Genomic DNA, 66,263 nt, shown 5'->3' on the forward strand with positions numbered 1-66,263 from the left:
CTTTTTGTAGGAAACCAGTGTTGTGTTTCAAAACTGAAACAGCATTACTGATTCCCGCTTGTATTCTTGTCACCATCACACAATGATTTAAAGCTCCTTTTCACATGTCCACCTCCTGCTCACACACCTTGTGTCAGTAATAGCAATACCTTCTGTCTTCTCCTTTCCCTAAAATTGTTTTTCTTTGTGCACTTTGACAAATCTGAGACTTGTGTGAATGGAGGATGTACTGGTTTGTTCTCAGGTGAAAGCTTTAGGTTAGGTATTCAATATGCAAGTTCAATGTGACATGTGTTCACACACATTGTGACCCGATGGCAATAGCTGCACAAGAGTGCAAAGACCCCAACTATCATGTACACACTGTCCGTCTATAGTTCACCTAAAGAGTGTCTGTGCAGCATCTGCTGTGTCAAAAGTCACCCCTACACCCTCAGTGACATCACTAAGTGAATGCGAGTGATGCATTTATTAGGAGAAACATACTGTACTGTATTTGTACCAACTGTAAGGTAAATTAAGCCAATGCTCCTGTCAAAATAAAGGAAAGAAAAATACAGCTCACTGAACAATCTGTGTATTTTTTAAGCTGACCAGAAGGTGGCACTGGTGGTCCGTGAGCGTGAACTGGAGTCAGTAAATCAGTCAGTGAGCCACTGTTTGGACAATTTGGTGTTTTGTTTCCTCTTAGATGTTTAAAACGGAAAATAATCAAAACATTTTTCTTTTTTCCTCTTTGCAATGGAAAAAAAAAGATCACAGTACCACATCTGTGCAATTAGTAAAAAAATAAATATACTGTAGAGAATTTGGTGTAGAAAACATTAAGTCTGATTTTCAGGTTCATGTGGAGCCATGTGCTACATAAAAGTTTATTCAATACAAAGTATGAAACTTTTTTGTATTGAATGAGTAAGTTCTGTTTTTCAGAATCGTGAAACAAGCATCAGAAGCAAACAAGCTTCTTTTATTTAAGTCACAATTCTACAGAAGGAACACTACGAATATTTTAAAATATGCTTAAAGGGCCAAAAGTAAAATACTCATTTTCAGTTTATTTATTTTATTGGATTATAACTGATTCCTTGATTTAAGTATTACTTTAATGTGTCAGTTGGAGAGGACTGTAATGATAAATCCTATATAATCCTGAGCCTGTCTCTTCCTGTTAAAAGGGAGTTTTTCCTTCCTACTGTTGCCAAAGTGCTTGCTCATAGGGGGTCATATGATTGTTGAGTTTTTCTCTGTATGTCTTATTGTAGAGTCTACCTTACAATATAAAGCACCTTGAAGCAACTGTTATTGTAATTTGGCACTATATAAATAAAACTGAAATGAATTGAATATGCTAATGGGTAATTTTCTATACTTATAAATGTCCTAATATCCTGTGATGTGATGCTTTATATTTTAAAATCTGCAAAAAAAGTAAAGAAAAAACTATGCTGTGGAGTACCAAGTAGAATATTTTTCATTTAGTATAGTAGAAGTGGAAAGTAGAATAAGACAAAAATGCATAAGTTATTCTGTTTCACTTCCATTCAATGTCTGGTTTAGTCATATAGCAATAAATCACAAAACAATCACCTCAAAGTGCTTTCTACTGCATGGTAACCCTACAGTATTCGGAAGAAAATCCCAACTATTAAATCAGCACTTTGCACTGTAGTCAGAAAAAACTCCCTTTTAGCAGGAAGAAACCTTCGGCAGTCCTAAGCTTGGGGAGGGGAAGTCATCTGCCACTACCATTTGGTGGGTGAGGAGAAAAGGACAAACAAAAAGTGAGGATAGGGATCCAGAACAAAACACAGACTACAGTAAGAGAGAGTGAAGACAAAAGTTCAATGATGCACTTAACAGCAGAAAGCTCTGCCTCCCATTCTACTTTTAGAACTACGAGTCAGCCGGTAAGTCAGCCGAAGTGGTCTGTTGGGATAATATAGTACAATGAGGTCTTTCAAGACCAGTGTTGGTCAAGTTACTTGAAAAAAGTAATCAGTAACTAATTACTGATTACTTCCCCAAAAAAGTAATCCCGTTACTTTACTGATTACTTATTTTCAAAAGTAATTAATTACTTAGTTACTTAGTTACTTTTTAAAAACACGATTTACAACCTGAAGAGGTGATAAAGCGATAGATCTTTCAGCCCAATTCTACTTTTTCTGCATAATCCATCATACAAAATGTAATCAAATGGAAAAGTCTCTTTTTTTAACTTGTTTTATCAGTTTTAATCTTTTAACTTTATGCATCAAGCAAAAATTTAATTATATGCAACATTCTCTGACTTGAATAAATTAGTTTAACATTTAAACCTATTTTCTGCACATTCCAGCACATAAAATAAAATATTTTTTGTGTTTACACTCATCTTTCAAATAGATGCAAGTAAAACACAGCAGAAAATAAATAAAGTCAAAGACTCAGCGGTCCTGTTGCTCTATTTTCACCTGTAAAGCAGGACTGGGGTAGGCGGAGGTTTACCCTGGTGCAGGTGTGCCGCGGTCAGTTGAAGAATCCGCGAGTTTCTCTGTGAGTTTCCCATTACGTCGTTGCGCACTCGGTGCTTGCTTGGAAGTTTAGGGTTTTTTTTCGCTGTAAAAAGAAGTTTTCTTCCCACGCACAACGGACACTAATGTTTTTGTCACTTTTTATGGAATCAAACTCAAAGTAAGGTCAGTACTTCCACGCTTTAAACGCTGCACGCTCATACTCTCTCCCACAATCGATATGTGATCCATTGTTGATCTGCACACAGCTGTTGTCACTAACGGCGCACTCGCTTACGTCACTGTCATGAGACATTCTCGCAAAAAAATCACGGTTTTAGTAACGCAGTAACGCAGCGTTCCTACGGGAAAGTAACGGTAATCTAATTACCGTTTTTGCAATAGTAATCCCTTACTTTACTCGTTACTTGAAAAAAGTAATCAGATTACAGTAACGCGTTACTGTAATGCGTGAAGAGAAGGATTTTAAATTTCAATTCTGGATTTAACGGGAAGCCAGCAAAGATAAAGTAATTACAGGGGAAATATGATCTCTCTTTCTAGTCCCCGTTAGTACTCTTGCTGCAGCTTTTTGGATTGACCGAGAAAGCGGCATGAACTAGTTTTTCAGCATCACTCCGTGGCAGGATTAAAGAGATTGGACAGATGCAAGAAAGCAACCCTATATGTATTTAATGTGTGTGTTGAAGAACATATTGTGATTAAAAATGACACCAAGCTTCCTCCAGTGTTACTGGAGGCCAAGGTAATACCATCTAGAGTAAGAATCTGGAGAGATACCATGTTTCCAAGATCTTTAAGACATGTCTGTTTATCTAACTGATTTGTGTCATTTGGCTTCATAGATAAAGCTGGGGATCATCTGCATAGTGATGACAATGTATGTTGCATTTTCTAAGGTTAGTGGTCCCAGCATAGAACCCAGTGAAACTCCTTGACTAACTGTCATGTGTGTAGAAGACTCTCCGTCTTCATGCGCAAATTGGAATTTATGAGCTGGATGCGATTTCAACTATTGCAGTGCATTTCCTTTAATACCTGCAATGTGTTTTAATCTCCAGGTCTAACAGCATAAGCACAGATAGCCCACTGTCAGTTGTTTCTGTGCATTCCTATGCAAATGATCAGTTAATTGTCTTTTGATATACAGTGTATCTGGAAAGCATTCACAGTGTGTTTGAATTATGCCTGGGATTCAAAGCTTGCTGATTTATTGCTTTCTTTTTATCCAGAGTCGTACACAGTAAGGATGTAAAACTATTAACAAGATCATCTATCTCTGTTGGAGTAAAGTTGGATTGTTGCTCTGGTTCACGTTGTTAATAGACCTCTCTGCACTGAATCATCATCTTGTTATTAACCTCCTGTCTCTCTTCCACAGCATGTCTTTATCCTGTCTTCCTTCTCTCACCCCAACCATTGCAGCAGATGGCCCCGCCCCTCCCTGAGCCTGGTATCTGCTGGAGGTTTCTTCCTGTTAAAAGGGAGTTTTTCCTTCCCACTGTCGCCAAAGTGCTTGCTCATAGGGGATCATATGATTGTTGGGTTTTTCTCTGTATGTTTTATAGGTTCCACCTTACAATATAAAGTGCCTTGAGGCGACTGTTGTTGTGATATTCTTTGTGAATATCTATAACAAATATTTTTTTTTTTATAGTAGTTAATCTTTTAGGTGGTCTGGGAGCAGATAGTCTCTAGAAGGGTAGGGTTTTGTGTCTAATGGCCATTATTCTGTTTAAATGAATTAGTCTCTATTAAAATTAATTGTTCAGTTTGTGAGTCCATGCTTATTGTAAGTGGTAACTGACTAAGGAAACAAACCTGAGATTAACTAACTAATTAAGAAATCAAGTGAAGACGTAAAGGCATATTAAATTTATATTGCAGTTCTCTAATTTGCTCTCATGTTATGGTGTTATGCAGTGTAAAATTAACACTGTGAGACATTAGTGTTGGGACACCAGGGAAGGCTGGACACACCTCTGAGCAAAATACAATGAAACAATGCTTAAAAGCCAGATTATCCAGTTGTGTCAGAAAAGGACTGGAGTTGAGTCGAGAGACAGAGAGAGAGAGATGAATGCGATTGTTGCTGTGTCTTCCTCTTTGTCACCAGCTTCCTCTGATCAGCCCTGGCAAACCTGTAGTTATATTTTTCTATTATCTTCAGCAGTTAATTGAATAAGCACATTGTAAGGTAAGGTTATATAGGAGACTTTAATCACTGATCACTAAGACAATGATTAATTATAAAGGAATGCCACACTAATTATGACAGAAAATATTTAATAGAAGAACAGCAGGGTGAAGCTGTGCTATGAAAGGAACCCAATCCAGATTAGTCAAGTGTGACATGCTTGGAGCAGATACCAACTGACCACTTTAGCCAGGGCCATGCTTGCAGGTACCTGATTGTCAGCACCTGGAGTACCAGAAGGTTAATAGGAGGATAAGCTGTTCATGGGCAAAACCCACAAACTCAACTTTGCTGTTCAACCCAAAAATCTATTTTCCTTTCAAATGTGGCACCATTTATGGTGAAATAAACAGCCTTTCTAACTGAATAAGATTTATTGTAAAGAAGCATTAAGTTTATATTATATTCCAGTCACCTTCAGGTCTTTCTCCCTTTGCATCTGGCCATTTAGTATTGCTAGAAATCGCTCACACTGTTGTGCTGATTCATGGTCAAATTAATTTAGATATTATGTCTGAATGAACATACAAAATCTGTAAGCATGGAGAGTTTTTGAAACAGATTATTTCTATTTACCATTTATAGCCCATTTGTATTCCAAGTTATGTTAACACAGAGAGTATAAAAGATGTGACGTCACCTAATGGAGCTGTCAAGTCCTGTTTTGAAGCCTTAAGATAAGATTTGCGGCCATCACCACCTTGGTTGCTAAAAGCCACATTTGATGAGAAGGAGTGATTCTAACTATGTAACTGCAGGTTATTAGCTAATGACTTTTGACTGACAAGTCAAACAGTGTGTAATTACATACCTCCAAAACCAGTGACTGAGCCCATAACCTTAGCAGGCAAGTATTTATAGAGGTCAAAATTAAAAGCTGTTTTTGCAGACTTTTTGGAAACTTGACATGTTTTTGTCAAAAATTTCCAAAGTGCTTTTTAAAACAAAAACAAAAACAAAGAAAAGATGGATATACAAAGTTCTCACAAACATTTCCAAATGTCAAGAACTGGAGTGAGAAGTATCATCAAGAAATTCAAAGAGAGCCAAACAATACACAACAAGCCTGGCAGAGGTAGGAAGCAAACTATTAGAAAGAATGTGGAAAGAAACTTAGTTATAGATGTGAACAACTGCTGAGACACAAGATAACGACTGAGCCAAGTTCGTCTCAAAGATGACAATCAAAAGAACCCTGCACAAAATTGGACTATAAGGTTGCAGAACAAGAAAAACCTCTGCAGATGAACCACCTTCAAGCCCACCTGAAGAATGCTAAAGACAACCTGGAGAAAGATTATGCATACTGGAAGCACACCTTTGGGTCAGGTGAGACAGAACTATAGCTCTTTTGTCACAGAGATGCTGCTTATGTTTGAAAGCAGCATCTCTTTCAAACTATAAGCAGTCAGCTGACAGAAAAGTACAAATGGACATGACAGGACTTTCAGAACGATCTAAAAATAAATGAATGAATAACAGCCACATTGAAAAAGGTCATTGGTGCTTTATGAGATGAACAGTACTGAACTGTAAAATCATTGTCCCTGATCTTTGTAAGAGCTCCCAATCCCTGTGATTTCAGCTTGAACGAAAATGCTAACAGAAGACTGATTACTGTTTCTGAATTTTGCAGACATGACCAGACAAACACTATCATCTCTTTAAGCCCTAGGCCAGTTTTAAAAATAGACTTTAACCTGAAAAGAAAATTCCTTAAATTCATTCAGTAACAGATGCAAAACTGTGAGGGCCACAATGAGCAATCGTGCCAGGCCAGAGTTCATCTAAGGATATTGTTGATGAAAACTATAAATCGGAAATTCAAGAATTTGATATACGTTGATTTAATGGAAACGGTAACTCCTAAATTTAGGAAAGGTAAAAAATCTTTTAAAAAATTCTGGGACCCAAAAGTTCCAGACTCGAATGTTAATGGTAAATAGGCTGGTACTGGTACCACAGGCTGAACAGAGGGGACTGTATTTCACTCTCCAAGGCACGAAACAGTGGAGGTTGGTAGCCTTGAGATACTTCCAAAGGAGAAAAGCTTGTTGTAGAGAATATCCATGTTATGCCCAAACTCCAGCCAAAACAACTGGATGCTCCAGGTGGAAGGGTTGGATGAGACAACACGCTGAAGGGCAGCTTCCACGTCCTGATTCAGGTGTTCTGTCTGGCCATTGGTCTGAAGTTGGAAACCAGAAGATACACTTATTTGTGCCCCCAAAGCTGTACAGAGCACCTTGCAAGTGAACTGATGGCCCCGATCAAAGACATTGTCACAGGGTATACCATGAAGTTAGAATACATGTTTAACTAGGATTGCTGCAGTCTGGAATGCTGTTGGAAGTTTGGGGAGTGACAATAAGTTAGCTGCACTTTAGAAGGCTAGTCAAAATCCAACAGTGATCAAGGCAGTGTGAGCACAGGAAAAAGTGTGAATGAACTAGAGGCTGAGCTAACGATTCAGGGATGCATTTCTCCATACCCTCTCTTTCAGGATGTCACATCCTGTTAAGGCAACTAGCGGAGAATGATACGAGATAGGAGGTCTATGGCACAGTCGCATGCCTGCCAGGAGGGAAAGCATGGTATTAAAGGAAAACTTCTGTTAAGTCATGATCTTCAGGGACAGTGGTGAAAGCTATAGTAGAGCCCTGTGCGGGCCTATTTTTAAATTCTACTTCTGTCAATCCCAGTTCAAGTCCAGCTACCACAGGGTGGTATGACAGGTAAGTGTTCACTGTTCTCAATGCATGCAAGGCAGTAAATGTCTTAAAACCAAAGTAATGAGGCTGTTCTTAAAAAGAAAGTATCTGTGTACAAATGTAAGGAGTAAAAGTAAAAAGTTGGTGAAAACATAAATACTGATGTAAAAGATGAAAATAGTGGACATCAGCTGTTTAATATCTACATGATAATGTCTCTGCACTCCAACTCATAGGTAACCTGTTCATCCTACATGTGTTCAACTTATGAGGGAAGCAGGGCTCCCCTCTCATGCTGTCCTCTGAAGAATGTCAAGACAAATTAGGTTACCCTCGGATAAAAGAAGCTGCCTTGTTTAATGAGTTCTTCGGAAGAACAAATAAATGTTTATGGAGAATCTCCCCCTCCTGTGTCGTGTATGGCAACATCATGAAAACACTGAACTGTTGCCAAGGAGATCCCATCACTTTTCCTAATGAGTGTGGCCTTTGTGTGTTGCAGGTTAAAACATTTCATCACCCTTTACTATGAATTCACTTCTTGGCTCTGATAACATCTAATCACCCTCTTTGGCTGACTTAATTAATTGTATGCTGTGTGGTCAAATATTTATGCTTGTTTGAGGTATGTCCTTTCTATGTTGTGATCAGTGTTGGGATTGTTATAAAAAAAAAAACCAACACCCACGCACTTTTCTTTACGACATTACTTAATTATTTCCAGAAAAATGTAATACATACATTACCTTCTCGTTTCTCCGTAAAATGATCTGAAACACACAACAATAATATAAACATATAGGTTGTAGTTACACACAACAACACAAATCCTAATGAGGAAACACATATGATATTTCTCTATTAATATTTAGGTATGAGTATAAATGTGACAGCAAAAAGTAAAGAAGAAAACCAGAACAAAGAGACATCACAGCGATTGGCACGGCGATTCTACTTAAGAAACATGAACAGGAGAACAGGAGAAATCGAGGGTGCAGCCTGACTGCTCATCCGTTTGTAAGCAGTTCAGGGTCTGACTGCTGGGCTGGCGTCAGCATTCGCTCGCTTTTAACACCACTCTGGGTTCTTGGCTAGCTTAACGTTAGCATGTGAAGTTGTGTTAGCAGCATAATGAAGCTTGCACTTTACCATTGCACTCTTGTCCTTTTGTGCAATAAAAATAAAGTAATGTTTAATACACACTGTAGACTGCACCACTATCTGGTACATGAACTGAAAACAGCTGACTGTAATGGAAGTTCAAGTGGAACAGATGAACCGAATCAACAAACAATTCCAAGGAACTGAGCTACTGGGAACTGGTTATCTGCAAGAACCAGTTCTTGATTCCCATCCGTAGCCTCAGAAGAGTAAAATAACTCGTAACTCATATTCACCAAGTTCTCAGAAACACGAGTTTGAGATTTCAGGTTAAGGTTCATCTGTAGGCCTGTATTGAGTCCCATATAGCTATAACCTGTGTCAGGGAAGTCTTGTTTGCATTCATACTGTTGCACTGATGTGTCTACGTTGCAGTGCCATTACGAGTAAAGTTACCCATATGGAAAAGAAATAGAACAAACTTATAAAAGACTTGCATAAGATGTGGCCTACTTCATATAGTGTAGCGGTCCCCAACCTTTTTTCGCGCCACGGACCGGTTTATGCCCGACACTATTTTCACGGACCGGCCTTTAAGGTGTCGCGGATAAATACAACAAAATAAAACTAGTACCAGTACCGAAAAAAAGAAGATTTATTCATAACACACGTGAAAAGACCCAGGAAAACTGAGTTAATGATAAAAACGATAACAAAATAACGCTGAAAACCGATAAAAACCTTGAAAACTATACATTTCACACCTGAGCATCAACTCTCGCGGCCCGGTACCAAACGACTCACGGACCGGTACCGGTCCGAGGCCCGGGGGTTGAGGACCGCTGATATAGTGAATCATATAAGGCTTATATGATTTACTCATGAAAGTGGCCACTTTCTCATTACTTTCATATATTGTTTTAGTAAGTATCCAAAATATACAAGTCTCATTTATATAAATTTTAAATAAAATAAGTAAGGGATCTTATATCTGTTTTCACTCTTGTATGCTTTTCATACAAGTTTCACACAAGACAGATACATACTTTATGAGATTTATATATATCTTTTCCATATGGGTAGGCTCATTATTTTGGATTTGGAGGTGATAAATATTGACTTTCCTATAATAAATACAGCACAGAAAGATAACTTTAGAAAACATTAAGTTTGGAACTTCATCTGAGAAATCCACTGTTCATTTAATCCCATTGTAGACTGACTGACTGAATCTCTTAATTAGTGTTTCTTCATTGATTGGCAGACTGACAGCAGGCAAATGGAAACTGTGAGCCTTGAGAATACGTGCTAAATAAAAACTCAAAAAAACTTGAAGCATTTGTGACCATGTAGAAGAGAACAGGAGCCATGTGTTTTATTTCTCAATTCGAACTCATGGTTTACTTCCCTCTGAATAACCCCCACCCCCAAACATTTCTCTCTCTCTCAAGTTTCCCCCTCACTGAAACAGAATTACTGTGTCAGGTTTTTTCGTGATGCAATTAGTATAAAGTGTGGGCATTTTTACAGCATGGGTTGGCATTGCCTCACCCACCTCACCACCAACCTTTCAGCTTCTAACACTGTGTGGGGTCCACCAGCGTGAAATCCTGGTGAAAGGGTTGGACTGTGTGTGTGTGTATTTTTTCAGGGAAAGGTTCCTTCTTCTCTGCTGTAAGGTTTCTGCTTATACATACATAGATGCAAACAAATATATGTATATATACAAATTAAATCTGTAGAGAGAAATATTTAAAGTTAAATTAACACTTTATATAAAAAATAAAATCATTAATCTAACTAGTAATGCAGCAATTATGACAGTGGAGTGCCCCTCTATATAATCATCATCATATCATATCAGCTGAGAAAAAAATTAAAGGTATGTTTTTTGCGTGCACAATAATGAAAGAAATCATTCTGCTGAGCTTTTTTTTGAACTTGGAAGGTTGTTGGGATGGTTTCTGCAATGGAAGCTCTAAATGGACCTGAGCTTGGGTCAGGCCTTTCGTGCAAGCTCAGCCAAGAAGCAGAAAATAAGAGCCTTAAAATAGAGAAAGCACTGCAATTCTGTCAATGGGCCGTGTTGTGTAAGTAAAAATAAATCAGTGGGAAAATATAATCAAAGGGCTCACTGCACTTTATTCATTTTTGACTCCATGCAAGTCAAAATAAAGCAACATTGAGAGTGAATTGTTGGATTTCTCACAGTGTTCACAGTGCTAAACTCACAGCTGACTTGCTGAAAGAAGAGCTTGTTAAAGCCAAGCTAAAAACTGAGAAAAGGTAGGAGGACATAATAATGACCAGTTATTGAAGTGACCAAATTAACACTTACTCTTTATTTAACTTCATTAAAATGGCCAAAGTTGCTAACAAACGTACAATCTAATAGAAATCTAATCTTTCTGTTAGACTGACTCCAGTCTAAAAATGTTACCTTACTTTTAATAAAGTGAGAAAAATCTAAATTAAGGACAACGTCTATGAGTCACTGTTGGCCATCTGCCATGGAAATAGCAGGTTGGAAAGTACACCATGTGTTGTGGTGAAGGTGGCAAATGGACAAAGGCATTGGGCTTTAAATGATTCATTACACGCTGTGAGTCACATTTTAATTTGAGTAAAAGGTTTTGTTGTTTCACCATAACCAAAGCCTCTCCCTAACCCTACTCAACATTGTTTTAGTTGTCTAAGCATAACCCTAACCTCGCCCAAGCTGCAAATTCTGTTGCTTTAGTTGCTCAACTTAACCCCAAGACTGACGTGTTTTACTCAAACTAGCATTGTACTTGCTTGCAGTCATCAAACAGCAAATGTCATGGAGATAAATCTGTTCACATGAATTAGACCTAAGCTTTGAGGCAGATTACTGACTACTCTCATGGTACACATTGGCACTATCTAACCAGTAAAATGTTACAACTAAATGCAATAGTGTTGGCAAGGTTAAAAATCACTCCATTTTTAAATTAAATTTTGATCTACTGTGGAGCAGTGCATTGTTCTCAGCTGTAACAAAGACATGTACTGAACTCTCTTGCACTGTGATCTCTTACTCTTATGGGAATTTTAGCTATTGCAATATTCTTACCATTAAGCCACACCAGGATCTAAGGATCAAGTTTGTGTACACCTGGAAGTCCTTTTGCAACCAAAGGAATCACGCTTTGTTTGTCTTGACAAAGAATAGAGGTTTAAGACAATACACACATTGGCTTCACTTTTCAGGCTAGTCTTTCTTTAACACACAACCTAAAGTTTATGCAATATTCACTTTATTCAAGAACATTAATTTACCCTTCACATATGACATAATATAAAAGAAAGAATTTGCACTCAGAGAACTTTTTTCTAAGCTCCATAAGACGGTCCTCTGAGTTACTGCTACTTGGGGAGGTTTTTATGACATTATTCTCCACGTTACTGTTCACACAGTTGGGTGCCATGTGTTCTGCCCACAAGAGTGTACCTATAGAGCATAACTATGGAGCCCTAATGATAGAGGACCACCCCTGAAAGATGCTGCTGTGCCATTAAGTCATGTTCCATATGCAAAACAGCATAAAGGTATATTGTTGTAAGGAACATTTAATAAATTCTCTTTCAAATTAAACACTCTTATTACATTTACAGTGTTTCCTTGGCTTATAAAATCTCCAAGGTTGGTTACATTAATTGCTCGTTAAAGTGCACACAGGGGTACATTTTAGTGTCGTTGAAGGAAATAACTGTAGTATGCAATTGTAAAGTTTCATCATTTCCTATTTGGAAAGATAATTCAAAAAAGTTTGTTAAGAATGAGAAACTTCTGATTTTAACTGACCGTCATAATCTAAGTTTTGTAGCTCTGATTTCATCCAGTAACCCTTCAAAATATCTGGATTACCAGTGCAAGACTTCAAAGATCCACAGTTTGTCAATCCTGTGACGTATATGGCTCGCCTGCAAGCCAAGTCCAACATCAAACGAACGGACTCCAATGAATTTATGTGCCTGTAAAAGAGGTTTTTGGGTTGAACGTAAACGGCCTGACATCTGTGTTCAATCTTCACTGTGGCATGTAATGAGGATCACGGTGCCTTTGTTCTCTTCTAGAGGAGAAAGGGAGCCAGGTTGGGGCTGAAGCTCAGGTAAGCCTGCATATGTGCCTCAAAGCTAATGGAAAACATTAGTTAAGGGGTGTGGAGAATCGAGGCTTTGCGCCTGAACCGGGGACCTTACCAGAGGCCTTTAAAGCCATGTGGCTAAATCATCAGGACTTGGTTCTGAAGGAAGGTTTGGGCACAGACCAGATATAAAAACAACATGTGACTTTCACATATATACTGAAAGTTTGACCTGCTAGCAGCTAAAACTGTAATGTGCTACAAGTTTAAGGTCAGTAGGTCAATCTCAATTAGTACACCTTGTGAACAGGACTGAGCCAAAGTAGGAGCTAACGAAATGTCAAGAGTGTTTATTTTTCCTCACAAAGCTTTTATAAAAAGCCTTCCTTTATGCTCTCACATACATGAGCCCGGTCTAAAAGCCAAATATGAAATGGTCACAGAAAACGCTCTGTACCTTTTCAGGGACCGTAGATATTTTACATCTACAGATTTTCTCGAAACAAAGTGGGGATGCCAATAGTTACCATGGTAACTAAGAAAACAGCTCTTAAAAAATTTAAGCATTATATTTTAACTCAAACTTTTATCTTTTTCTAAACTTAATGCAGTAGTTTTAATGCTTAAGTAACATTTTCAGTGTTTTTTAAAAAAATAATACATATGAGCTGTGAAGTAATTTGCTCCATCATTAACCTCTCCAATCTCTAAATTCAGGTTTGTCACCCTTTAAAAATGGAAAATATTATTATTTTTTAATAAATAGCTATGAATCAGAATGTATGAGATACAACAGATACCCAAATACCAATACGCTGTTTCAGATTTCTCCCACCTGCTGATGAGAACTTTTGTTTGCAAGCCACTGATCCCAGTTGGCATTGAGGTGCCAGTCTATCACAGACAGGAAAGAAACCATTCACACTCACATTTACATCTACTGCACGTGTGATTCTGTCAGTTTGAACTGTGCGAGGAAATCAAAACGCACAGTGGGACTATATAAAATCGATGCCACTCAGCATGTTCAATTCAAAAAGCGTCTTGCTGTGAGCTGACAATACTAACCTCTGCACCACTGTGCTGCCTCTAAGCCTCAGTTACAGAAAGCTTGCACATGAAAGCCGAGAGAGCGACTTTCATGTGCAAATCAAAATCAATTCCAAAACGAGTAAAATCTAGTGGGAGAAACCTTTTGACAGATACAACAACTTTTTCGGGGATATATGAGACACACTAAATGTGGAAATTATTGAGTTTTAGGGGGATGGTTTGGGGATTTTGTTACTGGCTGCTGAAAATACCAGCAAAAATGAGAATTTGACATTTGTCAAAGTGTGTTAAGATTCACTGAGGTGTACCCTCAGTTTTTACCACTAACATCCACTGGATCTTAATTTGTCAGATTGCTCTTTTTATTGTGACTTTAGTAGTTTTAGAATCCTTTTCATGTGGTAACTCTGCTATTTTGTCCAGACCACATATAATTTCATATGCAAGTGCAGTCTTCAATTGCAGCTGCATAAATAAAACTGAGATGCTCTGGATCACCTTTTCACTAAAGGGAAATCGGCACTTGGGTGGCTGTCGGTCAGCGGTTCTATATGCTGACCAACAGCCAGGACTCTGAATTGGCACTGTGTCCTTATAAAAAGAACCACTTATGGCCTATGGCTCTGAGAAACATTGAAAGGCTGTCTTTTTTCAATTGCGGACAGAAGGGACTTAACATAGCAAGACCTTCATATTCATTTAGAAAAGTGCATATATTAAAAATAAAGCAAGAGGATATCTAAAAGGATGCTTGGCGTTTTCTTACAAAGAGTTGCTTTTAACTAATACACTGTGAAAGTTGTGGGATTATAATATTATTTTATGCCATGTTAGACCCCTAATTAAAGATTGTGAATTATTATGTAGTTTTAGTTTGCATTATTCTCCTGAATTAGAAGAAGGTGATAACTATTGCATTTGTTAAACTGATTTGCATTACATTAGACTGCTGATTTATTGTGAATGAATGATATTGTTTTATGATGCATTATACTGCTGAGTTATAAGAAATACTGTTCGCAGAAAGTCATCGCCTTATTTGTCTGATTAGAAGAGAACAGAACATACTGGAGTTTTCTGCCCCATCTCAGCAGGAGCAGATAAACAGGGAGCCAAGGTCGTAGCTTAGGCGCTGTGTGAGAGAAAGAATGTGAATGTGTCCATCTCCCACGCGTGTGATCATTAAAATCATCGTTTGACTTGACCCGGCCGGACCAGTGTTGTTATTTAGGTTTTTCCTCTTGTATCCATCCCAATATTTGAATCCGTAACAAAGTGTATGCATAGTTTTATCTAGAGGCTGACCGATATTTGACTTAAAAAAGATACCAAAATTCAATGATTTCAAAATCACATCATCTGATACAGCAGCAATTATGCTTCATATATTTATTTCTTTATTTGTTTACACTCTGCCGAACACTGCTCAAATCATTAAAACGTATCTGAAAACATATTTGAAGGTTTCTTCTTCTTCCCGTTTTAGGTTTTGATTTATCGGTCACCATAATTACCAGTACTCTTGCTGTACTTGTTATTAATCTCTGTCTCTCTTCCACAGCATGTCTTTTATCCTGTCTTCCTTCTCTCATCCCAACCGGTCGCAGCAGATGGCCCCGCCCCTCCCTGAGCCTGGTTCTGCTGGAGGTTTCTTCCTGTTAAAAGGGAGTTTTTCCTTCCCACTGTCGCCAAAGTGCTTGCTCACAGGGGGTCATATGATTGTTGTATTTTTCTCTGTATGTACTGAGCAAATTTGTATGTGAAATATGAACTGGTTCAGCTAACTCATAACAAACAAAAAATTACTTACTTTTTAAAAGCAATCTGCTTAATATAAGGTCAGGTCAAGTCAGACACAGAAGACAGTGAATGACAAGCTTGTAGTTTTGTGATTTGTTGAATTATCTTCTCTTGCAAGCCAACTGTCTAATAAAGCTTGCTGTCAAGCTCCACGTAATTTTTGTTTTCAAGCTCTTTGGGTTAAATCTATTCAGTTCAATTCAGTTTTATTTATACAGCGCCAAATCACAACAACAGTCGCCTCAAGGTGCTTTATATTGTAAGGTAGACCCTACAATAATAGATACAGAGAAAAACCCAACAATCATATGACCCCCTATGAGCAAGCACTTTGGCGACAGTGGGAAGGAAAAACTCCCTTTTAACAGGAAGAAACCTCCGGCAGAACCAGGCTCAGGGAGGGGCGGGGCCATCTGCTGTGACCGGTTGGGGTGAGAGAAGGAAGACAGGATAAAGACATGCTAGCTGTTAATAACAATATTCAATAAGAAGAGGTTTCTTGTACACTATTGTCAAAGCTTCCCCCTATTGGATGAATGACAGCCAGTCTTATACACCTTTGGGAAATTTTCTTTCTCCTACTGTATAAACACTTTCAATAAGAAACTACGCAAAGCTATTTGTGATAGGCTGTATTTAAACAGAATTAGGACAATAAGAAAAACAGGAATTCTGAAATGCAATGCTTTATGTGAGTGCTATCATGCACATTATTATGTACCAAATAAAGCAGCTGCCCTTTCAAGACAGCTCTTGAATTACAATCAGTTATGGTACATGTTAAATGGCCTGTATTTGTATAGCGCTTTACTAGTCCCTAAGGACCCCAAAGTGTTTTACACATCCAGTCATCATCATAATGATCACGTTGCTCCATCTGCCACTATAAAGTTAATCCCATCTGAATAGGGCTTTAATGTGATAGAAAGCCCTAAAAACCAGGATGTAACCACCCCACAGGTGGTTATAATATCAAACTCTAGGTGTTTTGAGTAATTGGGTGGGAATACTGGTGCAAGCCACAAATACTATACTCCTGGAGATGGGACCAGAAGCAGCAGTCTTCCTTCTTCAAAGGCTTTGGCAGGTGTGCCCAGATCAGCCTCCAGCATCAGCTACTGAGCACTGGGGTGAAACTGTAGCTGAAAGAGGCCAAAGTAGACCTCCTGGTTGTTTGATACTATAGGGAAAATTGGTTTACCTCTAATGGAGCATTCATTAGTTTTTACTGGCATATGGCACCTCATAAAGCATGTTTTGATCTCTACTCATCATGTGGTGTGAAGGGAATTCTCTGCGTTTTGCCCGTTTTCAATTATTCTGGATTTACCTTGGACATTTATACATATTTTAATTGAATAAAATTAAGAGATATTTTAATTAACTTCATACATTTGTGTATGTTTGTGAATCTACAGAATGCTTTAAACCTGCCTGGTGAACAAATAGAACTGGGTCCACTCTCAGACATAGATGTGTGGTACTTTTTTGACCCATCACTTGATAATTAATTTTATTAGATTTTAAGGTGGGATTAGTTAAATTAAAAGAAAAATAATTGTTACATAACGACAGGTTTTTATTCCTTATCTGCCTGTGCCTTGGTAATAAGGTTAAAGTTTTCATTGGGCCTTTATTCTCTCTGGTGTTGTCTGAGTGGTAATTCTCTAGATGCTGGTGATGGCGACAAGATTAAAGAAAGCATGGGAAGCAAATAAAAACTGATAGCTCAAGGCTCAAGTTTCTACTTTAATGTCATATTTCACATCATAATAAAACTCTAAGTTTATCTGTATAATATAAACTCTATTAGAGCCATAAAAGGATTGGCTAGATTACAAGCTAAAAATAACCTTTTCATATGTTTTCGATTATGTTTCAAAAAAACTTTACTTTCTCCTGGAAAAGTAGCAGCGCAACTTTATCCCAAACCTGTGCCACTATTTCAAGAATTTAGCAACATTACATATGATTCAAGTCAATATATAGATCATTTACATGCTGTATGGAAACATCAGAAAAACATCAACCTACAGTTCTGATATGCAACCAAAGCACAACAAAGAGTTGTGGTGTAAAAACAAACTGAAAGGCACTACACCCTTATTTGTTTAATGGTTAACTCATGACTATTAACATTAGCCACTGTAAGAGCATTAGCAGGTAACCTGCCTTAAGTTGTGAGTGATAAGAGTCTCTTTCCTGAGTGACCTTTTTCAGCCACTCCTTGAAAGGATAACAACAGCATTAAAATTCCTCTGTTTGTATACAGTCTGTCTGAATATAGATTTATTATGTCACAACTTGTTAGAGATGTTTTTTTTTTCTAATCCATCTTAAGCATGAGCAACTCTTTAGCTGAGATCCCTGGAAATCTGCTTTGTTTGTGACATAATACACTTCCAAAAACCAGATACGTGTTTTATTATCAAAGGTTAACCCTGTGAGGTCTGAGTCATCATTGATGACTATTCTAACCCTTGTTCTGAATCTTTACCCTAACATTTACTTTATTGAAAAAAGAATACGATTATAGTTTTCAATATGTGTCAGGAATTATTGAATTTAATTCATATTTTGGGCCCTGATTGTGAAGATATGGGAGAATGATTAAAATTACAAAACTACCAAAACTTAGTAGTTTTGTCTTAGAACTACCAATTAACCTAATCCCACTAAAACCTGATATTTAAATCTATATAGATATATATATTACAAAATTTTAAAAAAATGAAACGAAAGGTATGATCACATCAGACTTACAACAAATGATTTCTAAAAGGACTCATGATGTTGCTTTTCTCATGACAAAGATGAGAAAACAACATCAGTACACCTCCAAAAGTTGATTCTGTTCATCTGGACGTAGCGTTTTGTGGGAGAAACGTTTCGTCACTCATCCAAGTGACTTCTTCAGTCTCAGCTGACTGCAGGTTTCCCCAATCTTATAAACAGTACATTTGCATAATGACTGAAACCAGCCCACTGAAGGAACAATGGGCTGGGAGGTCAGTTCCTTAATCGTAATTATGCAAATTCTCATGACCATTGATCAACAACCACTGACCCTGATCAATGAGTACCATTCACAGAGAGTTGGGGAATGGCTGCAATCACAGCATTGTAAGATGGTGAAAGATGTACCCTTAGGCCCCCTCCTCGATTCAGAGATGGTCTTTCCCTTTTCACGTAAATGACCTCCTTGACTCCGTGCTCAAACCAGCGTTCCTCCCTGTCCAGGATGTGTACATCCTCATCCTTGAAAGAGTGTCCACTGGCCTGTAGGTGTAAATAGACTGCAGAGTCCTGGCCTGACGAGGAACATCAGTACACCTTAAACAAGACAGGAAGTGGCTTTAATATTCAGGTAAATCGCTACGCATGTTAAGTTTTTAACTAAGAATTCCAAACTGCTTTCTCTTACTTTACAGTTCCTTCCACCTACATACAGGACATGGAACAACTTTACACTACACTGTAGTCATTTGTTACATTTTTAAATAATACATTTTTAGCATTGAACAGTTTTTAAAGCAGTAGGTCCAAGAAGCTGTAACTCACAGTGTTTTTAGGACAATTAAAGGCAAAACATGGGGCTGATCTGTGATACTGTGTGATACTGTGAACCACAACAGTGGTAACTGCTTTTGTCACTACATATACTTCACAGTGTTTCATGTAATAAAAATAAAACAAGAAAGGAAATTCAACCTTTTATCAATAATGAATAATCATTCTGCTGCTCTTAGGGACCATGAGCAGCATTAGCACACATTTTTTAGCACGCTCAACTGAAACAGAAAACATCATGAGTTCAAGGAAACATGTGAAGAATACACAGAAATCTGACTGCACTAAGTCTAAGCTTCTTATTAATAGGGTGTTAGAACTAGGCCTTATTCTGGCTGCCATGGTAATGCTTGTGTTACACCACTCCAGGACAACTTGGTGTAAACAGCAGAACCGAGTTTATTTGGGTACTTCAGAACCGTGGCTTTCACATACAGAGCCCAAGAATACACTCTTCTTCTTTTCCTTTTTCGAACATAGTTTTTCTTTTTTTCGTGACTGCCCCCTACTGGTGGAAAAACATGTAGCAGCCAAAAATCCAAACATATAGTTGAATAACACAAATACCAACAGATTTATACAATGTTTTGGACATATTTTAGCTTTACACTTTACCAAGTGCTACACTTGCCAAGTCACTTTACTCCATTGGGGACCTTTCTAAGCAAAACTGACTGTTTGACTGGTGCCTAACATTGAGGCATGCAGGCTAACACTAAATGAGATAACAGGGTAAGATAGCAGGGGTAAGTAGATACATAAAAACAAAGGTACCAGTAACAGAAGATATACTTTCTAGTAATCCAAGACCATGACAGACTGCTTTCCAAATTTGTGGCAATACAGAGCAAAAGAAATCCCCAATAATCCCCTGTAATAGCTATATTTAACATGAGGGGAAAACAAGCTAAGGTGCTCTATATTGCATTTACAATATGCTTCGTCTTCTGCACCAGTCAACCTTTTAGGTCTAAGTCATCATTTGTGATGAACATAACCTTATGGGTTGCTAATGGACGCTGAGAGGTTAAACAAAATTATGACCTTTTGGTGTTTAAACACGAGGCTTTCTGAGTTTACTATGTGCTGCAAGCCCATGAATTGTGAAAATTATGATCAGATTTAACAGCAAACAGATGAAGGGAAGTGTTTCAATAACTTCAATTCAATTCAGTTTTATTTATATAGTGCCAAATCACAACAACAGTCACCTCAAGGCGAAAGTTTGTTATTGTAAGGTAGACCCTACAGTAACACATACAGAGAAAAACCCAACAATCGTATTACCCTCTATGAGCAAGCACTTTAGTGAAAGTGGGAAGGAAAAACTCCCTTTTAACAGGAAGAAACCTCCAGCAGGGCCAGGCTCAGGGAGGGGCGGGGCCATCTGCTGTGACCGGTTGGGGTGTGAAAAGCAAAACAGGATAAAAGACATGCTGTGGAAGAGAGACAGAGATTAATAACAAGTATCAATGTAGAGAGATCTATTAACATATACTGAGTGAGAAAAGGTGACTGGAAAAGAAATACTCAATGCATCATGGGAATCCCCCAGCGTTATGGAGCTAGCATCCAGTGATTCTTTTGTATCGGCTTGTTTTTTCAGTCTCAGAGTTTGCTACTCAGTGTGTACCCACCCTTTTTCCATGAAAAATAGATATGGTTATCATTAAGAGAATCAGTTAAGAATTAAGCCTGTAACCTGAATCATTGATGTCAATGGTGTCAATAAATCCTTATTGGTAAGTCAATAAGGAATTTGTCCTTATTGACTTACCAATGAACATCATTTTTGTTACAGATCATCAAGGTTACACTGTTACAAAGTTTTCTCTAACTATAGTTAGACTAATGTGAGCGTATCATAGAGTGTAGTTTGTCTTATTTGGCAGCAGCAGTAATAAGGGGTGTATTTTTTCATTCCCAGTGAAGTTTTTTTCTCTACCCCAGCAAAAATGTTGATGATGATGACTTTGAACAGATACCAGGGTTGACTGACATTGGTGTAGAAACAACAAGGTATTGTTTTCAAAGGTCAGCCAGTTGTGGACTGGCGGTAGGTGTTGTTGAGTAACACCGATGAAATGATGACTCTTTTGGATTTTAGGTACAAAGCCTTCTTGAGTTTACTATGTGGCTCAGGTCTGGGAATAATGAACATACTGATTAAAGTTGACAGCAATGTGAAACAAGGGAAGTGCTTAAGAAACGGTGTCCTTTTGGTTCACTTGTGTCGACACTGCCTGGCAAGTCTTTTTTTGGCTTTACGAAAATGTCTCGGAGCTTAAAGGATAATGTAAAATGACAGGGTGCTCATTGTTCATAACAGAGATGAACAATGTACTTTTTATATAAGAAATGGCCAGGAAACGTCACTTGGTGTTCAAAACAGTTGGGCAAAGAAAAGCTGCTGAGATACTGGTTTGTTGGTATTAAATGTAGCTTATGTAACTGGGAAATCCACAGCATGTCTTACATAACAGTGTTCATGTCACTAATTCATAGACCACACTGGGTTGGTTGTATTATTCACGATGTAGCAATGTACCCAGTTTACATTCAGTATCTCTTCGTTTGCGTCTGACTGACGAAAGCAGTTTCTTTTTTGCTTTGCCACAAGCAAGAATCGACTCATTTTGAAACAATGCAAGAGTGGACAATACACTGTCTGGATGCAGTAATACTTCTGGCATGTTTAAATGCTTATAAAATAATATGATTTAACATGGTAACGAGGATGAGTTTTATTTGGTTTGCTAAATTTTCCCCACATTCACTGAGGAATAAAATGATTTCTTTAATGCCATTTGTAAGCTAAAGGAACTGTTTAGTTTCGCAGTCCTTTTCTGATGTAGGAACAAACCTAAAATCCTTCTTAAATTGTGTAACAAGACAGATTTTGTGTAAGAAATCTCCTATGATGAACAGCAGATGTGTCTATTTTAATGAGCTAAGTGCTATTTTTGTCTGCTGCACCAAACACAAAACCATTAAACCAATGTGAGTATCAACCAAAATGCTTAAGTTGTAGGCCAGAAAAGCAAAACAGTGATCTGGGACAAACTATAAAGCTTTGTCCAGTGAAACTCCAGAGTTGGGTGTGAGTTCAGCAGCTGCTTGTCCTATTTATACCTTTCACTGATCATAATTCCAAATGATGGTCCTGGAAATTCAAATAAGTTAACCGAATTTTTAAAAACGGCAGCTGGCTGCCTTCATTATTTTAAGCTGATAAACAGTCAAATGTCGTCACAGTCAAACATGTATCTTTAGTTAGTTGATAAATAAAAATGTGTATAAAGTGACATTTCAGTTCATTTTCCAAAGGTTGATTCTGTTCAACGTTTCGTCACTTATCCTTCTTCAGTGAAGAAGAAGTCACTTGGATGAGTGACGAAACGTTTCTCCCACTGAAAATGCTACGTCCAGATGAACAGAATCCACCTTTGGAGATTTACTTACCTGGATGATTGAGAATGCATCAAGACATTTCAGTTCATTCATCTTTCCCATATAAATAAGCTAGAACTGAAGTCAGAACTTTTATATGTTGAGTAAACAAACACCAGTGATTTTTGCCTGGCCAAACACAAAGGCAGAACTTAACATGGCATTCAGAAAGGGATGACGCATGTGTAACAGTTAAGGCAGGTAAGACGATGATAAAGACTGGAAAAATGATTGGTCCAGATGACACGATGACAGATGAGAAGAAGTGTACTGATACAGAATTTCAAGAACAAGGTTGATGTGCAGAACTGTTGTAGTGAAGATATGGGAAAGAGGTGATGAAGCTTAATTCCTTAATGCAGAGAAAGCACACTATAGATGTGATGTTGGGTTTGAGAGTGTTGATGGAGAAGTATGGAGAGGGTCAGAGGGAGTTGCACAGTGACTAGAAGTTGAAGCATATGACTGGATGCCAAGACAGTGGTAAGGTGGCTGGTAGGAGTTACAGATGGATCCAAAATCAAGGTGGATTTGTATCAGGGATCAGCTCAGAAAGAAGGTAGATTACTTTAAATAGGTGGGGTCAGTCATCCAATGACAAGAGAGGTGAAGAAGAGAGTGTAGGAAGGTTAAAGTGGCTGGAGACGTGACAACCCCTGAATCTTTAATAGATTAATCTATTTATTAAAATATTAAATCAAATCAAATCAATTTATTTATATAGCACTTTTCACAGGATAAAAACCACAAAGTGCTTCACAGTAATATAAAACAGAAATACATAAAATACATAAAATTAAATTATCAACATTAAATTACTTTGAGATTTAATCTGTTAAATAACTTTAATCTCTACCAAATTTTCTATAAATGTCCTGAATTTCCTAAAAATTAGTAGGAAAAATTAGTTAAGATGTTGATCTAAGTTCTTTATTAAGTGGAGTTGGAAGTGTATGTCAAAATCCAGTAAATAGCAGTTAAAAGCTTATTGTTTGAGACAATATGGTGTCAAACAAGATGTGTACAGGTATATTAAGGTTATTAAGTCACCAAAATATATTCAGGGGTAAGAGGCCAGAAATCCAGTCCACACAGTCCTAAATCAAATCCTGTAGTCAGTGGTATTTTCACCATCAATGGGACTGCCCTATAGTTTCCATGCTGACATTACACAAACACACAGGCTGTTAGGTAACCAAGGTACCAAATGCAAATACCAGAAGGCTAGTTGAGCAACATATCTCATCACAGATAAATGCCTGAGAAATGGCTGTGATGTAACCCAGAAGCCCCTGCAGCTGAGCTGAAAGTAGAACACATTATTATAAAATTTTCATACCACAAATATGTTTACCCCCGATAAAACATTTGAATTTGTTATAAATCCTAGCCTAAATGTTTCTGTAATATTATTATAATGAACTTTACGTAAGGATAACTGATTTTTGAAGGATACATTATGATTGACAGGGCAGTGATAATGATATTTGCTACTATAAATGTTAATCAGAGTTGATATCAGGCTAACGAGATAAGCAAATCTGCATTTGTCACATTTTACAAAAGGCTAGTTTGAAATGCCATCATCTAATCAGTCAACACAGTGTTCTGCTGTATTTCTTTGTGGCTTTTTCAAACACACATTCCTTCCTTTCAGGGACAAAAAGTCAGTGCAATTGAAAAACATGGACTACAGACCCTCTATGGTGACCTTTTGTGGAAAAATAACAAGTGTGCCAATTTGGGAAGTCAGAGGCTTTTCTCACTAGCAAATTCCATTGAATGGAGGAATAGTTGCAAATGAATTGCAAGATGACACTTAAGATGCATGTGTTCTCACAGCACTGAGCTATCAAGTCAAGTCAAGTCAATTTTATTTATAGAGCACATTTAAAAACAACCAAGGCTGACCAAAGTGCTGTACAGTAAATACAGATAAAAATACAACAGAACACAATTTCGTAGTAACACCTCGCTGATAAAAATAAAATAAAAAATATATAAAACACATAAATTAAACCTTTCTAAAAGCCAATGAAAAGAGGTGAGTTTTAAGAGCGGTTTTAAAAGTTTCTAGGCTTTTGGAGAGTCTGACGTGAGGAGGTAAACTGTTCCACTTTCTGGGTGCAGCCACAGCAAACGCCCTCTCTCCCTTTGTCTTTAATTTGAGTTTCTATAGAATATGAAGCTATGGCTTCATATTCTATAGAAACTCACACATATCTTACCCTGTAGTCAAAAGTGACACTCCAGTTAAATTTAATAGCACTACCAATATAATATAAGTTTAGGTTTGTAATACTGAATAGCAAAATATATATTGTTCATCAATAAAATAGCATACGATCAACAATAGTGTCAAAAAATAATGAACTTAGTAAAAACAGCAGCAATCTCGGGTGGTGCCTCTGCATTGGCAAAATGGGGTTCATCCCTTTGTTTGAACCTCAGATTCAGGAGGTTTTTACCTGGTCGTGGATTGCTGGAGCCGCTCATTAGCCTCTCGAAGATTTTTGAGCGTGCGTGGGAGTTTGACCAACTAGTCTACACGTGTTTTGTGGACTTGGAGAAGGGATTTGACAGTGTCCCCCCCTTCCTGTTGGAGATGCGCCAGTATCTGGCTCACTGTCACAAATCATTCTGTCCCTGTATGACAGCAGCCAGACCTTGGTCCACAAAGGCAGCAATACGTTGGACTCCTTCTCCGTTTTTGACTCTGCTGGGCTGCCCTCTGTTAATAATTCTATTCATGAGTTTTTCGACAGAATTTCTAGCTGTAGCCAAGTAGCCCAAGTTTTCCACATTGATGGTCTAGGGCAAGGGTGTCGAACTCCAGGTCTCGAGGGCCAGTGTCTTGCAGGTTTTAGATCTCACCCTGGGTCAACATACATGAATCAAATGATCAGTTCATTACCAGGCCTCTGAAGAACTTCAAGACATGTTGAGGGGGTAATTTAGCCATTTAAATCAGCTGTGTTGGATCAAGGACGCATCTAAAACCTGCAGGACACTGGCTCTCGAGGCCTAGAGTTTGACACCCCTGGTCTTGGGATTTCATCTATGGCTTTTGTAGATGATGTGGTTTTGTTGCCTTTATCATTTGGTGACCTCCAGCTTCATAATGCTTCATATCTGTATGTGAAGAATTAGGAATGATAATTAGCACCTCCAAGCTTGAGTCTATGGTTTTTTACCAAGAAAATAATGGAGTGTCCACTCTAGGTCAGGGACACTTTATTGCCCCAAGGTAAGGAGTTCAAGTATCTTTGGGTCTTGTTTACGAGGGGGGGAGAGGGGAGCTGAAGATTGACAGACTGGGCCTGTATTGGCTTTGATTCAGTACTCTAATGTACTGGTCTGTTGTGGTAAAGAGAGAGCTGAGTGTAAAAGCAAAGGTGTTGATTTAGCGGTCTATCTACCTTCCTAACCTCTCCTATGGTCACGGGTGAAAGAAGGAGACTGCAGGTACAATTGGCAGAAATTATTTTTCTCCAAGGTGTGGCTGGCATCTTCCTTAGAGATAGAGCAAGGAGATTAATGATTTTAAAGGTCCTCAGAGTTGAGCTGCTACTCTTTCAAATAGAAAAAATGTGGTTGAGGTGTTCAAGGAATCTAAGTAGAATGCCTCTGGGGCATTCGTGGTTGAGGTATTACAGTCATGTCCTACTGGGGTAGACCCATGACACCATGGAGAGATTACATCCCTCGGCTGGTCTGGGAACATATTAATGTTCCTCCAGATGAGCTAAAGGAAGGCGCTAGGGACAGTGAGGTCTGGGCTTCTCTGCTTAGGTTGCTGCTTCAAAAAACAAATGTGTCACTTATTTTCAGTCCAGTCCCTGTACCTACCCATTTTGATGTTCTTTTTAGGTCACTTAACACAGGCCTATTAATCATTCAAGCATAAAAAAAGGCACTTAACTCAAGGGATGACCCAGTGATGAGTACAGTAAGAGATGAGTTACAGGCTCCCCGCTCAAACACACCTGTGCTTCATCAGCTCGCAATCAAGACCCACTATTTATTTTCTTCGTATTATTGTATAGTCTTTATCTTACAATATAAAGTTTTGTGAGGCAACTGTAGTGATTTCGTGCTATGTAAATTGAATTAAATATTTAAGGACCTGCTCGAGCCTTCACTCTTCGCCAGATTGTCTGCTACCTACTACTGATAAATTGGCTGTGTTTCTTTCTTTATGTTTTGCTTCCATGCATTAACCTCGTTGTCTCCCTGTCTTCAGTCCATCCTGACCTTGGCCAATATTCCACTATTAACCTATTACAGTTTTTTCTGAATGCTTAAACCCTAACTGTGATTCCTGTAGCACAATCTCTAAAACTATTCAGACTTATAGCAAAACCACTCACTGAGTTTGCAAAACTAAAAGCACAAAAACTGCTTTGCACTCAGTTTGCAATTTTGTAACACACACTTTGCAAAACTGTAGGCACAATTCACTGCACAACACTCAATTACCAAATTTCCAACACACTCCTAGCAAAAGTATACACATGTATGGCTATCATTAACACTAATTTGCCAACTGTCTGGCACACTTTCACATGTGAAAACTTTTTTAGATAATTAGTTCACTTTGCAATCAGCCTAAGCACTATAATACAGGTAAGCTGTGTGTGCGGAGTACAATGGAGGGAGCAGAAAGAGTGAGAAGTAGAGGAGGCCGAGGAAGAGGACGTGGAGGTGAAGAAGTAGGATGAAGAGGACGACAAGGACAAGGAGGAGCAAGAGGAAGACGAGGAGGGGGGAGAGGAAGATGAGGAGGGGGGAGAGGAAGGGTAGGAAGAGTAAGAAATAGAATTGCTGATGACATCAGAGCTACAATAGTGGACCATGTAATCAACCGTGGAATGACCCTGAGGGTAGCTGGCCAACGGGTCCAGCCTAACTCGAGCCGCTACACTGTAGCAAGTACCATAAGGACATCTTGAAATGAGAATCGGTTAGTACAGTCACTTCGCACAAAGATTTGTAGCACTGCCATATGCCAATGAGAAACACACCAATACCATTGATGTAAAAATACTGAAATTGTTACTTTACAGAATTGCTAGATGACCAGATGCTGGGGGCAGAGGAAGCATGTTCACTGCAGACCAAGTAACCCATATAGTCATTATGGCGATTGCAAATAATCCTATACTTGGAAATAAACACTTGTGTTTGTTTTGATGTGTTTGAATAAACACCAGTACTTGAAGTTTGGATCCCTCTATGCTTATGGATCTATGACAGAAGTATGAGCTCAAACTGACATAGCCTACCTTGTGCACAGAGAAAGCAAAAGCCAGATGTGTTTTGTATTCATACCATCAGTGTGCAGTTGGCGCATTGTGTGCTTAGTAGATGATGGCTTGTGTGTACTGTTTGATACGGAAACACCATTTTTACAAAGGTGTGAAGAGTTAATCTAGCTGTGTTTGCTTTTGCAAGAGAACTACAATGTTTTGATTATTGGGTGACAGGTTTTCTTATTTGTGTGAAGAGTTTTGCAAAATTAGCCAATAGTTACAAAAAATGTGCTTAAGCAATCAGAAAAAACTGTAAAGCCAGTGATGTATGTGCCCTTTGATTACTTGCTGCTCAGAACCTTTGTGTTCATTATCAGAATCAGAATCAGAATACTTTAATAGTCCCTAAGGTAATTAAGTTGGTTACAGTTGCTCCTAGACAGTAACAGTAACAGACTAAACCACTTAATTAATACAATATATTACAAACGTTACAAACTTAAGAAATAGAACTAATATATACAAATCACTCAATTATAAATATCAAGAACATTACAGAGGTGATATATATATATGATTGACATTTAACTCTAACGTGAACTTCATTATTTCATCATTTGTTATTTTACTGTAGAGCGTGTGCAAGAGGGTGTAACTATAGCAGTGTTTACAGTTTACAGGGCTTTCTCCATTGCCGCTCCGAGACTCTGGAACAGTCTTCCCTCTTTTATAAAATCCTCTTTGTCTTTGGAAATCTTCAAATCAAAGCTGAAGACCTACCTATTTTCAAAGGCTTTCGGATCTCTCTGACACCACTTTTATTTTGTTTTAGCTATTCTGGTCTTTTATCTCATTTGGATGATGTTTGCATGTGTATACACGTATACACGTATTTTATGTTCACGTATGCTTGTGATTGTGTGTGCGTGTGCACACTTTTGTATATGTATGTGCATATTTGCATGTACACATATATGTTTACAAACATATATGGATGTCTCACAATGTTTTCTATAATGTTTTCATCTTATCTATTTTAATTATTTCTATTTGATTATATTATCCCTCTGTTCAGCACTTTGGCCGACACTTGATGTGCTATATGAATAAAGATGATTTGACTTGACACTTGTGTTGCAAAACTGTAATAACTGGCAGCTGGCAGCTCAACTCTGCAAGAGTCAAAGATCTACAATATCAGTATGTGCAAGTAAGTGTAACCTACACACACTTTCAGCAAAAATTCGATACTCATATTCCTTCTGTTAGTTTAGGGTAGTAGCCGCAGTTGCTACTTTTACAGTACTGTAAACTATATTGTAATGTAAATACATACGTAACTTGGAGTGCATATACTGAAAATACTCTGTCTTTCTGTATCACTTGCACTAAATTACTTCATATCTATTTTAGTATTTGAACTGGATTCCCTGGCGCTCTATCTTAAATTGTTTGATGCAGTGTCTAATCAATGGTCTGTGGTAAATATATTTTTACTTGCAGTGTGTATGATCTGAACACATTGTTTGATTTTGACCACACAATAACTGAATTTGAAGTGATGGTTTGATTTTGAAAGAAAAATCTGGCCTTTTGTGAATGTAGTTTTAATTTTGGGATTTGTGTTTAAGATTTTAACTGAACTGTCATCATAAGCCATTGTTCAAGAAGGGAAAAAAAGAGAAAAGGCTGAGGTGACCCAAATTACACAAGAGTTGGACTGAAAATCAGTAGTAACAGGTCTTATACAGTAATGAATCCAAATTTGAAATATTTGTTTCAACTCTTCAAACATACGTTCAGAGCAGTTTAGGAGAGAAATACAACAGTGTGTACATGATGAAGGCGCTTTCATGGTTCGGGGCTACATTTCAGGCAGTGATATTAAGGATATTGTCAAAATAGATAGAATTATGAACACAGAAAAGTGCTGTCATATTTTGATCAAGCATGCAATACCACAAGCAAGCACATGCAAGTGTCTGATTGGTAGATGTTTCATTTCACAACATGAAAATGATTCCTAGCTACTGCCAATGCAGTAAAAGCATGCCCAGATATAAAAATACACAATCGAAGACTTCAGTCATGGATTGTCATCCCCAGAGCCCGAACCTCAAAACTTATTGAAGACGAGTGTGACTATCTTGATATAAAGTGGAACAAAATGCGGCAAACATCCAAAAAAGGAGTCAAACCAAATATTGACTTGAAAATAAAGCATGTATGTTTGTGCATTTCAATAAATCTTTGCACCCACTTCCCATTAGAAGGAATAGGTATTGACTCAAGACGTTTGCACAGCACTATACATCTTTTTCATGAATATCTTGTCAAGTCAACTGGCTTCCACTAGCTTCTGTAACTTAAAGGACATTCTCAGTGAAGACTTCCTTTGTGATTTCATATCAATACAATACAATACAACTAATACTGGGAAATAACCAACTAAATTTTGAGTTGTTTACATGTACTGCATTTAAAACACAGATTTAGCTATTGTGACGTCACCATTAATGTCACACACAATTGGCTGTTCATTTGAGGCCACTTGAAATAAGCAAAGAAAAAATAAAGAAATACTATTCAAATTAATTATATTATTTCAAACTGCAAATAGTCCATACATTATGTGAATAATGTATGGACCCATAAAAGGCTAGAAAATGAGTTGTACTTTAGGTATCAGCAGCTAGTGTTTAAATATAAATAAATAAATAGGAACTATATTCATGTGTACTGTCAACAATAAAAAACAACACTTTTTGTAGAGCTGGTGATAACAGTGCAGTGTGTGGTATTTGCTATTGCCGGTTGAGTCAATGCAGACTGACGTACAGTATTTACATTATGCACATGATATGCAAATCATGGCAATATTTTTCCATGTTGTCATTCTGCTCTAAAATGACACTGGGGCTTCCCTGTGTTTTTTCTGTCATGGTAGGAGACACACAAATTGCTCTTAAGAAAATGAAACAACGACAAAGCAAATTAAGGTCACAAATCCCTTTGCGTCATCCCACAGGGGTCAAAACTGAATAATCTCTCTAACACGGGTATGTTGATCAACCTAAACATCCAGAAATGTGTGACTCTTCATCATGACCTTATGTTGTACATAATGGTATCACCAAAACGAATTAGGTCATTTTCCTTTGAGCGTGGAGTGAAAAATGGTCATGTCTTCCACTGAGCAAAATTCTTTTCACATTTCCTCTAATTCTGAATTCTAATGTAGTGGTTCTAGTTAAAAGCAACACCTTCTTGCAACACCAATTACAGAAAATAAAAACAAAACAGATGACAAGTTTCTGTCCGGGAACAAAGGAGGGCTAGCGAAGGGGCTCTGATCTCTTCTTTGACAAGGATGACTTGGGGGAGCAGTTTAAGATGAAATGCTATTAGCTTAACTTTCAGACAGATTGCCATGAAAATGTGTGCATATACCTGGAATCAATATAGAATACATGTATTAGAAGTTCTGAATGTCAATTTTTCTTTGTTTTCTAGATGTCTGAAAGAAAAGAAAATCGTTTGGGGTAGATGCATGGACCTCCAAAACGTTTGGCTATCATTTAAGAGATCATTGCCGTTGCTATTTAAGGCATAACAATGGCTTTATAACTGTGTAACAATGTTTCTCTAACTTTAGCAAAGTAGTTATTTTAACAAAAAATTAATTATCTTTCCTGAGATGCAATTCTGCCATTCTGTCGTTGTATCTAAACCCAACCAAACTTTAATCCCACTGTTTACCATACAGTCGCATGAGGGATAAATGATGCTAGTCTGCTAACAGCGGGATATTCAGAAAATAGTCCTAGAGGAAAAGGCCAGACAAATGTTGTGATGTGAAGCATTTGTTCATCTTTTAACACGGGGTCAAGAAGTTTCGTTTTCTTTTCTTTTGAAAATAACTCAGGACTTTGGCTTTATAGAAGCATGTTATGATTGCTAATGTTACTGTTTTTAATCGTTTAAGCTTCACAGTATCAAATCAAAAAGGAAGTCTGTTATTTTTTTTTACAATGAACTTTCAGCTTACTCCATTAAAAACACTGAATTTGAATATGATAATATTATGACTTGTTTCCATACATTTTAGTTGTTATATATTTATTTTTGCTTTTTATTTTTGCAAAATGCATTTGAAGTAAACTTCCTTTGTCTTTTCTCCTTCCTATTAAACAGACCAGTGTGAGATGAGGTACTGTATGCAGTTTGGGTAAAGTCTTGAAGCCTGACGGGAGCAGTTCAAGGTTGTGTTTTTTTTACTTGCACATAGTAATTACTATACTTCCTACAGTCATTGAACATGCCATGTGACGCAAGGGAAGTAGGTGTTCACGGGTCTGTGTGCAAACGGAGTGCAGTCTGTATGCTGAAGCATTATTAAGGCTCTGGCCAGCCAATGGGGTGGCGCCCGTTAATCCCTGCTCGGTTAAAACCCCGGGCGAGTCCAGAGGAGGCTCTAATGTGCACAGACAGTCAGTGGAGACAGAGAGCGACGCAGGCGCAGGAAGTTTTGTTCTGGGAATGTGCGATGTTCTAAAAGAGTTAACACATTTTGGAGCTTTCTGAAAGTTTTTCCACAAGAACAGACAGAGAGTGAGAGAGGGAGACGCACTGGGAGCTTTTCACACCCACTGTCGCCCTAACATCACCGGCTCTTCCTCGTGTGAGGAGAATTGCTTCAAGTTGTTCTAACAGTGCAACGACACTTTCTCTGGACGTCCCGTTGCCTCCGGTCGTCATGTCCTCCGGTGATGTCTCGGAGCAGAGTCGGCGGGTGAGCGTGCTGTCATGGGATCAGGTTCGGCGTTTGGACTCCATCCTTGGAGAGAGCGTACCGATCCACGGCCGAGGAAACTTCCCCACGCTGTCCGTGCAGCCCCGGCAGATCGTTCAGGTGAGACCCCTCTCACTAGCTCTCTCATAGTCGTTTTGCTATCTAATAAAACGCACTGAAGCAGAAGTGACAGAGAAGAGGGAAAAGTACATCTTCTCTTAGTTTCATGTATCCCCATATCGCCCTATTCTCAACAAACAGAGAAAAAAAAAGAAATTAATGAAAAACTGTTATTTTGATTAATTTGACACAAGGTGTGTTACCTTTTTGGGTGAAAGGCAATTTTAATGCTCTGCATATATAAAGATATTCCGCCACTGTTGCTCACAACTGTGTCATATGCCATCTTGGTAATAAAGTTTTTAGTAATTAGAAAATAGCAGTTTACAGTAGTCTGCTGACAGTGGGTGAGTGCAGTATATTTATTTTGCAGTGACTGTGGAGTCAATGAGATTTCACTTGCTCCAAAGGTACACAGTAACATAACTTCTAAACAAGCCCGGCTAATCAAAATCAGGCCTACATATTGAAATATTCTGTTTGCTCCACATTCTGCTGTTTTTCTGCAGTAATTAGGATTTCGATCACTTACAGTCAGACACATTAGTGGAGATGATCTGACACTGTGACTGCAGTTTTCCACTAGCTCACTAGTGCTTCTCCTCCGCAAGTCCCTTTTTCACAGTTTCTGTGAGATAATGACCACACCACAGTATATTTACTAGAACTGGAACATGTGGGGATTTGCGTGGGCTGCAGTTTTTCCGGACATTAATAGCCTGTAATCCTGGTTCATATGTTGCTTGAGTGATTAATATTTTCTACAGTGTTCATATGGGGGAGGGAAGCGCACACACACACACACACACACACACACACACACACACACACACACACACACACACACACACACACACATTTCAAAGACCCCTATAATCAAAGAGGCCTACCAATGTAATCTCTGCCCCTCTGATGCCTTTCTTCCATTACATAGTCCTCTAGTCATAGGGTACCTTAACCATTTTTTCTTACAATGAGCCTGCATTCTTTTTGTGGAACTTTCGGATTAAATTCTTAAGAAAATTTCTTATCCAGAATATTCTTTATCTATTGTGTTTGAGTGCTAAGACATTGGCATACTCAATACTGCTTAACCCAAAACACCAGTAAAGTTTTTTTTTAACTTACTAAAACTATAGACTGTATGTAAAAGATGGATGTAGCAATTGTGCAACACGTTCTCACTCCCAAAGCGTAACAGTTTACGCTAGGTGACAAATCGTCAACATATTACGTTTTCGGCTACCCACCACGTTCCTAAATGACGACCTCGGAAAAATGAGGACGTGACAAAACGTCGGCATGTTACGCCTCGGGAGTGAGAACGGGCTGCAATTGTGACATCACTCATTGATGTCACAATTCTGAAAACATGAAGCTCATCTACAAACAACGTGCCTCCGTCCAGCTAAACTCTGCACTATTCCACTGTCAGTTTTGCAAATCTCTGAATGCAGTTTGCATGAATTTGCGCACATTGTTGACATAGGAACACTGGTTTACAAAATGCAACACGCTAAGTCCCAGTTAATTCAGTTCAATTCAGTTCAATTTTATGTATGTATTTTATGTATGTGCAAGCGCTTTGGTGACAGTGGCAAGGTTAAACTCCCTACTAACAGGAAGAAACCTCTGGCAGAACCAGGCTCAGAGAGAGGCAACCATCTTTTGAAACTGGTTGGGGCGAGTGGATGAAGACAGTGATCAATAATAACTAATAGTAGCTTGCCTCCACCAGTGTGTGAATGTGAGAGTGAATGAATAGTGGAATTGTAAAGCGCTTTGGGTGCCTTGAAAAGCGCTATATAAATCCAATCGATTATTATTATTATTATTAATAAATAATACAAAGAGGTGTATAAACACATAGTGAGTGGAAAAGGTGACTAAAGAAGAAACTGTGCAGTTGTGCTTGTTCAGCCTCAATTCGAAGAACAATTCGATCATGTGTCATTGTGTGAAAGAGGCTTCAAGTGACGTATACAGGTGTTTTATAGAGGAAGAGGCAGAGCGAGAGGCGGAGGAGGCAGCGGAAAGCAATTCTAAAAATTGTCTTGTTAGTTTAGTTGACATAAATATGCTTGTGTGTAGAGCAGGGCGATATGGCCAAAAATATTTATCACGATATATATTTGAAAATTTGCGATAACGATATAACTGACGATATAATTGATGCGAGACAAAATACAACTCCACAACATTACTAGCGCAAAAAGACAACCTTCTATTTATTTTTACTTAAACAGGAAGCTGGTTTTTATGTACATTAAAGCTTTATAAAAATTTAACAGTGCAAATGCAAATTCCTTGCTGAAAGTTTAACCAAAAGGCATTTCCAGTAGAAATGGGCTGACATATCCTGAGCATAACCATGTATAATATCCACTGAAGTTAAAAAGAGGTGCTTTGCAACATTAAACTGCAGTGTGCAGTACGTATTTTTCGGACCATAAGGTGCACGGGATTATAAGGCACATTAAGCGAAACAAAGCAGTCAGATAAATCAAACTTTATTAAACTCATTCTTCTTGCTTCCTCCACTTCTGTACCATTGATTCATTAATGTTGAATTCTCTGGCAGCTGCTCTATTCCCATGTTGTTGCAGTATATTAATGACTAACCTCGTATTGTGGATGGATTATCTCAGTTGTTCTCCTGACTGAAGTTGGTCCTTTTACAGCATCCTGCCATGCGATTGCATTTGTCTCTAACCATGAGGAACCTTCACGTTAACTTTTATAAGTGGAAAAGTGTTAGTGTTCGTCCTCCAGCTTCACTGTTTATGTTATGCTAACATAGCTGTGTCGCTAGCGATCACGTAGCACATCATTATATACCAGCTAGCCCAACTTCAGTAACCCTACAAACGTCACTGCTGTTTAGTTTCCTGTCTTCATTTATGTTGGAAGTGATAGCAGAGCTGTACGTTTGATTTTTTTCAGAAATCTCTCAGTCAGAACATGCAATATCATGCTTAGGTAACTAGCGAAACTAGCGAGCTAACTTCCGCTAGCTTCCTGCTAACTTCTAACTCCGTTAAATGTAATAACATTTTGTTTTCATGGATGCCTGGAAGTTAAACTTCATAGTTACACCTGGTAAAGCAGCAATGCTGATCGTTTTATTAAAGATGAAAGAATTTAGACAGTTTTTAACTCTCAGTGATGCTGCAGTGTTCGTTTGACCTGAAGAGGGGTTTAGGACCCAGATTACTCCCAGATTTAAGAGCATCTTAGTCCGACAAATACGACAATAACGACGGCCGCTTGCATGTTCTGCAAAAAAAATGTGCTTTGTCGTGTATCTGACGGACAAACACCAAACCAGTTCCACATCACTGAAGTTGCACCATTTTTACAAACCAATTCTGGTTCATCTGTTTCACTCAACAATCGGCCATGTGCGTATGAAAACAAAGGCACTGCGCATGCGTGTTTTACTTACATTCTATCGCGATATTTCATTTTCCTATCATTGTCTAACATTATACCGGTATTACCGTGAACGGTATAATATGGCCCAGCCCTACTTGTGTGTATTGTTTTGTTCCGTGGAAGAAATAAGTTTTGATAAGATGGTTTTGAGTGGTGTGTTTCATTTTACACTAGATGTGTAGTTTGTGTTTTGAGTTTTGAGAAGTGGAGCCACGGTTCCTGGACATGTGTTTAAGAAAATCTGGGAAAGTACTTAATGTAGCAGTGGGAGGTGGTGTCATAACATCTTTGAACCAACACATTGCTGCTGTTAATAAAATAAAAACTAATTGAGCAGATTAGGATTTCAAGTAAGAACAAAATTGTTTAAATGTGTAGTTAAGAAGTCACACACATCCAGCTCAAATCTTTACGAAGCAGTTCAAAAAGTATGGAAGAACCTGGCAAATGCTATGGCAGCTTAGCTGATCTTATCCACTGTGAGTGTGAGGTCTATTATTTTTTTGGCCAAATGTGAAATGTTAAGATGTCTGCTGGTAGAAGCTATAAAGTGGGCTAACAACTGTTTGATCTGTTACTCGCAGATGAAACAGCTCATTTACAGAAATATATCAATTGAGTGCAACAGTAAATCCCTGAAACCACCTTCTCTGTGGCAGCTGAACATGTCAGGATTAACCTTTCTGGTGGAAACCATGAAGGCACTGCATCTATAAGTGTAGACTGATTTGAAATTGTGTTCTGTATGACCATGCAGATATCGTGACAAAAAAAAAAAATGAAGCGACACAATGCTCCCTGTTGAAAGACTTAATGTCTGCAAGTTGATTTTTATACCATGTGGCCATGAATGGAAACCAGTGGCAGTGTGGTTGGAGGGGGAAAAAAGTTTTGTGATTTAAGCCACTATCAAATGGTTGACAGTAATGCGGGGTGTTTCACAGTAAATAGGCTGCAACATTCAAAACCACTAGTTTGCCACTTTTTCAACCTTCCCACCAGACAAAGTCATCCCCCTAAGTGATTTTGTAGCCACACTAGTATTTTGTTCTGTCATACTGGGCGAAGTAACTGATGGATCACAGTCCCAAAGGGTCACAGGACAATCTCTTAACAGTGTATTTGTCTAATATCCACATTAAAATAACATCTGTTTGTGGTCTGGTTGTGAGTGAACCCTGGGAGCAGTGAAGGAAAACTTTTGCCATTACTCACACTTCTGTGAACGTTGACAGCTCAAAGCCAGATCCTGTGATATCCCTCTCAGCAGACTAAACCTACACACACCCAGTGTACTACATACCGAGGAGCATCATATCACATGATGAAAAACGCAGATTACGTGACGCATGCATCATAGTTACGTAAATTGTTGAATGGGTTCATATGTGGAGGCAGAGGTATGGGTTCTTATTTTTCATGAAACCTTGAAACATTACTCCACTCTCCAGACAGTAGCGAATGGCCTGGGTTTGAAGCAGAATATGAGGATGGGATTAGTGCCTGTAATAACAGTGGGCTTGAGGGTTGGGCATGACAAAGTGTTACTGTGGTAAATGGAGAGCAGTCGCCTGAGCCGCTGTTGCCCTTGCCAGACTGTAAACCAACTCCTCAGTAGGCTATTGTTGGGACCGAGCAACATGAAGACACCACATGCTCCCAGTTCCCGTAGAGGAGGTAACCTGGGAACATTCATTTCTAGGCTGAATGTTTTTTTTTTAGTGTTGATGGTATCTCTTTGGCTGGGCTTTTCATTCATGAGTTGGAGTTTCTGTCTGCTCATTTTAATTTCAAATTGAAAGTTTGCAAACTAAAACTTCCCATCATTTCTTTTGTGGACAGGGCAATAGCTATATCTGGAACACACAAGGTGTAGATTTTGTTTTTACATTTTAAAACCCATACATTAAAAAATGTTTAAGGGTACTCTCTGTCATTACTCAAACTTTATAATAAATTGTTCATCACCCAATGCCTTTTTCTAGGTTGTATTTGTAAATATGATGCATTCTCAATGAATTACCTGGTACAGTAAAGGTTACATCAAACCATCTTGTGGTACAAATTAAAATTTTATGAAGTGAATCTATCTTTTTAAACCTATAGTTCATTTACTCTGGTCTGAATCAGCTGTGTTTGTAAACTTGTAGCTTTTTCCTGTAGTTTGGCTTCTTTTGACACGAGAAAACTGCAAGTTAACCAAAATGTGTGAATGCAAACCACAGGAAGAAGTCAGTGAGTTCTGGATTAGCTGATAACATGGTTATGGTTCCATTCATGGCCAACAGGGTTAGTTGCTACAGCTAGTGTACTCTACTGCATCCCAGAAAGCGAACTCAGGTGTATGCTGCTCAGACTTGGTAGCTAGGTTGGATCGAGGTTGGATCAAGTTATCACGTTATCTAAAAAAAAAATCAACACTCAGGAGTTCAAAGACCAAAGTTTCTTGGTATTATTGTTTTGGTTTGCTTGATTTTAGAGTTAAAATACAAATACACAGACTACTTTTAAGTATAACTATATTTAAAGCAGCAAAAATAATTACAATGCCATAGGCAAGGATAGCTTGTTATAAAATACAGTTGGCAAAAAACAAACAAACTAAGTGTTAAACATAATGAAATTTAAAAAATACAGAGTTGCGGGTATATAAGTTTTAATTACTAGTTTTTCCACCTCAAGTTTTCATACTGAACAGTTTACTTGCTTACACCTAAACTATTACGATTCTGTTCCAGTGCTGTATCCAAGTCTTTTAATTTGTGATTTTATATGAGATAAGTCAGATGGTTGTGAGGTTAGTAAGACTGGTTTTTACTAATAAATCCACATACACTAGAGTGGTTCTCACCAGTTTAATCTTACATGGCTGGCACAGAATTCTAATACAGCAAAAGTCCCCCCAAATTGGTCCCTTGGATATATTCCTATCAAATAAAGTTTGAGTGGACTGAGACATTAAAACTTAAGTGAATCCTTGAAACTGAATCCTTCTTTGAAAACTTTTATCACAAGAGCATCATGTTTCAGCACACAACCCATTCTTGTCTAAGAGCACAGGTGAAATGAGCACCCGTGCATAAGAAATTTGAGGAAGCATTTCAAGTCAGAAGTAAAACCATCATCAGCATCCCCCGCTGTCTGCCAAGCTACTGTACTACTGACTGGCTGGGTTAGTCTTGGAGTGGATTTGAAGGTCAGGGACTCATAACTCCTCATTTGATGTCGCCATTTACTTGGCACAGGGATAATCTGTCTCACTGCCCAGAGCTCTCATTGGCGTCCAGGGGACTATGTGCTGGCAACTGGCTGGGTCATTTCAAACAGCTATAATAAAAACACACTTTGTCCACAGCTTAAATGAAATAGTCAAGGAAACTATTAAGATGCCAGAAGGAAAGTGGAAAGACTGTCGCCAAGGCGTTGTCAACACCAGACAGTCTGGTGTGTTTGCAATTCTTTTTGTAATGTGTTTTTACATCACTGTAAGTGTTAGGCTCTCATCAGGTGCTGGTGAGTCATTTGGGAAATGTACCATCCTGTTTTATGAGTGGTAAAGGATGCATTCTGTGGGGCTAGCACAGCTGTACTTCCCCATACACTACTTTTGGGACTCCCAAACAAACACATTATAGTGTGCTGTTAACTCAAACCAACTGTTTAAGTGTGAGGTCAGTGAAAATACTTTCTGTGGGTTTCCCTTGGATAGGTTAAAAAAATCTCTGCAGTCTTGTCCACTGGACTGAAATCCTGCATAATTTCTCTCTGCAAAAATATTCTCTCTACCTTTTCTCATTAGATTTTGGAGTAATGGGGTTTCTTTAGTTCATTTAATAGCACAATATACTATATATATTTGGCTGCTCTTGAAGTGTTTGCTTGTTGTTTTGTTTAGGTTTAGGTAACAGAAAACTAGAAGTATACTGGATTTGTGGTCAAACTGATTGAATTATTAGAAATATGTTGCTTTTTTCAGAATCTGTAGTTCAAAAGTTTTTAAGAAACTGCCATTCAGTTGTCAGGACATGTAGCATTTCATTGTCTGTGTATTAAGCACAGTGCATGATACTGTATGTTAGATTGCCTTGGTATAATCATTACATATTTAGTGGCTCCATAGTATAGTAGTTTACACATTTAAGTAGTAAGCAAAAGATTCCTGGTTTGATTCTGGGAGGAGACACAAATCCTCCAGTGTTGGGTTAGAAAGGACCTCTGGTGTAAAAATCAAGCATCCAAAACTACTGGCTGTGGTAATTGCTTGTGAATGAGGGAGTAACTGAAATTAGCTTTCTTTTTAAATAATTTTATTTAGTTTGTTTAATATAAATAAACAAGTTTATGAAAACACCAATTTGGGGTTTTAGGTGGAGTAGTAACAAGTTTACTCATCCAGTTCTTCTTATGTGATCTATCTCTAGCTAATGTGCTGATTACCAGATGTGGTCATTAAAACAATGGCTTCAGGACACAACTTGACCTAATTCACTTGGAATTAGGTGGAATAAACAACAAAATGCATGTGGAAATATGAGTTTTAGAAATCTTTGAGGATGATTAAATTCACTCTGGGTTGGATTAGACTGTGTGCGTAGCTAGTTAAGGGTTTTAAAGTGTTTTGTCTCTCTGATCGACTAATTTATGGTTCTAGTGAAAACAGTAGCTAGGAATAAAAAACAAAACCAACGACTTTTTGATGTGTCAGAATCATTTTTTTTATTTGTTCCCTGAATGACCAAATATGGGAGAAAAGTTTAATAAAACCAAAAATGACATATTCTGATACATTCTAATATTCTTGTCCAGGGTTAGAGTTCAGCTTAAGGCTTAGAGTAATATTTTAGCATTCAGTATGTGTGCCCTGTATTTTTTGCAGGTTAAACGTAGCATTATGGTTATACTCTCTTTCAGTATATAGGATTACCTGACTGGATAGGCATTGCTTGTCTCTACGCATTCAGTGAAGAGACATCACACCGTTGAACAGTAACATCAGATTCCCATAACATAGTGAGAGCGTTTTAATGAATTGTGAACAGCTGTGCTTTGGATTTCTTCAGACTTGGCCTTGTTAGTTGCCCCCCCCCACCCCCTGAGTGTGATTTGAGTGATGTAACAGACAGGAAGCACAAAGATCTTAACTGCCTGTAGTTCTGTAATTTTCCCAAGAACCACAGCAGTACATCTGTACAGTGTGTTCCAATAACATTATAAACGCCTTTTTCAATTTGGTCCACATTCATGAGTTTAAAAGTTCAAAGCTCAACAGTTCCTTTTATGAGTCACTTACACCTGTCAAGTACAGACATGCCGCATCTTTTCCACATCTTATCTCTGTGGAGCAGCTTTTTGAGATAAAAAAAAAAAGCTACAGTCAGCTGATCCCTGAAGCGTAATTTATGGTGCCACAAATATCTGTCCGCGTACACGGTTCTAGTTGCACAGTGAGCGGAGAAGGGTTTTTAGATGTGCTCCTATTTTGTTCTCCAAAATCCTAACAGTGCGTCGCTGGATGTGCATGACCTATGTGCCTGTTGAAGATACATTAGTTGACAGGTGGGTTGGAATAGGGTTAGGAGTCACAGCGGAGTTCACCAGGAATGGGAAAACCATGAAAAAAAACGTTGGTTTTACTCGGTTTCAATTCTTGTTACTTGTATATTGTAACTTTGCTTGTGTCTGCAGCTGGCTGATAGACTAACAACACCCCAAGCAAGAGTAGCCCACACACCGGTTGTGGCATATATTTTGTACACTGCCTCCATCACCAAAAAAGCTCTCTATGGGTAGACGGACCGTCCTCAGACTGCCTGAGGACTGTAAATGTGTTACCCCTGCTGAACCATAAATCCCGCTTTATTCACTAGAGGTCACCACGGTGAGTAACTCCACGTATTTGATTTGGCAGATTTTTACACCAGATAAACTTTCTAACACAGCCCCTCAGGGGACTGGTATCTCGTCCTGGGACTGAATCTGGGATCTTTCACTTGTTAAGTGGAATTTATGGTGCAGTGGGGGAAACGCATTCGCAGTCACCTGGCAATCTGGCTTTGGCCCGTCTACTTATAGAGAGCTCTGTTGCCAGAGGGAGGTTTGTGGGTGCTCTTGCTTATGCTGTCGCTGGTCTGTCACTTTATAATGTAAATGGAGGTCATCTCTTTGAGTGAGAGACTACACCAATAAGTAGTCACTTAAGTGCCAGTTGCTCTTTAAAAAAGCTGCAGCGTTTCGTTCACTACAGAGATGTGTTCTTCATGTAAGCCCTAAACAATAATAAAACATAGCAACTACTTTATTATGCAAGGAAAGATTAAAAAAATATATAATTAAACTTAATCAAACTCAATTACAAATTTATGCTTTATTGTGCGTTCTACTTTCACAATAAACCTAATAAAGTGTTTAGTCTCTCATTTTGTGTCTTTTCTCTGTGTCTTTACTTTCAGGTGGTCAGGGCTCGACTGGAGGAGCATGGCGTGATGGTACGTGATGTTAAGCTGAATGGTTCAGCAGCCAGCCACGTACTTCATGAGGACAACGGCCTTGGCTACAAAGACCTGGACCTGATCTTTGGCTTGAGTTTGACTGATGACAAAACCTTCCGGCTGGTGAAGGACGTGGTGCTGGACTGCCTGGTGGACTTCTTGCCCGAAGGGGTATGCAGAGATCGAATCACAGCCCTTGCCCTAAAGGAGGCGTATGTTCAGAAGCTGGTGAAAGTTTGCAACGAGACAGATCGCTGGAGCCTCATCTCACTTTCCAACAACACTGGCAAAAACGTGGAACTGAAGTTTGTGGACACGCTGAGAAGGCAGTTCGAGTTCAGCGTCGACTCCTTCCAGATTACTCTGGACTCATTGCTGCTGTTCGACCGCTGCTCGGAAACAGCCATGTCCGAGACCTTCCACCCTACAGTCCAGGGAGAGAGTATGTATGGAGACTTTGAGGAAGCTCTGGATCACCTCCGCTCCAAGACCATCGCCACCCGCAGTCCAGAAGAGATCCGGGGCGGCGGCCTGCTCAAGTACTGCCACCTGCTGGTGCGCGGGTTCCATCCATCTTCCGCAACTCAAATGAAACAGATGCAGCGCTACATGTGCTCACGCTTCTTCATCGACTTCCCCGACATAAGCGAGCAGCAGAGAAAGCTGGAGGGATATCTGCAGAACCACTTTGCGGGCATGGAGGACAAGCGCTATGAGTATCTGGTGACTCTGAGACAAGTGGTGGATGAAAGCACTGTGTGTCTGATGGGACACGAGCGCCGGCAAACGCTGGCTCTTATTTCTGCCCTGGCGTTGCGTGTAATGGCCGAACAGAATGCCATCCCCGCTCTGTCCAACATCACCTGCTACTACCAGCCTGCTCCCTATGTCAGAGACGTCAACTTCAGCAATTACTACGTGGCGCAAGTTCAGTCACCCATGGCTACGTGCAGTAACTCTTATCAAACATGGCTGCCTTGCAGATGAGCAGTGTCTTTTATCACTGCGTGGAAAGTTTATGTTTCTTTTTCTTTTTTGAACCTTTACTTTGATGTAAGCAGAACATTCATTAACCGAAATGTTCACTGTAAGGGGTCAGTGTTGTGTTGAACAGCCTTGGCTGTAGAAGACAATCCATTCTTCTCAGTGTGAAGCTATTTACTGGGTCTGTGAGCTGTACATCTTAAGTTTCTAGCTCTGCTGCCTTCACGGAATAGGTCTTTGTTTTGTTAGATGAACTTGCGTTTCAAAACAGGAAATTATATTTTCAACGTGTGCCTGTGATTTGTTTTGAATTTTTAAAGGATAATTTGGTAGGGAAAGTGAAGATCGTAAGGAAAGGAGGGAGGCAAATGACATGTACTAAGGTTTGGCCAGACAGGAAGGAATCTAACTGCCAACTTATTGCTCAGGGCATTTTCATCTAAAAAACTTTGTGCCCTAAACATTCAATTTATAGGTCACACAGCTATTAGCAACTACACATAGTTTAATTTGTTATTGACCCAGCGCATAAAAGAATCTTCTGTCTTGCTGTCTGATCATCTGCATATTTACAGTACAGCCCAATTCACTACCTTATTGTTCTGTTTACATATTTTTCCTGTTGTGTTGAATGATTCTCACTAATGTCATTTTATTAAACGATTTTTTTAAACAAGTGATGATAAGAAAGCCAGTTGCACAAATTTACATATGCTCAAGCATCTAAACCTGCTGCAAGTGGAAAATGTTAGCAAATCGACTGAATTGTGTTAGAAATGCGACAGCTGAAGACATAAAACAAGTTTCAGTAATGTATAGTTATAACAGCGATGGAGCTCTTGAAGCTAGAACATGATGGATGCTGATGCATTGGGATTTTAGGGTGTCATGTGCTTGGTATCTCTGTAACAATGTAGCTTTGTTATTTTGACCCCCAACTTTGTTGTTTTGCCAACTCTTGTATCAAAAATATTCCACTAAGTTATATCAATTAACACTGCTGTAAAAAAAAAAAAAAGAAATCTAATATGAGCCATTATAATTATACCTTTTTGTTCTGGTATTTCATAACCAATGTGGATGTATATGGAAAAATATGAAGGCTTTATATATGAACTTTTTCAGTTTGTGTCTGATGTAGGCTCGGGTCTTAATGAAATTTAAATACTGGTTACGAAACCAAACTTTTTTTTTTTTGTCATTTTTTTGTTCTGACTGTGGTTTCAGCTGACCTGACTGGGAGGGAAAAGGACCAAAGACATTCTTTGTGTAGCATGACAAACAAGGACTGTATATGGTTTCAAGTGCCTGAATATGAGCTTTGTAGTAGTTGTTATGTATGAACTGTTTTTGAATCTTTTTCATTCAGGTTACTGTAAATTTCTATATCTAGGGTCAGGGTATTTGTTTCATTAAAAAAAATATCAAAAGTTTAACGATGGTGATACTTTGGTCTTTCTTTTCACATTCTTGGAAGAGAAGTAAGATGTGGATGATAAGATGTTGACTCAAATTTGTCTAGAGACGTGCAGAATAAATGCATACTTTATCTCCGGTCGGTGTATCGCACTTTCTCAGTTTCAGTTGCTGTAGATCTCCCTCTGTGTATGTTTTGCGATCTTTCTCAATCACGCACAAAACAGCTTGTGTGTTGTCTGTGTTCCATCAGCTACACAAAAACACTTATTTGTTCAAGCTCTGTGCCTCCCTTTTTTTGCCTCCCTGAGCAGAGTTTTCCCATGAGCCTGCACCTGTGCATTAGTCACGTCCCGCCAGCTGTGAATCTGACAAAGGTTTCCCTTTGCCCTATAGTCTCAAAAATGGAGATCTCTGTTACCTTGGATGAGTTGAGCTCTAATAGGTGCTGCTGAGAGCCAGGTGGTAAAATGGAAGTGCCACCTTTTCAATAATGTCATGATATACTCGATATACTGCTCACCAATAATTCTCTCCTTTGATATTTTGTAATTACTTTTGCATAACTGGGGACGACTTCTTGGTATTTACTTGAGCATGAAATGGCAAATAGCTTGACACACCTGCTAAATATTTGTGGGTAAACAAGACATAGTACTTGGTCATTAAGGAAGTGCTGGAACAAATTAGTGAAGTCCTTGGTTATAAGTTCAATTGGAAGAAATGCATCTGTCAGAGTGATTAAAGAGGCGAGGTATAAATGCAGCTAGGGAAACAGCCAGTGAGGACAGCTAATCCTCAGTGGATTAGCTGTCAGAATTTTCTCCAAACTGCTACACAAACAGTCAAGGAAACATGTAGTAGGACTCCCACAGGGAGCTCCATGGGATAAGCATGCGTGAACACGGCAACTGAGACGGAGCTTGCCTTACCTTTAACAGCCCAACGATTTCTGCGTCTGGTGGCCAGACCTCAAGAGACTTTTAGAGAGCTGGGAGGAAGTGTGTAAATGATAATAAACAAACTACAGCAAGTTGTCAAAGTTTAATTTGCTCAAGATTAAGGCTGAACTTGTAGCCCTGTGAGCATGACTCTGTTTATGAAAATGGAGGCCAGTCAGTCTACTGCAGATGGATTGCTTTTAAATTTCATACATAAATTCATCAGCGCTATAGAGTTTGATGATCTGAATTTGGCTGTAGGCTGTTGACTTCAAACTTATGAAATTTAATGCTGTTTTGCTTGATTCTTTGGTTGCTTTTGATCTACTTAGTGACAAAGAGACTTCTGATTAGCCATCATTTTAGAATCTCAAACATAGTTTTTACCTGATTATACCAAAACTTTGGCCCAGACGTGAAATTTTGTAAATTTAGGTAAGGAGTATAATAATAATGTATACTTTATTGATCCCCATGGGGAAATTACTCTCTCTGCATTTGACCGATTCACTCAGTGAAGCAGTGGGCAGCTACTAAGCAGGCGTACTGGGGTGCAGGGTGTAGGGACAGTACCTTGCTCAGGGGTACCATTCAGTGGATTTGAACCCCCGCCCTTCCGCTCATGGGGGGACCACTCTACCTACTGAACTATCCCTGCCCCCAAATCTGTATCTGTATTGGTGAAGGTGCAGGCACCAGTCACAAGCTTTCTGTAATAACAACTAGTCCTAACGATTCTTAAACTTTGCCAATAGGTTGCAAACTATTAGTTGGTGTCCTGATGAAAACCATCATTGTAGCATTGTATAAATCAGAAAATATTTAAAGGTATAAAGAAGTTCTACACAGGTTTACCTACAATGTGAACATGAATATGCTAGCAGTATTGCATATAATTTAGCATGCTAATGTTAGCAATGGAGTCCGGTGCTTTTTAGCCTTGTACGTATTTGCGGATAACATGATGTTGTCTGAACAAAACACTGTCAGAGATTGTTACGTAGTGACCAAAGCAGCACGAGATTTTTAGTACGTACCTGCAGCTAACTTGATGATTGCCAGCAACCTCTGTTAACCACACGGGTTGCCAACCGTCCCGTTTTAGCTGGGACATCCCAAATAATGAGCAAAATTATTTGTGTCCTTTATTCTACCTTAAATATCCAGTATATTGACCGTTACCTGCAACGTCACTGACCAAAAAAACGGCACGCTTAAAAATACCAAAGCTGATTTTGACCGCAGTCGTATCAGACAAGTGCTTCGTGTCCAGTCACGGCCAGTTTCGCACACGTGATATGTGATTGTGATTTGCCGTTTGGTCTCCATAGCATAATAAACTAATAATAATAAACTGGATAACTGATATAACTGTATTTACAGTAATTTATTTGAATATTTTTTATTTTTTGCTAATTTCTTAGAGGAAATGCCCATGTGATTTCTGTCATCATTTGCTGTATTTTTCTTTATTGTTTTAGATGATGTATTGATTAAACTGAATAAGAACATTTTACTGCACTTTTATTATAAGAACATGAATATACAGCACATATTTACACTATGCCCAGCTGGTTGTGCATTGTGCTTCTGGCATGCCAGAGTGTGTCTTATTTGACAATTAAAACCCTAGTAACCACTCATCAATCAGTTGGGGGATACACACTTTTCCCTAGCGATAGGTGGTTACTAGGGGTCACTGACATTTTAACAAACGGTTTCACAACGACCGCCAGCAACCACTTGCAACCAGTCAGGAATTAGACATTTTTTCCTCATGGAATTTGGTTCCCAGATGATCACAGACAGCTCACTAGCACTGCATGACTGCGTTAATGCTGTAAGTAAGTTCAAACATGAGTTATGGGACTTAAATGTTGTTAGGATTTTCACTGAGAATAAATGTTACATAAATATCAATCTTATCAAATATGCAGCCTCTGACTAAGTGGCAGGGAAACAAAGTTGAAGTGTTCTGTCTTTAGTTTTGTGCAAACAACAGCAGGATGTTAAAAGTTTTCACTTCTTCACCTATCATGATAACAGTAATGGATTCCACTTATATAGCGCTTTCCAATTCCACCATTCATTCACTCTCACATTCACACATTGGTGGAGGCAAGCTACAGTTGTAGCCACAGCTGCCCTGGGGCGCACTGACAGAAGCGAGGCTGCCATATTGCGCCATCAGCCCCTCTGGCCATCACCAGTAGGTGGCAGGTGAAGTGTCTTGCCCAGGACACAACGACCGAGACTGCCTGTCCGAGCCGGGACTCGAACCAGCAACCTTCCGGTTACAAGACGAACTGCCAACTCTTTGAGCCACGATCGCCCCATCAAGAACATCAAGCAAATTAGCAAGACCCACTGCTTGGTATTTGTTGGTACAAACAGTTAAAATATGCTCCTTTTATTTTCAAATAAAATTCTACAAATGATTAATTTCGTGTGGAATTTTTTTTAGATAGCTTTAAAACTCGTAGTTATAAAACATTAAAACAAACCATGGTGGAGTCTTTAAATTAATTTATTCAGAATCAACGGCCAGCAACTTTCTTCAAGAGGAGCAGAAAAATCATGCACCTGAGATTTAAGGCAGTGTAAGCACAGCTGTGTTTTTCCTGGACAAAGACCACAGATAAATATGACACTGTGGAAAGCACTGTGGTTCATAGTGTTCCACAGCGCCCACCAGCTCTAAGCAGCTTGGCCTTCTCAGCTCTGTTTTCTCCGGTCTACGTGGGTGGGCCTCCTGGGATGAACTCTCACCACAGACATTGGAACTTAAAAGGTCTTGTTATCATTTTCTCCTCCCCTCATCTGTCAGTCTTCTGCAGACAGTAATCTCTATCTGACAACTGCAATGTGAATTTTGCTCAGAAGGTTTGCCGAATAGATTGCGGAAATGTCTTTTTTAGCGGTGATAGACACCACCTGTGGGTGGATGGGAAGGGTCAAGACAAGCATAATACCAAGAGTGGTCTCCACTGTACAAGACGTCACTGTTATCAAATCTCAGCTCCCTAGCTCGACATACTGGCTGTCAGAGGGGATTGTAGAAGAAAAACAAATTTGTCCTCAGTTGAGACGATACATGGGTGGCTGAATCCTCTAAAAGAATGAATGCAGTGAACTTGAAGGAGGAAGTTAAAGGAATATTTATCTTGGGAGGTGGGGTTTAGGGAAAACTAGAGAGGAAGTCGACAAATCCAAAGTGCTTTCCCCGTTTCAATGGTTGCATTGGAAATTTAATTCCAAAAAAGTACAATCACCCACAACTGCAGCATAATAAAACAAATTAAATTCTTTAACTCTGGAATGATTGAACTGGACTCATACTAATTTCAGTCTTTTACAGCTGAAGAATGAAGGAAGTGGTGCTGAAATTTTTCCCATAAAGTGGTTTACTGGACTGGGTGGCATTGCTCCATCCATCATCATGTCGTTAGCAAGCAATTCCCAGGAGCTCACAAGATTTCTATTTGTAGCATCTGTGGATATTCAGAGCGGCTTCACCATGGTGATGTTTGTTTGCTGTCCTGAAATCCAAACAAGTTGCCAATTTCATATAGTGGGCTGTAAAAACTATGCATCTAACTTGGGTTCTTGGTGCACTTTTCGTACCACCGATTGAGTTAAAAACACATTTATTGGGAAATTTCTGTCCAAGAGAGCGTAACTGTTTGACATTTAAGTGACAATATAAAAATCCAGCAATTAAAAAATAATCAAGTCTAGGTGACCCATAAAGGCAAAAAGTACACTTTTAAAAGTTTCACTAGATTTATTAATAGTTAAATCCCCTGTACAGCACTCTTCATTTATCTTCTTAACATGGACAATGTTGCCAGAGACCTATTTAAGACAAGGGTTAGAAAAGCTTTTCATCTGTTTTTGGAATTTCCCCATATGTGAAATGCCCAATGAACATGATGGTGAGCCTAGTATCTAAAACTAAGCTTGTTTAGCATGTAGCCAAAATTCAAGCCCCTCTGACAGCAGGTAACAGCTTTTAGTGCTGGCAAACTTTCTACAGACTTTGGAAACCTGGATTTGGGTCGTTTATCCCATTCATTCGGGCTGTTTGGTCCCTACACAGATCATATGTTGGGTTTAAGTCTGGCCTTTGCTTGAGCGACTTAACACGATACCTTTTATGAAACCACTCCTTTGTTATGTAACTAGGCTTCTTTTATGTAGACAAAGGTTTATGTATAAAAGGTGCATTCTATACCATGGGACCAAAAATGTGGTCTGGCCTTCTGCAGTAGTAATTATCCTTACAATGTTTGTAATCTGTGGTTCTAGAAGTTAAGAAAAAATGCTAAGTGCACCTCAGTTAATCAATACAAGTATTTATTTCCTTTATGGCAAAATTAAAATTTTCAGCCTACACCCTCTAACTTCCAGAAAAGAGTATACTCCTTTTCAGTTATCTTCAGGCCTTCCAAATTAAACATTTTTAACTCTGATTTTATTCATATTTCCTATTTAAAACGTCCTTTTCTGATATTAACGGTCGATCTATACTCCCATATAATGTCATTAAAACAGAAGCAGATGCCCTAAATCCGACCATAAGCCATCCAGGTAACTTGAAACTTTACAACGCATTTCCTCAAGACCCCCAGTAAGACATCTGCCAAAGCTGAAGCAGATCAGATGAACCAGTGTCGAGATAAGAGCTGAGCAGATGCACTTATACGCATAATACAGAGCTTCCTTTTATTTATTATTAGGAGCATCTTAAGTCATTCTGTTTTGTAGAAGCATTTCCATGTTGTCTTCTTCTTACACTATAAACCAGTCCTGTAAAGGAAAAGGACACCCCCACACATCTTCCTCCAAACCAAATGAAAATGAAGTAAAGGTGACTTTACCATTACTTTTACTCCTATGAAACCACACAGTAGTAAAGATAAAATAATATAATAATAGTGCCAAACTCCCCATAAAGACCAGTTTAGTGATGAATCAATCACCAGAGTCAAAGCAAGTCATAATTTTCCTGTAGTCACACACTCTGTAATTCCTTCAGTAGCCAGATTTATTCTTCCAAAATAAGCAGAACACAATTCTCCCCGTGTGAGTGCTCTCCTTTCACCACTTTATTTGTACAAATTAGTGAGTAAGCTATAATTTACAACAACATCACAGACGGTGAGCAGACGCCGCTTTCTGTGTTTTCATGACAAAAAAAGAGCTGGAACACAGAAGGGGCTGAATGCTGAATTCTGTTGAGTCACTCCCAGACTGCAAATAATGAACTGTATTTTTAAGAGAGTCCCAGACCATCCAGGGTGTAGACTATAAACAAAATGAGCCTCCGTGTGAGTGAACGGCACAATTTTGGGAAAGATGTGCCGAATGGAAATGACACGTCTCGGAATGGCGCAGTGTTTTCTTTTAATACGACATGGTTGCTTTCAGCTCACAGGCATTCACAAGAGCGCTCATGTGAAAGTAACAGTGTGATACCAGCATCTGCTCGGACCAAACACCAGCCTGCTTTCATTTGGTTCGGAGAAAGATGGGCGGGGGTGTTCTCTTCCCTTATCCGACCGGTTTCCTGATGGCCACTGTAAACACTGGCTCTCTCAAAGGTCACAGTGTTTGTCACTCTTGGGCCCCCGTGAGGAGCTCTGCTCTCATAAATATTAATGGCCACTGTACCGAATGGGGCCTCTGACTGTTAATATGGGGTGTAGAGGATGGGAGGTATAGGGCTGTTCCTTTTAACGCTGCAAGAGTCTCCTCCACTGTGGGGCCACGAGAAAACAGAGGGGAGGGACCTGGGAAAGTCTGGCCCTGATCCTGCATTTGGATCTTCCAAGTTGAAAGTGGCCTGTTTCGATTGCCAGGTGCTCACTTTGGCTCTGAAGATGAAGCCAGTGGTAATACACAGTTTCACTTCAGACTATATCAGCAGTCTGTTTGAATAAACAGTGTCTGTAAATTCTCCCCCAAGTGATTGATTAGCCTCCAGCCACTGCAACTATTCAGCACACCAAGCTGGGCTAGTACTGTATAATAAGCCTTATTTATCAGTTGGCCTCAGACAGCTTATGTAACTGTTATGTAACAGCATGAGTCCACACAGACAAGGTATACCATGCTTTCCCATTAGGCCTGAGCTATATAGCACACCCAACCTTCAAATAAAGAAAACCTCAGCACATCTGGTTGTCTTTTGAATTCAACCGCAACCAAATGATACGCAGACAACTGCCAGGATGGGCGAAAAATAAGCTTTTTTTGGATGAAAAACAACTTGAGTCTGTGAAGTGTGGATAAAAATTAGGTAAACTTTAAAGGAATGATCGTTTGATTCATGATCAAACAAAATAATAATGAAAAAAAAATATTTTTGCAGCTTTCTGAATATAAGATATGCTCTCTCTGAAATTCAAAAAGAAACCATCCAAACCGGATGGAATTTGTGAGGTATAAGACGTGTGAATCAATTCACATAAAATATCAAACATGAGAATATATATTTTTCAGGGATATTGCACATGCCTCCTGCTTGCTAGCACTGGGGGCTCATTTTTCTCTCGACTGGATATCCACACACTCTGTATCCACAGTCATAAAAAGAAGCAATATTTCACCAGCAGTGTTTTTGTTTCCTTATGAAATATGGCTCAGTGAGCAATGGCACCAGGCCTCTGTTCTGACAAGAAGCCAGTGAGGGTTGATGGATGGACTTCAGTTTGACTCATTGCAAGTGAGAGGGAATGACATCTGATCTGATGAGGTGGAAAATGACAGGATTGCTTCTGTTTCCATCAACCTCCAACCTCTGCTGGGTTTGGATCAGGAGAGGTAAATCACATCCTAACGCTTGTGTTTTTGTATTATGTAAACTTCAAATTGACCTCTGTTTAGCTGTACCTGATAGAAAATGATGATTGTCCTCACATAAAGGTTATTTCATTTCATTTGTGCAAGTAGCAAAAAGGATGCAAATACGGAGCCATAAAATCTGTATAGTGAGGATATTGGGGTGGATATTGGGCTCAGCAAAGCACTGAATGTTATCATGAAAGACAGCTACACAATTACCATCAGAATGTGATATAACATACAGTTACTGTTCAATAACTAACAAGCTATCACACCTTCACGAGTATCAAATATTGAAGAGTAACTACTTTATTATGACACCAATACAAAATTAACTACTGGATTGTTGCAAGTAATAATTTAAAGGGAGGAAACTGTAAAAGCCAGCAAGCGATCATAAGGTAAACATCCTTTTTTGCAATCAGTTGAACTACAGTTGAAGTAGTAACCATGATATTTCCATATATATAATAATCTGTTTCTTCACTCTCTAAGAATAGATGAACTATGACAACACAAAATTTATACTGACAGTCCATGAAAGTGTTTCCTCTGCTCTGCACATGTGCGTGAGACATTTAGGGCTGAACAGATGAACAGTGCAGACTTTCACTCTGTGTAAATGGGAAACAGAATCTTAGTGTTCGTCATACTTTGACAAATGAACTCTGGGAACAGTAACGTCCACCGCTCAAATATTTAAAGTTCTTCCTGTTTTTCACGTTATTCATTTATATGTTCATATTTAAACAAAGCCAAAGTTGTAAATAAGGAGATCAGCATATGTGCGGGTCATCCATGCGAGGAAAAAGCTTGCTCATGTGACCTGCTCATACTTCCCATTTATTTGGGAACATTTCGCTCTCTTCACACTGCTCTCAAAGCTCGACTTGAAACAGTTTCTTTTAAAAAGATTCTTGACACTGTGCTGTGTGACTGGGAACATCTGTCCCTAATATGGTCCTCTAAAGTTCCACAACTCTGGCTGTGTGCACAGCAAAAAAGCTCAACCAAACAAGACACCACCTATCCAGTCAGCTATAGCAGTACAACCAGGAAGTACTGTGTGCTGTCCAAGCATTAGCTGCAAAGTGAATTGGGTTGCTGTGCATAGGAATGGATTTGTGAGTCCTGTTTGCAATTGAAAACGGGTTGTTTAAGACTGTTTGAACTGAGATGCTGCACCGATACCCAAACCAAAGCAAAATCTAACGGACAACGAATCTAACGGATAAACAAAAAAAGCCCAAACAATATATATGTATATATATCTATATATATTTCTATCTATCTATCTATCTATCTCTATGTGTTTTTATATATATATATATATATATATATATATATATATATAATATAGCTGGATGTGATGTAAAGTATGGCTATGATCAATGCCCCACAGCTGGATACTGGAATGCCTAGAATTGTACAAGATCAATGGGACCCTAAGAGCCTTCATCAGGAACTCAATGGGGATGTGGCGTACAACACTAGAGGCCAACTCCAAGCCCATAGCACAAGTCACCATCAAGTGCGGGATCTACCAAGGAGATGCTCTGTCCCCACTGCTGTTCTGCATAGGCCTGAACCCCCTCAGTGAGATCATTAACAAGACTGGCTACGGATACCGACTACGGAACGGAGCAGTTGTCAGCCACCTCCTGTACATGGATGACATCAAGCTGTATGCCAAGAGTGAACGAGACATCGATTCACTGATCCACACTACCAGGCTATACAGCAATGACATTGGAATGTCGTTCGGACTGGAGAAGTGTAGTCGGATGGTAACAAAGAGAGGGAAGGTAGTCAGAACTGAGGGGATTGAACTACCAGAAGGCAACATTGCAGACATAGAGGACAGTTACAAGTACCTGGGGATCCCGCAGGCGAATGGGAACCATGAAGAGGCCGCTAGAAAAGCTGCAACCACCAAGTACCTGCAGAGGGTCAGGCAAGTCCTGAGGAGTCAGCTGAATGGTAAGAACAAGATCCGGGCCATCAACACGTACGCCCTGCCCGTGATCAGGTACCCTGCTGGGGTAATAGGCTGGCCAAAGGAGGAGATAGAAGCCACTGACATAAAGACAAGAAAGCTCCTTACCATGCATGGAGGGTTTCACCCCAAGTCCAGCACCCTGAGGCTGTACGCTAAGCGGAAGGAAGGGGGCCGGGGACTGGTGAGTGTCAGCACCACAGTCCAGGATGAGACAACGAACATCCAAGAATACATTGGGAAGATGGCCCCAACTGACCGAGTGCTCAGTGAATACCTCAGGCAGCAGAAACCCAAGAAAGAGGAGGGAGACGAGGAACCATCATGGAAGGACAGGCCCCTGCACGGTATGTACCACCGGCAGATAGAGGAGGTGGCTGATATCCAGAAATCCTACCAGTGGCTGGACAAAGCTGGACTGAAAGACAGCACAGAGGCACTAATCATGGCAGCACAAGAACAAGCTCTGAGCTACAAGATCCATAGAGGCTGGGGTCTATCACACCAGGCAAGACCCCAGGTGCAGGCTGTGTAAAGATGCCCCAGAGACAATCCAGCACATAACAGCAGGGTGCAAGATGCTAGCAGGCAAGGCATACATGGAACGCCATAACCAAGTGGCCGGCATAGTGTACAGGAACATCTGTGCCGAGTATAACCTGGAAGTCCCGAGGTCAAAATGGGAGATGCCCCCAAGGGTGGTGGAGAATGACCGAGCTAAGATCCTGTGGGACTTCCAGATACAGACGGACAAAATGGTGGTGGCTAACCAACCGGACATAGTGGTGGTAGACAAACAGAAGAAGACGGCCGTAGTGATCGATGTAGCGGTTCCGAATGACAGCAATATCAGGAAGAAGGAACACGAGAAGCTGGAGAAATACCAAGGGCTCAGAGAAGAGCTCGAGAGGATGTGGAGGGTGAAGGTAACGTGGTCCCCGTGGTAATCGGAGCACTAGGTGCGGTGACTCCCAAGCTAGGCGAGTGGCTCCAGCAGATCCCGGGAACAACATCGGAGATCTCTGTCCAGAAGAGCGCAGTCCTGGGAACAGCTAAGATACTGCGCAGGACCCTCAAGCTCCCAGGCCTCTGGTAGAGGACCCGAGCTTGAAGGATAAACCGCCCGCAGGGGCGTGCTGGGTGTTTTTTATATACTCTATCTATCTATCTATATCTATCTATCTATACTTATCTATCTATTATGTATCTATATATATATATATATATATATATATCTAAATATATATATATATATATATATATATATATATATATATATATATATATATGTACAATAGCAGCTCCTTTCATCTTCAGCCATCCTCTTCCTTCTCCAATCCCCTCTCCTCTCCCTTTGCACATTAATCCTCTCTCTCTTTTTCCTTTCTTGCCTTTCTCAGATTGATCAAATATTTGGTCTTCATGGGGCCTGAGTCTGTTTATTTTTTGGAGTGCATTTTCAGCAGCGGTCTGGCATGTGTGGTGGCTCAACAGTGCCGTCTCAGACATCCCAGTGTTTGGCTTAGCGGCTGGGGACGGAGGGAGAGCTGGTGTCCGAGACTCCGAATGTGTGCCGGCAATGCAGGCTGTTCTCCTTTTGCAGGGCAAACTGGGACCTGCGAGCCTCACACACACTGTGGCCATTCAGTCTCCCAGCACACAGGATAGAGTATGGATTGTTGAAGGCCAGTGGCAATGCCAGGAATGCTGAACCCTAGTTCCTCCCTGGGAAAAAAAAATGCCATTTGGTTCTCTGTCACTCTCCCTCCCTTTCTCACTCCCTCTGTCTTTGAAAAGGGTTGTCTTTGAAAAGTTGCAGCAGTCTGATGAGAGGGATCACTAGTGCATAAGCTGACCTGTTTCCTCTTTCCTACAGATTCCAGCCTGGCCAGTCAGAAAGGGCCTCCCAGCCAAAGGAATTCTAAGGAGAGTCACTGCTTTCCACAGTGGTATTTCCTGACCCAGTCTCACATCCCAAGTGGCTCATTCATAGTTATAGCAATGAAAACACTGAGTACTATATAGAGATGGACACAAAATACTAAATACATCCTTAATCCGAGCTAAACCACGACTTTCCTGCTTGAGGTGAATTCCCATCATTTCTATTTTTAACAACTTTTCATGTAAACTTTTTTGGCATTTCGTATTAGTGAAATATCCAGATGTTTATTGGCTCGCACTTTTGCTCTTAATCATGTCTGTGATGATCCTTCGTAAGTGTGTATTATCATTTTGATTAGCCGCAGTGAATGTAGGATGGGGATGACCTTTTGCGGCTTAAATACTTTCTCCATATGTGGAACCACGATCATCGAGACGTGTGGACACCTCCATCCCTGCAGATCTAATTTATCCAGTTTCAAACCCCCGGAGGTGTGCGTGACTGTGTGTCCGCTCAACAACTCAAGCCACTGTGAGTGTAATAACAGCTGATGGGTCATAGAGGATATGAAGTGTACTCCAAAAGTCATCAGTGGAGGGACAATAAATCCTAACATGTTGAAAAGCTGAATTGGATGAGTACTTATTTATGAAACACAATGGAGACGTTCTGAGGTACAACCGCTATTAGGTATCAGGGATTTTCCTTCACTTGTGGGACTTGGAGAATTTTGCTATCCCTTCCAGAGTGGTGAAAGTTAGCCATGGAAGGAAGCCACAGAAGGTTAAAAGAAGATTTCCTTACTATTCAAGAAACGGAGGCATCAAGGGCCCAAGTGGAGAAGTCGGGAGTATCCAGCCCATCGTTAATCAGAATCTTTTTACGCCGATAAAAGATTATACCATCCCAGATAGCTTTGGTGAACTCTCAAGGAGCCAAGTATATCTCAGAAGAAAGAGCTTAACCATCCCTTTTTCCAGCCTGTTGTGAAAATCAGCTCTCTGTGTGTCTACACATGCCAGAGGACATCCCCAGGGTGAAATCCCATCCCTTCCTCCCCATGGACCTCTTGCAATGACTTCTCGGAATATTCTCAGTGAGTTTTAATGAACAGATAATAGCTGTGTCTCTGTGATCTCAGTAAAAGAAGCCTCCATCATCTTCTTCTTCTTTCTTGGTATTTTAGCCAAACCATAACGTGAGAAAAAGTTTTCTTTAACTGGAGTCAGAAGGGCAAACTTTTCCCCCAAAGCAAGACAGAATTGGTTAGAATTGTCCAAATGTTTTTCTTGGGAAACAAACAGCAGTGAACATACTAAAGGGGGAAAAATATATCAAAAAATCTTTTTAGGATGTGAAAAAGGTCACCTGGATGACTTACATACTTACTTACTTAAACATTTACATATGCTATGAGAGACAAGAGCCCACTTCTTTCTCTAGTGGTAGAGAAGGAAGATTAGCTTCAGTTCTTTGTGAGTTTCTGCTGTTTAGGTGAAGCTTCTTTTTTACTTATTTCAATATTCTTATCAACTTTGTTTCCAGTTTCCAGTTGATGGTCACAGACAGGGGACTACAGCATCTGTTCTATCCCAGCAACAGTGAATTTCACAGTATGGAGTCTTGCCACTGTGATATAATATGCATGCAGTTTGTTCAGAAACACTGTCATTATATTCAGAAGTGGTAGTTTGCAAAGTTAGATGAGATGTTCCCATAACCAGCAGCGGCAAAGAGGAGAACATTTCTCCTTTGTTTGGTTTTAAGAAGGAACAGATTATCTTTAAAGTCATTGTAGGTAATGTTTTGATAGTGTTGCACAGTTTTTAAAGACATTGTAAGATATACAAATATATGTCAGTAAGTGAGATGGGAGCCTTTTCTTGCCTCACATGGATGTTTAGAAAATGTTTCAGAATTAGTGTGATTATGGCCAACTTTGTATTATTCTAGCTAGATTGGTCTATACCTATTCTTTAGTTATGGCTAACCAATAGCCCAAATGAAAGGAAAGGGAGCATAAACACTCTTGACTCAAACCTTTGGTTCACTGCTCCATTAAACGACCTCCACGCCCTCTGCCACCACCACGCAATTCATCTTCCTAGCTGTTTAAAGCTTGACCTTCTAGCAGGCTTCCCACATCACAGACCAAGTCCTTTCCCCCCACAGTGACATGAAAGTAACAATTATTTTCTCTTAGCACACTTTAATTACTTGCCGTCTTTTAACCTAAACCTCACCGCACATCCCACCTAAAGGGAAAATCGGGCAGCTACAGAGCAGAAACATCCTCACTTTTTTCAAGTCCAAGAAGACTGGCCAACAACAGATCTCCTCCTGCCTTCAAGAATATTAAAGAAAGTGCCAACTCTTGCACTGTTTCTTATATATCGCTGCCGAATTCCAAGAGTTATTTGGTGATGAAGTCTGTTTTACTTTTCTGGTTTCCCACTGTGCCTCGTTATGTCTTTTTTTTCCTCTGGCGCTTAATATCCTTCATTTGTTTTCAAAGATTTGCTCTAAAACACAGACACTTGTGTTATGTCTGCAATACAGTCGGCTTAGTTGAAGCAGCTGTACATTAGAAATGTAGGTATACAGTTCTTCCTTGAAATCCACGAGAAGAATAAGAGAAAAAGTGGACTTGATCAAATGCATTTAGCACTGTGTGTTGTGTTTTGCGAGGGTCAGTAACAAAATGCTGCTTATGTAGTAACAGAAACATTTGAGGTACGTTCCACTTTCTTGATCTTACATGAAAAAACAAACAAACACTCAAAACAACTGGTTGACTCTCATTGATTCTGATTGGTAACTTAATAACACATCACCGCTGAATCTTATTAATTAACGTCTCTACTGCAAGGCGACATTTGCTCATCAGAGCCAAGCTAATGTCATTAAGCAGTGATTATGGTCTGTTGTGGACAGTAACACAGACAGGTTGGTCATTCCAATTATACACCTGAAATGGTGCATGTGTAATGCAAAGTCTCTGCAGATTAGTCCATGTGGTCACAAAGATGCTCCTCAGAGCCTGTCGCTCACCGTCTGATGATGAAATCTACGTCACTTGGACCCAAGCAGACTTGCAGCCACGGTAACAAATAACACGTTCGTTGGTTAAACATTTTACTGCATATTACTGCAACAACATATTGTGAGTTCATTTCCAAAGTTGCCAAACTAGATAATTAAAGCACCTCTTATAATAGTCATTTTAAAAGTCATTTTATTTATGTCCTGTTAGGGACCTATCTTCACTGATCCCTGACAGGGGCAAATAAAGTTGATACTGCAGCACTGAGGATTCTTCTTTTGTAAATAAACACTTTTATAGAAATATTAGAGAAAACAAAACAGGTCTGTTTCTACTTTATTTTATATATCTACTTTCAGGGTAAAATCAAAGTCCTACATACAAAAGACAAGTAGCAAAAGATGAGCAGTGTTGAAGGAAAAGTGCGGCTTGAGTTTTTGTGAAAATAAAATAAACCAATTACATAACTGCACAACCTCAGCTAATAAAATTCAAACAGAATCCAAATAAACCTGAATGAAATGATATGCAAAGTTTCACAACTCTTTACAGTCCTCAGACCTCACAGAGTGCTACATATTTTAGATCCTTGGAAGGAAGTACACTAGAGGGTTAAGTAAGGGAGGTGGTTGGCGCTGCCACTGATTTCCATTGGTTTGGAGGAAAACTGACTTTCTTTTTATAGCACGGTGTCCAGGCGGGGTCACGGAGTATGTGTGGCTCAGAGCATTCACTGTGTGGGAGTGTGGCACTTGTTCAGACAGAACTGAAAGAGACACAGCGAGAGAGAAAAATAGACAGAGCGGTGGTGGTGAGATCCAACAAAGAATAGAAATGCTAATGCATAAGGCATTTTAGTTCAATCTCCCCAGACACCCTCTGTCATTTTGTAAAGGTGTCAGCCACAGAGAGGAGAAGCGCTAATGGGAGTTAAACAAATGGAATGAAACAAATGGACAGAAGGCTGCCAAGCAGTGACAAGCCAAGCCACTCCTCCATCAGAGCCTCAGGAAATATCCCAGTCTCAGTCCCAAATCTTAATTCAGCCAGCTTCTCTGAGAGCTTTTCATGCACAGATGTGCACGTCTACATGCGCATGTGTGCATGTTTGTTATCTTCAGACAAGTCAAACAGAGTGATTTACACTGGAGGAAAGTCTGGTTTGCAGCACTCTGTTTTTTCCCATGCCAATATCAGCAGCATCACAGATGACAGAGCGCTCTGAGGGATAGACGGCTGCTCGGCAAAACGCAAGTTAACACACGAGCTCTTCTGTGTCATACCAGGGATTCCTCTGCTCGGCAGCTGGGTGTTGAAGACCTGAGCACCAGGGAAGCCCTGTCATCCAAGGCAATATAAAAATAAATACAAAAAAAAGGCTCAGTTGGCAACTTTTATACATTAAAAGAGAATAAATGAGAACTTTAATAATAGAAGCCAAGTAATATTTCTACTAAAAAGAAAGACTGGACTTGTAATTTTTTGCTATATATACCAATTCGTGCCCCAAGTCCATAGTTTCATGTCTTGAATCCGAAAATCAACAACACTAGGCACGTCTAGGTACAATAGGTACCTACAACTCAAGCTACATATTGTGCATCAAAGCGCTGGCACTTTTTGTTTTCTCACATCAAACACACCAGTGCTGGCCAAGTCATCTCATTTGGACTGTATGTTTTTTTAAAGACGATCTGATCCATATTTATCCAAATCATTCTTTCTTTAAGAAAACATCTTGTTGCATGATAAGCTCAGACACTCAGCTGCTTCTCCAGAACATGCTTTGGGTCGACTAGAGGCTATGTCAGTATATTCTGACATATCATCTAGGGGTTTATTTCTTGGAAATGCTGTCAATGAGGTGAGATCCATATAAGTGAACGCATATGGAAACAGGCATTCTTGAGTTGAAATGCCTTTGAACTGGTGACTGACAAAATGCTGTCTGTAAATGCTGCTAAAATACAAGCGTGTTTTATTTTCTTTTTGGCAAAAGAATAAAGATTTTTTCACGTCTAAACTCTGGCTAACTCCATCGCCAGACTACATGCTGTCAGTCATCAGCTGTGTCCATGCAAAGCACTGACAAAAAAGACATGCCCTGCTTTTTACCCTCCGCAGGCACAGCTGGATCATACAGTACTCTTAGTGGGAAGGCTCGCCTACATTATAGCTTACAGCAATGTCAAAAAGACCTCTTCATTGTCTCTTTCAGTCAGAGTACTACCATGAATCCATCTGCTTTATGGCACTGTGGCTCACAGGACACTGGAAAATATAATGGTGGCCACCAAGAAGATACAGTTGCAAAACAAGGTGTGAGTCCACCTGAGGTTAGCGAGGGAAGAAACAGGATTCCAGCACGCTGCTGTATTAGCACTTAGGGAGGAGAGCTCACATCAGGCCTTTGCAAATTGAGTTTGTTTGTGAATGAGCTATTTAGCTGGAATTTTTAGTGGAATTCAGACATGTTGATACTGGCACATTCCTTGACATTCCATAGAGTACAGGCTACAAATATGGACAAGAGAAATCCAGTTTGAGTGGCATAACCATTCAGTGTTTTACATCTAAATGCCTATGCTCAAAAAGGAAACATCTTATGGTGGCAAGAAAAAAGTTATGTTTCTGTATATGCCACTGAATTTGTCATGCAAGTCCTAAGAGTATATACAAATGACCAAACAAATGAAATAAAAACATACTTTGGCATTTTTTAACGCCAAATCTTATACTGTATATAGCAGTACAGTATATAAGATCTATCTGTACAGTGCCATGAAAAAGTATACCCCCTTCCCATTTTGTTGATTTTTTTGCATATTTGTTACATTTAAAAGCTTTAATTCATTCATTTAATTCATTGAAACAAAATAGTAGGTAATTACAAAAGTGAGTAAATACAAAATGCAGTTTTCAAATAATGATTTCATTAAGGGAAAAAAGCTATCCAACCCAGCTGGCCCTGTGTGAAAACACACAGAATTACCTCCAAGAGCACATGAATGACTCATCCAGGAGGTCACAAAAGATGTAGATCAGCTTCAGGCCTTGCTTATCTCAGTTAAGGTCAGTGTTCATGATTCATCAACAGGAAAGAAATTGAGGAAAAATGACATCCAAAGAGTTCCACCGATGAACAAAAAGGACACCGAGTATTTCTCAGAATCATTATTTGACAATTATTTGGCCAAGATTGTGCACACAATGTTTTATATCGGCAATCTATATACAGAAAGAGAGAAGATAAAAAGTAATGAAACTATACACTACACACAAAGAAGCTACAAGGCATGAATGTTAGACACAAATAGGCTGAACATGGTGCAACACTGGATGAACCTTAGATATTTATTTCAATAGTGCAAAAAAGTAGTGCATGTGCATATGACCTGGATGATATAACCGTGGTTATTTCACATATATTTTTAGGGTTAGGTGAAATGCCAAATACACTGACTGAAAAAGTAGGATCTTCTAATATCTGAAACTGGGCACTGTAGCATGCGGCTGAAAACCAAACAAACATAACTCTACCTCTACAGCCATTTTAGGGTTAGGGGTAGAGTTAAGAATAGGTTAACACTCTGAATACCCAGTCATCATTGGTGACAACCCCAACCCTAACCCTAAGCAATCAAAACATGAATTTTCCCAAGCCTTGGCAAAGAAAATTACTATTATAACTGTCATACATCAATGACTATTTAGGTTTTTTCCCCCCAAAAAGCATCAATTTAGTCTTTCTCTATATTTTCTAATATACAGTTAAGGTTAGGATTGTTCATAGTTATCACTTACACCTCAAAGAATTAATATTTACTAGAATTTTTATTAGTAAGCATACTCTAATTGAAATTTCATAACACAAGAACTGCAAGGCCAAAGTGTCTTACAGAAGACTTGACCTGAGAGTTGTTGTTGAACTGCTGAAGCTGGTTTACTACAGGGAGTGCAGAATTATTAGGCAAATGAGTATTTTGTCCACATCATCCTCTTCATGCATGTTGTCTTACTCCAAGCTGTATAGGCTCGAAAGCCTACTACCAATTAAGCATATTAGGTGATGTGCATCTCTGTAATGAGAAGGGGTGTGGTCTAATGACATCAACACCCTATATCAGGTGTGCATAATTATTAGGCAACGTCCTTTCCTTTGGCAAAATGGGTCAAAAGAAGGACTTGACAGGCTCAGAAAAGTCAAAAATAGTGAGATATCTTGCAGAGGGATGCAGCAGTCTCAAAATTGCAAAGCTTCTGAAGCGTGATCATCGAACAATCAAGCGTTTCATTCAAAATAGTCAACAGGGTCGCAAGAAGCGTGTGGAAAAACCAAGGCGCAAAATAACTGCCCATGAACTGAGAAAAGTCAAGCGTGCAGCTGCCAAGATGCCACTTGCCACCAGTTTGGCCATATTTCAGAGCTGCAACATCACTGGAGTGCCCAAAAGCACAAGGTGTGCAATACTCAGAGACATGGCCAAGGTAAGAAAGGCTGAAAGACGACCACCACTGAACAAGACACACAAGCTGAAACGTCAAGACTGGGCCAAGAAATATCTCAAGACTGGTTTTTCTAAGGTTTTATGGACTGATGAAATGAGAGTGAGTCTTGATGGGCCAGATGGATGGGCCCGTGGCTGGATTGGTAAAGGGCAGAGAGCTCCAGTCCGACTCAGACGCCAGCAAGGTGGAGGTGGAGTACTGGTTTGGGCTGGTATCATCAAAGATGAGCTTGTGGGGCCTTTTCGGGTTGAGGATGGAGTCAAGCTCAACTCCCAGTCCTACTGCCAGTTTCTGGAAGACACCTTCTTCAAGCAGTGGTACAGGAAGAAGTCTGCATCCTTCAAGAAAAACATGATTTTCATGCAGGACAATGCTCCATCACACGCGTCCAAGTACTCCACAGCGTGGCTGGCAAGAAAGGGTATAAAAGAAGAAAAACTAATGACATGGCCACCTTGTTCACCTGATCTGAACCCCATTGAGAACCTGTGGTCCATCATCAAATGTGAGATTTACAAGGAGGGAAAACAGTACACCTCTCTGAACAGTGTCTGGGAGGCTGTGGTTGCTGCTGCACGCAATGTTGATGGTGAACAGATCAAAACACTGACAGAATCCATGGATGGCAGGCTTTTGAGTGTCCTTGCAAAGAAAGGTGGCTATATTGGTCGCTGATTTGTTTTTGTTTTGTTTTTGAATGTCAGAAATGTATATTTGTGAATGTGGAGATGTTATATTGGTTTCACTGGTAAAAATATGTCACGGTTCTGGGTCCGTTGGACCCAGTATTTTGAGTTTATTGTGTTTTGATTTAAGTTTGCATCAGGGATTGTGTTCTTGTTCTCTTGTCGTGTTATGGTAATGTTTATGTCTATTATTAGAGTTCCATGTTCTGTTTATCTGGGTTTAAGATGTGGGTTTAGTTTCATATGTCATTTCAAGTCTGTCTCTGTCTAGTCTGTGTCTTAGTAAAGTGTGTTTTGTTTCCTGTTTTATTGTGAAGGTCTGCGTCTCATGTGAGCGCGTTCAGTTTTACCTTTGTCTCGTCTTGTTGATTATTCCCAGCTGTGTCCACCACCTGTGTGTAATTCCCCTGTGGTTCTCTGTGTATTTAAGTCATGTCTTCCGTCATTGTTGTTGCTGGTCCGTCTGTCTACCTACCATGTCTCACCCGTGTGTTCTCCCTGCTGTCCATCATCATCCTCCTCTCCTCTGCTCATTCTCATTCAGGTTTGTGCTTTGTAGTTTTAGTTGTTTCCCAGTATAGTTTAGTTCTCCGTGTTGCCGTTTGCCTCTCCTTTTGTGTTCAATAAATCACCTTTTACACCTTCACTTGCCTAATAATTCTGCACTCCCTGTATGCGTCAAAAATGTAACTCACCCCATAAGAGATATGCTAAAAGTAGAATCCCTCAGTAGAACTGAGAGATTCCATCAAATAGTTGCAGAAATATGGCAGTTCCTTTATCCCAGCTGAATGAAAGACTGAAGTTCCTACCTGCATCCTTGTTGCTAAGCTTCTAGCAATGCTAAAAAATGTTTGTGGTCACTGTGAACAGGACATTATTTGTTTATTCCAGACTACGGAAGTACTTTTAAACAGTATCTGTATATCAGGATTCGTATACTAAATGTCTTTAATGTCAATAAATAAAATAAAATTCTGTGACTACTTCACAAATTGCTGTGGGACTTTGTTGGAAGACAACATTCAAAGCTTTTAAATGGAGCATTGTGGAAGAGTCTGCAAACTAAGTGACCCTCCTGTATTTTCTGTTTCCATGCCCTCCTCCCGCTGAAAGGAGCTGCTGTGGATGCGGTCTGTTGGAGAAGATCCAAAAAGACAACTCCAATGGAAAGAACAGGTAAGTCATCCATCTGTGAGATTCACCATAGAAATACTTGAAAAGACAATTAGACTGTTTGAACAATGAGATCTTTGTGACTCTGCCGCAGTTTCTTCCTGGCTCTGTTTTGGTCTCCATGTGAAATAACAGCAGACGTCAGAGTGAAGAAGGTGTTTCCGTATGGCATCAGAAGGCAGGCTGGCGT

The 66,263-nt window shown here is 39.4% G+C and overlaps 1 protein-coding gene across 1 annotated transcript; it reads left to right on the forward strand.

Annotated features, from left to right (window-relative positions):
• Positions 1-32,162: 32,162 nt before the first annotated feature.
• On the forward strand, positions 32,163-45,011 carry tent5bb (terminal nucleotidyltransferase 5Bb). Its single transcript, XM_005927981.2, has 2 exons — positions 32,163-32,668; positions 42,553-45,011. Exons 1-2 carry the CDS (start codon positions 32,513-32,515, stop codon positions 43,576-43,578), a joined length of 1,182 nt encoding a protein of 393 aa, XP_005928043.1. The 5' UTR covers positions 32,163-32,512; the 3' UTR covers positions 43,579-45,011.
• The last annotated feature ends 21,252 nt before the right edge of the window (positions 45,012-66,263 follow it).

Source organism: Haplochromis burtoni, unplaced genomic scaffold (assembly GCF_018398535.1).
Source record: "Haplochromis burtoni strain Fernald_Lab_line unplaced genomic scaffold, NCSU_Asbu1 Contig_10, whole genome shotgun sequence".
Taxonomy (NCBI): Eukaryota; Metazoa; Chordata; class Actinopteri; order Cichliformes; family Cichlidae; genus Haplochromis; species Haplochromis burtoni.

Excerpts from the sequence above, each read along its gene's own strand:
- tent5bb (XM_005927981.2), top strand. The coding sequence starts at position 32,513 with ATGTCCTCCGGTGATGTCTCGGAGCAGAGTCGGCGGGTGAGCGTGCTG. Across the intron at positions 32,669-42,552 it reads AGCCCCGGCAGATCGTTCAG|GTGGTCAGGGCTCGACTGGA; the intron begins GTGAGACCCCTC and ends CTTTACTTTCAG.